The 72,089-nt window shown below is 35.6% G+C and overlaps 3 protein-coding genes and 2 pseudogenes across 10 annotated transcripts; 3 read left to right on the top strand and 2 right to left on the bottom strand.

Moving 5' to 3' along the window:
* Positions 1-17,369: 17,369 nt before the first annotated feature.
* LOC143568778 (two-component response regulator ARR2-like) lies at positions 17,370-20,503 on the top strand. 2 transcript variants are annotated; one of them, XM_077054845.1, is made up of 6 exons: positions 17,370-17,598; positions 18,080-18,232; positions 18,397-18,768; positions 18,846-18,922; positions 19,001-20,122; positions 20,210-20,503. In XM_077054845.1, exons 1-6 carry the CDS (start codon positions 17,433-17,435, stop codon positions 20,288-20,290), a joined length of 1,971 nt encoding a protein of 656 aa, XP_076910960.1. In that variant the 5' UTR covers positions 17,370-17,432; the 3' UTR covers positions 20,291-20,503. The 2 variants fall into 2 exon arrangements, with proteins under 2 accessions (XP_076910960.1, XP_076910961.1); XM_077054846.1 differs by having other exon boundaries at positions 20,204-20,503.
* Positions 20,504-34,192: 13,689 nt separating this feature from the next.
* Positions 34,193-37,108, bottom strand: LOC143568777 (COBRA-like protein 7; annotated as a pseudogene). The gene is made up of 2 exons (XR_013141627.1): positions 36,570-37,108; positions 34,193-35,613 (listed from the first exon to the last, which is right to left on the bottom strand). The product of XR_013141627.1 is annotated as a COBRA-like protein 7 (transcript).
* A 4,677-nt stretch (positions 37,109-41,785) lies between these two features.
* On the bottom strand, positions 41,786-45,367 carry LOC143568771 (importin subunit alpha-like). Of its 6 annotated transcripts, none has more exons than XM_077054842.1 (10): positions 45,163-45,367; positions 44,512-44,577; positions 44,336-44,427; positions 44,132-44,263; positions 43,817-44,002; positions 43,564-43,727; positions 43,394-43,472; positions 43,192-43,320; positions 42,405-42,532; positions 41,786-42,309 (listed from the first exon to the last, which is right to left on the bottom strand). In XM_077054842.1, exons 1-10 carry the CDS (start codon positions 45,365-45,367, stop codon positions 41,937-41,939), a joined length of 1,554 nt encoding a protein of 517 aa, XP_076910957.1. In that variant the 3' UTR covers positions 41,786-41,936. The 6 variants fall into 6 exon arrangements, with proteins under 6 accessions (XP_076910957.1, XP_076910953.1, XP_076910952.1 ...); XM_077054838.1 differs by having other exon boundaries at positions 44,512-44,629; positions 45,173-45,367; XM_077054837.1 differs by having other exon boundaries at positions 44,512-44,659; positions 45,191-45,367.
* Positions 45,368-59,609: 14,242 nt separating this feature from the next.
* On the top strand, positions 59,610-64,860 carry LOC143568769 (uncharacterized). The gene is made up of 5 exons (XM_077054836.1): positions 59,610-59,763; positions 61,093-61,246; positions 61,336-61,391; positions 61,502-62,593; positions 64,307-64,860. Exons 2-5 carry the CDS (start codon positions 61,132-61,134, stop codon positions 64,832-64,834), a joined length of 1,791 nt encoding a protein of 596 aa, XP_076910951.1. The 5' UTR covers positions 59,610-59,763; positions 61,093-61,131; the 3' UTR covers positions 64,835-64,860.
* Positions 64,861-66,711: 1,851 nt separating this feature from the next.
* LOC143568768 (disease resistance protein RGA2-like) lies at positions 66,712-69,866 on the top strand (annotated as a pseudogene).
* The last annotated feature ends 2,223 nt before the right edge of the window (positions 69,867-72,089 follow it).

Raw genomic sequence — 72,089 nt, 5'->3', positions numbered from 1 at the left:
GCAGAGAGGGAGGCGGCAGAGAGAGCAAGGAGGAGGACAGGAGAGATTAAGTGTTTTGTGTGTGTAGTGTTAGGAAAATAATACTATTATTTATAGAGAAACCCTAGGGAACACAATCCCTAGAAAAAGGGGAAAAGATCTCAAAAAGTAAAAGATTCCAAAAGCAAAAGATATCAAAAGATATGGCAGCTGCAGAGGCAAGATAAAGCTGACAGGGAACAGTAAAAAGCATGTGCGGGTCAGATAAAGGTACAGGTCAAGCATGGCAAAAGCAGATCTCAAAAGATTATGTCAGTCACTTTATCTGTCAACCAATGGGGTTGGTGCGCATGCTGCGCCGAAAGTAACTTTTCAGACATAAAGCAGATTAGGTCAACAGCTCAAAAGATAAGACAACACAAAAGCAAACGGCTAGATTAAACAGAAGAAAACTCAAAGGGTTTAGCGCGAGAAAGCTCGAGCGCACAGGCAGACACAGAAGGTCGCGCGAGCGCGAAGGCAGACAGAACCAACCTTAACGCGTCGCGGAAAGAACTACATTTCTAGGCGCGCCGCGGGAAGAACTTCAATTCTAAGCGCGTCGCGAGAAGAACTATATTCCTTAGCGCGTCGCGGGAAGAACGGTATCCATAGCGCGCCGCGGGAAGAACTAGAATCCTTAGCGCGCTGCGGGGACAGTTCGTCTCGCGTATCGCAGTAACAGGTGGTCTTCACGCAGGCTTCCTTGTAAGGAGTCTGGTGCGTGGAGCTGCGCAGACAACCTTAGGCGGGAAGAAACAAAGGACAAGCAAAGAGTTAAGAGAAAAAGGGGTTCAAGGCGTAAGGGCGGAACGACGACAAGAGAGAGAAAGAGGCGGGACGGCAACAAGAGGGAAAAGAAGGCGGAGAGAAGAAGAGGGACGGGACGGCGGAAAGGAAAAGAGAGGAAGAGGCGGGAAGGAAAACATTATTATTAAAAATAAAGTATAAGTATAAATAAATATTAAATCATAAAAGAAAGAGATCGGATCGGAGAAACGGGTACCTGGGTCGGGTCGGATCGGGTCAGATGTCACAATAAAAACATCCAAGTATAAAAACTGTTGAAGATTTCCACGCCATATCCCCTTGCGCGGCGAGAACAACCACGCGCATCGAAGGGATAGAACTAAAATCTTCCAAAAAGCTAGTTTTAGATGTTCAGCGTGAGGTGCTCTAAGTGTGACTCCATGCGCTACCTAGTTATCTCCTGAAAGACACGTAAAACATTTGAATCAGTATAAACTGAGTGAGTTCACAAGTTTTAGTAACTTGATAAATCGTATCGCGTTATAGTCTTGGCGAAAATCATATTAAAACACATTTCTGATTTCATGTCTAAACATATGCTTGATAAACCGTATGAAAACATAGATCTGACAACATATTTCTGTTAGGACCGTTCCGCGGGTTACGCGCGAACGTTTCTGGAAAACGTACTCGTCTATGCAAAGTGGCGCTGCCACTACGAGCTAAAATAGTGTAATACCGTCCCGCGGGTTGCGCGTGGACATTTCTGAAAAACTGTGCTCGTCCATGCAAAGTGGCGCTGCCACTACGAGCTAATAATACTGTAATACCGTCCCGCGGGTTACGCGCGGACGTTGTGCCGGAAAACAAGGCGCTCGTCCATGCAAAGTGGCGCGACCCCTACGAGCGGGCTCAAACCCATAGTACTGCCCCATGACCATACTAGGCACTCGTCCATGCAAAGAGGTGCGACCCCTACGAGTGGGTGGATCAAACCAGCAGTCCCTACCCTTAGAGTTCCAATGGTAAAGTGATCACTTACTCGAGTTCTGGCGCACATACATCGTAAACCATAGATAACCGTTTGCATTGCTCATCATAAAACATAATTTGAACACAATCGTTTACATAACTTGTAAGTATACCATGATAAATCGTAATTTAAGCACGTGTCCCTCGCCCCGAAAACAGTTTAAAAACAGTGAAAATAGTGAAAATAGGGGCTGTGAGACTCACCTGTGGTTCTTGTTAAGGGATTAATCGAGATTCGGGTTTTCTTGGTGTTGGCCTTTGAATTGAAGGTCTAGAATACGATTAAATAACAAGAAGTATCTATATTAAGATCAAGAAATAGGAGAATATAAGGGTTGGAAAGTAGATCTCAAGGTTATATTCTCGGCTTACCTAGTAACAGGATCGGAAATGAAAACAATGGATGCTTGGGAGATGATTAGTGCAAGTTTGTAGTTCTTAAGAGAGAAGTGTGTTTTGGGTGATAATTTAGGTTACATATTTATAGGCAAACTCAAGGGAACACAATCCCTTGTTTTAGGGGATTGTAATCTTTTCATATCTAGGTGTAATGATGATAAAGTATGGAAATTATTATTATTTATTTAAAAGTGGAGTAGTGGATAAAAGATTTTGATTTGATTTGAACAGGACATGCAGGTCTGGGGTTGGTGAGAATAGGGTGGCTGACAGTTGACTTTTCATGTTACAGTATGCTTTTTCAGGTACTTTTGTCAGTGTACAGTTAAAAAGTGGAAAATCTCTGAAACACGCTACTGTTTCCTTTTGGGCGGGAGTAATCTCCTTACATCTGGAGAATAGACTAAGTGTTCTGCGCGTATTACTTTGTGCGCATAGCTTTCTGCGTGAAGGACATTTCTTTGCTGCGGGTAGGTGCGTAACCTTCTCGCAGTTAGGGACATTGAGTTTCATTTGTAGATTCTCCAGGTGGTCTTGGTATTTCAACATAGTGATCAGTCATGTTGAAGTCAATTCCATCTTGGAGCTTCAGACAAACTAGCTCTCAATGTTCCCGCCATGCGGGGAGGTTAGTTCCCTTCCGCACGCGCATAAACGATTTAGGATGCACCCGCCTTAGCATCATGCGAGACGGTCAACCCAATAGACAACATTAAGTTAAGTTACATGAAACATAAAGCCAAAACATTCGCGCATGGCGCATATAACATATGCCCACGCTGGTTCTTACATCGAGCGCTCGCGCAGGGCGCACATAACGTGCCCATGCTGACTCTGACATAGCGCGCTCGCGCAGGGCGCACATAACACATGCCCGCGCTGATTCTAACATAGCGCGCTCGCGCAGGGCGAACATAACAATTGCCCGCGCTGATTCGCGCATAATATTCAAAATCACCTAATTATTAGGTTGATTACTTAGTTTATAGGATTGGGAAATTACCGGGTGTCACACCACCCCATTACACGAACAAGGTCACACATTCCACTCAATTTTGCAAATTTATCATCTTTCTTTAAAGTGTGATAAAAGGTCGTAAACACCATCTTTCTTCATTAGTAAAGTCATTCGGATACATATCAGAAAATGCCACTATCTTAGACAACGAATCACAAGGATTTAACCCGGATATTTCTATCAAACTAGTTGAGACCTCACTAAATCTATTTCCAAGTTCTTGAATTTGCATATCCAAACGGTATTAAAAACTTCAACCTCAAAATGATTTCGATTAGCAATGATATTCTTTCGTTTTCGTCGATTACCATAACTTTTCGTCATATCTAACATCTTAATCTTGTTTTTTTTTTCACAAAAAAATGTCATTCTGGCCAACATCTTGTCAAACCGGTTTTGTCTTAGATTATTCAATGCTCGATTTGTCTGGCTTATCAACTTAGACACTTCTAAGAAGTCTTGATTTTTTTAAGATGTTTTGATAGAGCATTTGTGAGGTCTAAAATATCATCTAACAAGTGTATATAAAACACAAAATCAAGACTCTTAAAATACTTAAGAATACCTTTCGCATTAGTTCGTTGTTGCACACTCTCTCCATCTTCTTTAATAAAAGCAAGTACCTCAACAACTTTCGGGAATAATTTTAACAAACTTACGATTGTTCTTTATTGACAATTTATATAAACAATTATAATTTTATTTAAAAGCTGAATAATACCTAAATTGAAAAACTATAGGTCGAACCGTGAAAGAGGGTTCGAACCGGTGAACCACCTCTTCTCGGCTGCAGCGTGAAGCGATAGAGGTCACCTGGTCAGGTGACCGGAGGAGGAGGAGGAGGGCAGACCGGCAGAGGGCAGCCTGCAACAGCGCAATGGTGTCTGGTCACGGTGGTGGCTTGGAGTTTTTAATTAAATGAGGACTGGCAATTTTGTTTTAAGTGTAACATATATTATTTTAAAGGTTATGGATTTTATTGGTTTGGGCTTTACACCTTTGTTTGGGCTTTAGTTGGGTTGAATTTTTTAAATTGGTTGGGCTTAAAACATATAGGGGTAACGTTATTTTTTTTCCAGGGGTAACGAAACATGAAAACCGACCTAAAAATGTTTTTTTTAAACTACCGACGAGAAGTTGAGGGGTAGCGAAGGCTATCCCTGGTAATGCACTACATCCGCCACTAGTTTAGTTGGTCATTAATATAAAGTAAAGGATCGAGAATTAAGGGTTTAAATTTCAAATTTTACTATAGAAAAAAAAAATTTAAGAGTTTTATCTTATTCGAGTTTTTGTAAAAATGAATCCGGACCACACGAATTTAGTCAATTAAAGGTCCAAAATCAAGTGCATCAATTTTATTTGTGCTTCTCGTTTCACCTTAGAGATAACAATTTTTGGGAGCGTGGGATGCTACGGGCGTCTTTGATGAACCATCGACATCTCTCTCATTATATTTGACTACAACACTTTTTTCTATACTCTCTTCGTCAACCACGCCACTCTTCTCTCTCCTCTTCTCTCACAGTAATAATTTCCCTCTCCCATGGACCAAACATGTCAACATATATATTGTGCGGATTTTGTCTCGTGCTCTCTCTTTCACGTGTCTAGGTCGTGCGGTTCAAAAACCATGACTACAAATGGTCTTAACTTCTATCTCAGTATTACACGCATTTAAATTATAATTATATTCATGGGATATTGTTGATACTTTTGTAGCAACATAAAATATACTACTACTGATTTGTTGATGTAAAAAGAGAAAAGAAAAAACATATATATTTTATTTACTATGGAATGATACTTTGCTTTACAATCAAGTGTCTTCTATTAAAAAACAGAATTTGGCTGTTTACTTTACAAAAGGTTTTGGAAGTTGTAGCATGAATGATTATACAACCCATATTGGCCACAATTGTGTAAATCCATAAAGAAAATGGCAAAAACGTAAATATTGTAGTGTTTTAACTTTTTAACGGGAGGAGCCAAGCAAGTTCCTAGGGATATGAACATTAACACAATTAAATTCCAAACCCGAAACCCTAATTTATTTGATGTGTGGCGTGTTTAAAATGATGGGTTCTTTAGTCTTTACTTTTAGGCCATCAATTTACTAGTTTTAATAAATTTTTTGTTCAAGACAGTTAGTTATCATAAATTTTTTACCAAACCAATATTAGTGAAAAAAGTATTTACCATTTTGGTGTTTCATGAAAACTATTTACCAAACTAGTGTTTTTCATTTATTTTATATTCATCTTTATTTTTAAATTCTTTTATTGGAGTCTTTTAATTTTTTTTATTTAGTTAATCGATTATTTATTTTTTATAACATAATGCTTATGTATATTTTTATCCATCAATCAAGTATCTTCTTTTTTTATATATATTGTCTTATCAGTCAGCTTTTCTTTTCTTTCTTTCTTTTTTTTTTTATTTTCACTAATTGTTATAATTCTTTTCTTCTTATTTTATTTTTTATCTACTATTGTCAAATATAAAAACAAACAAATCATCTAAATAAATTCAAAATGAAATAAGAAACATAAAAAGATAACCAAATATTAAAACTTAACATGCTACGAGTCACGAGTCTCAATATCAAATATAAAGGAAAATATGAAATTCAAAGAACACAAACAAAAAGGCAAAAATGCCAAATGAAGTTGAGTCGCTACCGATCTTTACAACTATAAAAAATTTAAAAAAAATGTGTAAAATAAACTGAATATGCTACACTGAACATATTTAAAATGAAAAGAATCCAGAACATCAGTACCAGTTAGGTTCGTTACCGTACCGGAACTTAACCCAAAAATAAATTCGTAAATGTGCATATTTAAAACAAAAAAATAACATAATTTAGTAAAACCCATACGTTGCGGTGATTATTCGACGTGGATTTAATCGGTATCGGTTAGGTTCGTCAAAGTCCCGAAATTAAACCTAAAAAATAAAATTCGTAAAATGAATATATTTAAATAAAAGCAAAAAATACATACATTTGAAAACAATTTAAAAAAAAAGAAATAAAAAGAATAGCAACGAGATAAAAAAAAGATAAAAAAAGTTTTGTTGATAAAATATAAAAAAAGGTTAACTAATATAAAAATAATAAAAAAGAAACTCTAATATGATGATTTAATAATAAAAGGTGAATAGAAAATAAAGAAAAACACTGGTTTGGTAAATAGTTTTCATGAAACATCAAAATGGTAAATATTTTTTCTACTAACACTAGTTTGGTAAAAAATTCAGTTTTCATGACCAGTTTAAATGTAAAATTACATGAATCACATAAAGTTTATGTATGTATTAGTTGATAGATATAATAATTAAGAGCTAGCCAGTTGAAATGATCACTTAGCATGTTATGCAACTTATTTTTCATTATCCGGCTATTTTTTTAGCTGGTTTTTCATTATCCGGCTATTTTTTAGCCGGTGGTTCTCGTGTCAAATAATGTTTTATTTGGCTGGTAAAAAAAAATAGAAAATACATTTAAATAATGAGAATAGTATGACCCTTATGAATACAAAAACAAATAATATCCAAACTACTATAGAAGTACAGTAAGATGCAGTTATACAACTACAAAGAACATACAAATTGGGTAGTGGCAAGATATTTGATGGATCCCATTATGAGCTTTCTTTTATAATAATTCCTACTTTTTTAACACGTGTATTACATAAGATTTGTTAAATAATAAAAATAAATAAGATACATTTTATAAAAGAAATAAACAAAATTAAAGGTAAGAAGAAAATAAAATATATACTACAAATAATAAGAAGTCTATTAACTCAAATTTAGAAATTAGAATGAGATGAGCCATTACAAGTTTTATAACAATATACAATATTTGTTAAAATTGTTTTGACTCATTACCCATGGATAACTATAGTGAATGAGATGAGAGATTAGAAAATTAGAAGGAAAATTATAGCCCATTTGTCAAAATTGTTTTGACCCATGACCCATGGATATATAGGCCAAGAATCGTAAAAACAAGGTCAAAACGAATTAAATTGATGACTAGTCACAAGGCTAGTATTATGGAGAAAATCATGGAATTGAATGAGTCAAATGATGAATTGATAATGGAGACATGTCTATGTTCATAAAATATCTTCAAAAAGAGTTAAAAGAAAGAAAGTTTGATCTTTGAGAAGTTTAAATAAATGGACTTTGATAATAAAATTTGGGAATAAAATACATGAAAAATAGTTTGCAATCGGGTCTGTGACATCGTAAACATCAGAAATAAAAATCATAACAATAAAATCTTAAACATGATTATAAATTACATGAAATTCAATACTTTCATTAATAAATGCGGATCGAATTATATCAAAATTTTGAAACGGGTTGGGTTTTCGGAATTGAAAAGTAACGGATGCTACACCCCTTTCGATCTAAACCCATCCCGACATGAACTAAATTAACCTTGTTTTTGGATTAACATGTTCCAACCCTAACTCGTTTCGACACCATTAGCCAAACCTGCCCGACCCGTTGCTGGTAATAACTAGTCATCACGTTACATGTTAGTTTTTAAAACTTAAAAACTATAGCAGTACAATACTCAAATTAAAGAGAATAAAATTCTCATTTTTATGGTGTAATTTTTTAGAAAAAATATTAACGTGTGAAAAAGTTATGATCGTTAAAAAGTCGTGGGGGTAGTTGGTTTAGAATGACTGAATGAGGGGAAAATGTGTAACTATTTAATAAATTAACAAAACTTGATTGATGTTGAAGGACCATTATTGTACATTATTTTTGAATATGCAAAAACTATATTATTCTTACTATATTATCCTTACTTTGTTAAAATTATGCATTGTTAATTGTATAATATGCAACAAGAGTGGTACCTCTTAAAATAAATTCATTTTGGCTCATTATTATTGGTTAACCTTGTTATTTTGGCTCATTATATCTATATATACTATTAAATAAATTCATTTTGGCTCATTATTATTGGTTGATTTTACTATATTCAAAAAATAATAAGCCCTCATAGAATTTGTTACTAATAAAATAATTCAAAATTAAAATCATAATAATCATTTAATCTATATAATGAATACTATTAAAGACATTCTTTTTGGCTCATTTCTATTAGTTGAATTTACTATATTCCAAAATAATAAGTTCTCATAGAATTTGTTACTAATAAAATAATTTAAAATTAAAATATAATAATCATTTAATTGAATGAACCCCTATACGTTTCATAACCCTAATTTTCATTCCTTTCTCTCCAACTCACTGTTTGCGAATCACACCATTTTCAAATTATCTAATTTGAATATGTATCTTTCCCTCAATTTAACTTGCTTCGTGTTTACAATGCTATCAAGATCTTGGTGTTCTTTGGAAATACGTAAATCTTCAGCGATAATATTTGGCAACATGACTGCAAGTTGGTCGTCCTTTGTCGTAGAGGTGACAATTTTGTGCATGTTACTACTTATAATGTGTTGATTAATTTTTCATGTAATATGTAATTTTAAGTAACATTGCAATATAAAACGTAGTTCTATTAATAATATATGATAGTTTTATTGTGTATCATATTTTGTTTACGTTTTCTTAAATTGGTCAAAATCTAATATGTCTATTTCATTTAGTAAAAAAGTTTGGGCCAATATAATCATCATCTCTTCCAAATTACACTAACACTAATATTAAATATATAAAATAGCCACATTTATTTGGCATAATATATTTATGATGGTTTAAATAGAAATTAGTTTAAAATTTTTATAATTTCATAAAATAAACTTTTAACACATATTGTTGTGACACACTAAATTAAATAAAATATATGGGATTAGTTTTTACAACAAATTAATTATTCAAGGTAAAACGATCTAACTTATGAATATTTTTGTATAGCGCAAAATTAAATAAATATATAGGATTATTTTTCATAACAAAATAATTATTCAAAGCAAAACGATCTATTTTATGAAAATTTGAAAATGTTTAAGTGAATGAAACAAAATAAGGAGGCCTTTTATGTAGGGCTTTTCTTTTTTTTCTTTGCAGATGGTGTTATGTTCACTAAAATGAATTATTAATCTTGCGATTATTAAATGCATTTTTATATGCGAGTTAAGGGAAAAACATTTATTTAAAATAATTTAACACAAATACAAAATTTACAAATTGTTCAAATATATAAACATAATAGGTTAGTTATCTGTGCTACACGGATTGAAATAAATAAATTTATTTAAATAATAACACAATGTCAAATAGAAACAATTGTGTTCAACAGATATAAATATATATTATACGGAAGAATATATTACAGATTACATAATATGAAAATAAAATGTCGTTAGAAAATTCATGAATCCTAAGCATTTCCTCTACACAATATTTGTAGTTTTATTTGTAACTTTACTACCTATATCAAAACTTAGTAGTTTCATATTGTTTGTGCTTTTAACTCTAGATAATGCAGCGTATAACTGGCCACAATTTAAAATAAATTGTCCCAAAACAAAGAACCATATGATAGTGGTTGACCGCTTATATTAGTCTTGATTGCAAACAAAAATAAAGTGAATATTTTATTCTATGAAATTAATCATTTTATCTAAAGGTGTAAAAATTTTTTTTTTAAGAATAAAATTGTGAATTATTTAATTTCCACTTCTATAACACGGTTATCACTTATCATATTGTATTTCCACATTTATTTTAGTTTCATTGCATAGACCACTTAAGCAACATCACTTCAACATCGTCTTTTATGGCTAACCCATGACTTGACAACCTTAAATTTTGAGGCGACTTAAAACATCAGGAAACTAATACTTTCTTGTAATGTATCATTTTATGTCAGATAAATACAATCTGAAAAATGGTAATATTTTAAATCTCCCGGTGTCACACCCCAACCTAAGGCGGAAATGTCGGGGCGTGATCCGATTGCTCACAGTTCGAACATACTATCATATATAAAATGTGACAATATCTAATTAATTATTTTATTCAAATAATACACACATTATCCAAATATAACAAACAATTTACAAATATGAATATAAGCTCAAATAATGTTTATCTTTATTACATCCTAAGGTTTTGTCTACGTGTCCATACTTCAATCTTCAATACAAGCAATCTGCATATTCGTAGAAAATGGAATTTTGTCAACAACACATGTTGAGTGAGTTTATCACCAATTTTTGACACAAAAAATAATGTTAATATAATAAACAAGAAAAATAATCAAAACGTAATAAATGCAGTAATGAAATCAAATCATGAGCAAATAAGTTGTCGATTTAAACTATTGCCAAGCGAATCGGCCGGTAAATCAACCACGAGCAAATAATAATAAAACCGTTGCCAAGCGAATCGGGCGATGGTCAATAATATGAGAACCTTCTCCAAGGGGATATGTCAAACGATTGCATACAAAGACAAATAAGCACATAACAAGTATATTTGATTAATCACACACAATTACACGTTTGCTATATATATATATATATATATATATATATATATATATAGTATGATATACGCATATGTCCCCAAAATGTTTTAGAAAACTGAGTAAAATAGGGAAATGATAAAATTCACCTTAGATTAAAGGCAAGTGATTAATAACTAAGATAAACGAACAAAAGATTAAGCGAGTCGTCCACTACGCGTTGAACGAGATTAATGATCAGAACCAGAAACTTTTGATATGTGATAGTATAAGTAAAAACGAACTCGTGGCTGCTGGAATCAATCCAAACGGACGTTTAGAACTCAAGTTACGTTATATTTAAGATTTAAGCGAGCTGGTACTGACCAGAATCCGAACAACGAGTTGGTAGTCGGTTTTTGGTTATTAGCCTTAAAATTTCATTACGAGAATAAAAGTCTTCTAGACCGAACGTTGAATCCGACCAGAAGTATGAGAAAACGTTAAGTCAAACTTGTTGACTATTTTGCCCTTTAACGGGTTTTAAGCAAATTGACCAGTCAACACCCTTCAATCACCGAAATTGATTGAAGGTTATTGACTAGGGAATGAATATGAACGATTCTCATGTTTACAACTTACCCGGAAAGTGAAAGGATCGATGAGAAAAACGGAAGTCAAAGGTCCATACGCATGCAAAGTCAAACGAACAAGCATTGTTTCTTCAACGAATAAGCAAAAACCGAAGGGTTTGGTGATGGTCAGAGGTAGGTTATGGCTAGGGGGTCTCTCTAGGGTTAGGATACATGTTTGTGGCAGAGAATTATGATGTGTTTATATAAAGATTACAAAAACGAACTATATTTAGTAAATTCACTCGTTTAGGAAACCGAATATGCATTTAATGATTAAATCAATGAAATAAGTTGTAGATTTCGTTCATGGTCAGTATTTTAGAGTATGGACTTGTAAATTTAGTTAATATCTTTTTCTTTGACCTTAATTCACTTGACTATGCCCTAAAATAAGCGATTTGGTTGCTAAAAACAAATTATGAAACACAATAAGCTATTTAATGAAAAAATCTGGTACAATAACTAATAAAATTTGGCTTGGACACCAATAAAATGAAATTGGACCAGCCATAACATTTCTTGGAGTTTAATTTTTGTTAATTTAATCAAAAATAGAAAAGAATTGGCAAAACTAGTCCCTGTAGTTCCCGAAAATGCGAATTTTAGCCGTTTTAAGCGATTTTAAAGGCTTTTAAGGGCTATTCAGCATAATTGAAAGTTATGAAATTATAAAATAAGTTAAATTAAGTTAAATATCAGTAAATATAAGTTTTAAATAGTTCGAAAGATCCGAATTATGTTCCCGAATCGGTTTAAACTTCAACAAATACAAATACTAAAAATCCAAGATGTTACACCCGGAAACATGGATAGCAAACGTTTGGTAATTTCTTGAACGACCTCATTTTTTGGTGCAAGTTTAACTCGCTCACTAAAGAAATCTATATTTTTGAAATATTTAATAATTGAAGGATATACAAAGTCATATCATCTGATTAACAGTGTGTTAATATCTAGCATTTGTATTCCTGAGGTAAAAAGTTGTCTCATCAACCTGAAAAACCAAAATATATAGTCTAGTGTTTATATATTTGCGGATTTTTAAGTCAATTAAAAAAAAAGTTGTAATGTCTATTTTTTTTAAACCAACTCGTGGACCGGAACTCATTCTAATCAAAAACTATGTTGACCTGAACCATGTTTGATACTTTAACCAGTAAAGAAACCCGCTCGTTTATGTAACATCTCGGGAATACCCTATTCAATTTTGGGCTAAAAATGACAATTCTGAAACTTAAGGGGGTAAAAATGAAACTTTTGATTTTTCAGACCCATCGCGCTACGCGATGGGTAAACAAAGTAGACCATTGCGCTAAAGGGGGCGCCGCGCTACGCGATGGTCCGAGATCAGGTTGGCATCGCGCTACGCAATGACCCCATTAAGCAACAGGGCCACGTGGTCAGCTTCTCCTAATTGCGGCGTCGCGCTACGCGATAGACGTAGGGAAAGCCCCATCGCGCTACGCGATGGTGGCCAAAACTTGCCTATAAAAGAGGAGCTACGGGTTTGAACCCCATTTATCCCACAATCACATTCACAAACACACACTTAGCCTTGGGGAACGCAGGTAGCCGAGAAGTTTCGAGGTCCGTTTGCTTGAAGTTCATGCAAGTATTGAAGTTTGAGCTCGCCGTAGAGCAGTTAAGCGAGTTAGGAGCGAAGTTCTGCCAACCATGCAATCATTCTGCCTTAGTATAAGTATTCCAAGCATTCACTAAGGTAGAATATGAGTTTAAGTTATTGCCAATCATATTACATTAGCTTAGACTCAGTCAAAGCTATGACCTTTAACCTGAAAGTCTTTTCAAAAGCATTCACAAACAGTTTTCAATAAACATTATTTTGATAATAATAATGTTATACAAAATTATATTTTTTAACGGGCATGTAGTAACTGGAGGGGGATATCATTAGTAGATTCTTCTTGCCTAAGGTAATTAATTCGTACACATCCCAATCAACCGCGAGACCTGTTTACTTACCTGGAGAAGTTTGCCAACGTAATAGACTCTATTAGGCCAAAGCATGCCATACCAAACGTCACACAAATACAATCATGATTTCAAAATACATTCACAAACCTAATTAAGGTTAAAACCGGACTTAAGGTCATCAAGAAAACACCATCAAGGTGATCATTCAAACCTATTTGTTTATAGGTTAACAATCAGTCACAATCAAGAAAGGTTTTCAAATCAATCACACCACGATACAGGTGAATATGTTAAACCTTTACAAACAATCAAACAGATTCATACTCTATAAGATAGACAGGTTGTTGTCTTGTAGTGTCAGTCAAACATTTACATGAGATTACGTGATCTCCGAAACTTTATAATACAAAGTAGAGAATAAAAAACAACTCGGATCGAATACACATGTGTCTGGATCCAAACATATCCGTTAAGCCTATACAGTCAAAGGCTACGTGGCCGCGGGCTAATGGTCATATATAGTTTCTCCGGTGTGGGCTACGTGGCTCGGAGACTTATGTGTGTGTAAGGCAGTGTTACAAATACCGGGTATAGCAATAGATCTGCTGAGCTTGTCAAGAAAACTATATTTGTATTATGATTGTTATTTAAATGCTTTTAGAGTCATAACTATTCACCAGCACATAGCTGACGTATTTTAATCCCACTTGCAGGTAATTAAGTTTGATGGTATATAGCAAGGATTAGAGTCGTCTCGAAGATAGAAGTTCACACCACATGATGGCTCAATTTTGTTATAAAATCCTTATAATATTGAAAACAATATTTTGTAAAACTTCAACTTGGGTATTTAATTCCCAAGTAAATTTTCAATGTAAATTAATATTATTAAACCTTTAAGTCTTCCGTTAAAATTAACCCATAACTCTGATATATTTACAAAACAGGTACCAACTATTGGTCACACTCCTCGGCCCTAAGTTGGGGTGCGACAGTTTAAATTAACATAAACACTAAGAATACATCAATAGTAAATTTGTATTTTAAGAGTTAGAAAGAAAAAAAAAACTTGTGATTAGTAAATATCACATATATTAATAAGTTAAAGTTTATTGAAATTTTAATTGTAAACTAATCTTGCCTCTTCATCCAATAATATTATTTCTTATAAAACGTCAATATTAATTAACTATATAATTAATATATTTTAAACCTTAATTTTTGGAATTATTATTCAAATGAACCTGAAAATTGTTACTTATAAAAACTTAATATTAATAACTAACACAGTATATTTATATAAAACAAAATAATATATTTATGCTGGTATTAAATTTTTTAAATCGTGAAATAATTATAAAAAAAAGAAAATAAAAGATTAAAAAGAAAAAAAAAGAAATATAAAATTATTAGTAAGAAAAAAAATGTATTTAATATGAGAGAGATGGGGAAAAATTTTGTAAGAATCATTATGGTGATGACATATGGCACTTAGAAAACTTGGTTTATTATATAGTATAGATATATATAATTGACACATTCAGATAAAAAAAGCTTCTGTTTAAGTTCAAAAGAAGACAATTTCCTATAGTAATTTGATTTTGCAATGATCATCAACAAAAGTCTAAGCCAATTTCTAGCAAGAGTTGGCATACTTAAAAGACCTGTTTTACACATGGTCAACTTTATATAGATTTATCAAGAGTGAAAAGTAGAGACGAACAAAAAATAAATACTTATTTTAGATAAGCAAGAGAAAGTTTCCTGTTTATAAGCAGTTATTGTGTTGAATTTTTTGACTTCTAAATGATATATTGTTAATTCACTTATAATTAATGTATTACATATAATATTTTTTTATTTTTATTATATTTTTCATCCGTATGGAACACGGGCTATAACCTAGTTAGTAACTGAAAAATTACGCCCCACCCATTACGTGTGGTGATAAAGATGACGTTACTAGCAAAAACTAGGGTTCAAGTCTTACAAGAGACAAAAATGATGGAAAATGAAAATTAGCTTTTAAAGAAAAAGTAACCGAAGAAATACGGGATATAAAGGGAATATATCATTTAAAACAGTCAACTAGCCTGATGAGATATTGATCGAGATGGTCCAAATTTAGGCAGCTTTAATAGAATTTAGTACCTTCCACATATAACAACTAAGTATTAAATTCAAATTAGGAAACTATATTGTGAAAACAGAATTAGAAATCTCCAATGAAGTTGGAAATGGTCATAATAAATATTATTAAAAGACAGTTGATTAAAATAGAAGATAACAAAATAAATACGAAAATGCATTTGAAGTGTGAGCTTCAACTATTTTATAAAAGAAATAAAAGAAAATAAAGTAATTGTATTCAAAATTGTTTTACATTACTACATCTTAAAAACTATAAACATTTTTCATAATTATGAAACTTGGTTATTAACAGTGAACTTCATCTTTTTGTTTGGTCGGTTTGATGAAATCTCTACGCACCAACTCCCTTTCCTAAAAACATTAAACCAAACCGGCCAATTTGTTAACGACTTTACAATTTAGTTTAGATGATTTGCATTAACTTATTTATCTTTCAAGTAGGTGGTCGAAGAAACACAAGTCCGAACCTACGTTTACCCTATATGTGAGTCTGCTGAATAACAACGAAGTCAGATCCAAACTATCTGCCTGCAAAACAGAACACCGTGAGTCTCGTCACGAGAAGGACACGATGGGGGTTCTTCCCGTAACCAGTATAGTGGTATTGTAGATCTTTTGAAAAAGATAAATACAACTCATTAGATAGTAAACAGTATTCCTAAGATTAAGTGTTAAGACGGCCACTCGGTTTACACATCGGTTCTCAATTTCAAACCGTAAACTAAACCATAAAACTAACAGTTAGTGAACTGTGAGCCAAATCCTATACAGTCAGGAACAGTTCTATGCTTCAGCTGTAGACAACCATCCTAATAAATTAATAATGATACAAGATGTCACATTTCATTATAGTTAGGCACATAATAAAAAAGTAAATCAGTCATGTATCAACCATGACATGTATGTATGCGCATGTGATATGGCCTTTGGCTGGCATGGGTTAGTTAACATCATAGATGAGCTGGATCCACACTCAACGGAGAGACCCACTTTCTAATCACCAAAGAATAATAATATTATAATATATAACATAATAATATAATAAAAACTAAAAATAAATTATTAATAATAATTAAATCAAAATTATTAATATAATCGAACACCGTCTAAACTAAAGCTATCAATAATAATATTATAAAATACTAGCTTTAGAACCCGTGTGATGTACGTAAAGCTCAAAAGAAATACAATTAAATTATACAAATTAAAAAAACAATCAAATTGAATATTTTAATAAGTTCAAACTATATTTTCTAATGTAATATTCATACGAATATGTGATTCATTCTCACACAATTTTTTCATAATTACAAAAAAGATGGACCTAGTAATTTTATAAGTTATAATTATATTGTTTAATGGAATAACGAATTATAAATAAGATGATAAGATATTTTATTATAAATGACATAAAAAGATATCATATATAAAATTAGTATTATTAAAACATGTTTTTTTGCTACATATTTGAAAGATATGGATGAAAACTCTATAATTTAGGACAATTAGTTATTTGATTAAATTATAAATTGATATGTTTTGATTACACTTATATAAATAAGATTTTATTAAAATAGAAAAATAGTTTTAGTGAAAATTTTTGGCTAAGAGTGAATCTTCCAGTGACATGCGTCCTAGTTATTTTACTTTATTATAATAGATAGATAACATAATATAATAAAAACTAAAACAAATTATTAATAATAATTAAATCAAAATTATTAATATAATCGAACACCGTCTAAACTAAAGCTATCAGTGGGTTCAAGTCGTGATACCTTATTCACCCATGCTTAAACCATAAGTGAGATTCGAACCCGCGGAATGAAAAAGAAAATATCATCCAGTGAATATAAGATAAACCTCCTCACCCCCTTTTTAACATGTTGATAAACCTATAGTATAAAAAACTTAATTAAAATAATAATTTAAAAATAAAAATGAAAGCTTTACAAATTGAAGCACAATAGCATGTGCACAATATAAATCGCACAAACGCCAACCAATAATTTCTTCCTCTCTCTCTCTATCTAAACCCCAAATCTTATCAATGATGCCCACTTCAAGTGGCGGTGGTTCTTGGAAACCCACCGGCGCCGGCGCCGATGGCGGCGTCCCTGATCAGTTTCCGGCCGGCCTCCGTGTGCTGGTGGTGGATGATGACTCTACTTGTCTCATGATCTTGGAAAAGATGCTTAGACACTGCAAATACGAAGGTAGATTAATAATATTATTATAATTAAAATTATTAAATCTTTTACAAGATTACAAATTAACAAAAACCCAGTTGGGTTTAGATTCATAGAATCATAATAAAGTTTTAAAACTTCAACTTGATGAAGAATTCATTGTTAATTTTCAATTTTTGACCTTTTTTGGTCAAATATGAAGTAAATTAATATATATGTTTTTCAAGATTATAAATTAACAAATACCCAATTGGATTTAGGGTTTGTATAATCATAATAAAGTTTCAAAACTTGAACTTGATGAGGAATTGAGTTTGGATTTTGAGTTTTGACTTTTTTTTTGGTCAAATACTGTTCTATCCATGAAATCTTTTGCAAGATTATAAATTGGCAAAAACCCAGTTGGATTTAGGTTCATAATTATGATAATTAAGTTTAAATCTTCAACTTGATAAGGAGTTTATTTTGGATTGTGAATTTTGACTTTTTTTGGTAAAAAATGTTGCAGTGACTAAATGTAACAGAGCAGAGGTTGCTTTATCCTATTTAAGGGAAAATAAGAATGGATTTGATGTTGTAATAAGTGATGTTCATATGCCTGATATGGATGGATTCAAACTGTTGGAACACATTGGGCTTGAAATGGATCTTCCTGTAATTAGTAAGTCAACATCTCTAATTTTGACTTTCAGTTTTTAATCTTTTTATTGACTTGAAATATTCATAACTAAATTCCATGATCCAGTTGGTTTCAATTTCTTGATCTGTACATAATTTTCTTGATCTAATTGTTTATGAAGTTTGACCAACTTGATGATATCACAGTGATGTCTGTTGATGACAGCAAGAGTGTAGTTATGAAAGGCGTTACACATGGCGCGTGTGATTATTTAATAAAGCCTGTTCAGATCGAGGCGTTACGCAACATATGGCAACACGTGGTTCGAAAACGTAGGAACGAGTGGAAAGAGCTTGACCAGTCAGCAAGTGCTGATGAGCAGAAACAGCCTGAAGAGCCCGATTACTCTTCTTCCGCAAACGAAGGGCATAATTGGAAAAGCACAAAAAGGAGGAAAGATGAGGATGATGAAGTAGATGAACGGGATGAATCGTCATCTTTAAAGAAGCCTAGGGTCGTTTGGTCGGTTGAACTCCATCAACAATTTGTTGCTGCGGTTAATCAACTTGGAATCGATAGTATGTTAAAGTTTCAAACTTTTTGTATTGTTAGCGGTGACTTGATGTTAAATTAATAATTTGCTGTTTTTATACAGAGGCCGTCCCAAAGAAAATCTTGGAGTTAATGAATGTTCCCGGTTTAACTCGAGAAAATGTCGCCAGTCACCTTCAAGTAAACATCTTGCTGGATTCTTTTTTTTTTTTTTCAGTTTTCGATGTGAAATTACTAATTGGCCCCTAATTCATGTAGAAATACCGTCTCTATCTTAGAAGACTGAGTGGGTCTCAGCATCCAGGTGGGATGAACACAAGCTTTATGGGTGGGCCAGATCCGGGATTCGGGTCAATGTCGTCACTTAATGGGCTTGATCTCCAAGCTCTAGCTGCTAGTGGTCAACTTGGTCAGCTCCCACCTCAAAGTCTTGCAACTCTCCAAGCTGCGGCTCTGGGCCGGGCTGGTAACTCAAAGTCAACTATTTCCATGCCTGTTATGGACCAAAGAAACATTTTCAGCTTTGAAAACCCAAAGTCAAGATATCCGGAAGTACAAAGTCAACAGTTGACCAATAATAATGGTGGAAAGCAAATGAATTTACTTCCCGGGATACCTACAAACATGGAACCAAAGCAGTTTGTGAGCTTGCATCAATCGGGCCAGCATTCTTTACCAGGCATGAACAATCTAGTTTTGATTCAAATGGGTGGTCAAAGTCAAATCCATATTCAAGGTCAAGGTCAAACTCAAGCTCCAGCTCAGTCGAGGCAGCCTGTTATGTCCAATGAGATGTTGACGCGTGGCGGAGTGGTTGACATGGCACCAACCACTGTCTACAATCCCGTGGTGTCGGTATCACAGCCCTCTCCACTCGTTAATTTCTCGATGAATCAGAAAACAGATTCTCGCGGAGGTAGTTATCCTCTTGGGGGTAATCTGGGAATTCCAAATCTTCCAACCACATCATCGGCTCTTCAAGGAGATGTAAAATTAGAAACTAAGGTTTCGAGAAAAGGGGTGGTTCCAAGTTATGATATTTTCAATGATTTGATTCAAAATCGTGAGTGGGGCCTACAAGATGTCGGTTTGACCTTTGACCAGTCTCATAATACGATCCAAGGAGGATTGGATGCCTCGAACCCGATGTTACTCCAGCATAACCGTTCTTCTGGTCGGGATCTGGGAGGGCAGAATTGTAATTTGACTAGCGGTAAGGTGGTTTTGTCCCAAGGGTTTGATAGTAGAACTCATCATAACGGATCAAATGTCGGGTCGCATGTTGGTCAGCATCGCAACACTTATGTCAAGACTGAAAACGATATGTTATACTCTGAACAATATGGTCAAGATGATCTCCTGGCTGCCGTTCTAAAGCATGTACGTTCGTAAAACTTGTAAAATGACTAAAATACCCTTCAAAGATGTAAACAAAATACTGTTTGTTTTATTATTATGCAGCAGCAGCATCAACAACAGGAAGGTGTCGGGCAGTCGGATAACGAGTTTGTATTCGATGGGTATGCATTGGATGATTTACCAGTGTAAACAGGACATGTACTCGTCTGCACTTTAATTGCTGTACATAGGTCGACTTCCGCCAAAATCCAAGATTTGTTGAACAAAGCACGGTATGCAAAGGCGTTGCGTGTTGAAATTTTTGACTGCTTTAGGTAGCTTTAAGAAACCGAAAATGTAGCAATGAACAAGCAGGTATGAATGATTTGTAGGATTGTGAATTTGGTTTTTCTGCATAGATTTGAGGATATACTATAATCTGTTTATCCACTTGTGGAATACATGTATTTTTGTGCCCCTTTTTTTTCTTTTTTTTTTCATTTTTGTAGTTTTTAACGCAAAAATTTTGGTTGTGTAAGGGTGTTCATCGGTTCGGTTTACTTTCTTTTTCTTGGTTTGATCGGTTTCAAATAAAAAAATAACCACTAACTCGGTGTCGTGGTACGTAAGAGATAGGCACTCATTTGCTGAATGTCATTTATGGCAGAACTTTCCACGAATGTTTGTTGGTCATAAATACCCCTGTTGCATATGACTTGCATTCAATACTCATCTACTGCTACTGCTTTGCATTTATAATTCCACAATCTCATTTATGTTTTTATACTCGTCCACTGCTACTGCTACTGCTACTCCCAATTCTGAGCCCCCCCGAGTGCTTTAGGCACCAAGCGTCTAATACCATGCAACCCGAAGTATTTTGTAAGGTTGTGACGATCCTCATAAAATTTTTCTGCTACTTTCGTGCTTGTCAGTTACCTGCAAAGGTAACCTGGAACTAAATTTGTCGATAACAAGTTGTACGTTTCTAATACGTTCATGTTTGCTCCTACTTGTAAACCCATGTATGTAAATGTAAAGGTACGCGTTTGGCATACAAGAATGTGAGCCATATTATTCATTTGTTCCAAGTTTACTTCTACACCAACAACCTTAAGTTTTTCGTAAGTTAACTTTGAGACCCAACACTGGTTAAAAACATCTAAATAATCTAGCAATATTAAGACCGTTTGGGCGTTTGCAATTGACCATTCGCCCATAACGTGTGTGTTGTCTACGTAAAACCAAATGGTATAGATTTGGTTCTCCAATCGAGGATTTGACGCTTTATAAAAACGCAAATTATATACAGAGCATGTTGCCATGTGTAAGGCCTTCATCTCTAAAATAAATAGGAATGGAGATAACTTGGGTCACCGTCGATAATGATCGATGTTGTTGCCCAGAGAAAACCGCCTCGAATTTCCTTCATGATGGAGTGAAGGCCATTTGGTCGACTATGGAATCCGATCATCCCGGTTCAATAAGTTCCTTTTAAAAAAAATCAGCTTTTTTCAAGCTCTAAGCCATCAATTTACCAAACTAGTATTTTACAACATATCATGTTTCTTTTTCGGATAACAATCCAATTTTATTGACTCAAAACATTCATATTTTAATTTTCTTTTTAATTTAAACTCTTCATTTATATATTCTTTTACTTTAAACTAATCATTTTCTGGTTTGTATAATATTTATATCAACCATCTTGTGACTACTACTAGTGCAAAGTTCAAGTTGAATATTAGTTTAATCAATAATGTTTCACTATTTGCTATGATTAATATTCGTTACCAATATGATTGAAAAATTTTAAAAAGAATATGAAGAAAGAAGTATTATGAGTTGGTAAAAAAATAAATTAAAAAAGTACAATGAGATGCTTGAAACAAGATACAATGAATTGAAACCATATTAACTTAATAAATATCATTGTGTTATGAAACAACTATAACATATTAGTAAGATAGAGAGGGTTGGGGAACGAATTCTTTTATTATATCTTCAATATGGAGTACAAGCCTCTATTTATAGGCTCATTACAATAAACACATAATTAATATACGAGGGAGTTGAGCACATGAAGAGTCATAATATAATGGTACATGAAGTGAAGAGTCACTCTAATAATGATAATTTATAACACTCCCCCTTGACGATGCACGAGTTGAAATACATTTGTTGATACTGCCTCATTAAAAACCTTGCTAGGAAAACCCAGTGTGATAAAACCATAGCTAAGGAAAAAAGAGTGCAGCGCGTATTATTCTCCCGCTGATGATATTAGTTCCTTGAGTCGACGCATCCCGATCCCGTGAACTAATTTCTTGAATGTTGAGGTCGGAAGTGATTTAGTAAACAAGTCTGCCAAATTTTCGCTTGAGCGAATTTGTTGAACGATAATATCTCCATTCTTTTGTAGATCATGTGTGAAAAAGAACTTTGGCGAGATATGTTTGGTTCTGTCTCCGTTGATGTACCCTTCCTTAAGTTGTGCAATGCATCCTGCGTTGTCTTCATGTAAAACCGTTGGTCCCTCGTCAATACCACAAGATCCACGAATGCGTTGTATTATGGTTCTCAACCAAACACATTCTCGACTAGCTTCATGGATTGCCAATAATTCTACATGGTTAGATGAAGTGGCTGTGATTGTTTGCTTCACAGAGCGCCATGAAATTGCAATGCCTCCATGTGTGAATAAATATCCTGTTTGGGATCGGCCAGTATGAGGATCAGACAAATACCCTGCATCTGCAAAACCAACCAAACTTGTTTTCGATTGGTTAGTAAAATACAAGCCCATATCTTTAGTTCCTTGGAGATATCAAAATTTTTGTTTTACCCCATTCCAATGTCTCCTTGTTGGGCATGAACTATACCTTGCCAACAAATTTAATGAAAATGATATATCTGGTCGTGTATGGCTCGCAAGGAACATTAATGCACCAGTTGCACTCAGATACGGTACTTCTAGACCAAGAATTTCTTCTTCGTCTCCCGGTGGTCAGAATGAGTCCTTTTCCACATCAAGTGACCTTACAACCATTGGAGTGCTCAGTGGATATGATTTATCCATGTAAAACCTTTTGAGTAATTTTTCTATGTAAGTTTCTTGATGCATAAGTATCCCACCTTTAAGATGTTCTATTTGTAATCCAATACAAAACTTTGTCTTTCCAAGGTCTTTCATTTCAAATATTCAATAGCCTTTTGGAGCCCTCTAGAAGTTCCAATTATATTCAAATCATCAACATATACGGCAATTATAACAAATTCAGATTCTGATCTTTTTGTAAAAATGCACGGACAAACAGAATCATTTTTGTAACATTCTTTCAACAAATACTCACTAAGGCGATTATACCACATACACCCAGATTGTTTCAGCCCATATAATGATTTGTTTAGTTTAATTGAAAGATGATCTCTAGAACTTGATTTACATGATTCTGGTAGTTTGAATCTTGCAGGTAGTTTCATGTAAATTTCTGTATCAAGTGAGCCATAAAGGTAGGCTATCACAACATCCATTAGACGCATATCAATCCCTTGTTGTATTACCAGACTAACAAGATAACGAAAAGTCGTTGCATGTACCACGGGAGAATATGTCTCCTCATAATCAATTCCATGTCTTTATGAAAGTCCTTGTGCTACAAATCGTGCCTTGTAGCGTGTAATCTCATTCTTTTCGTTACGTTTTCGCACAAAGACCCATTTATAACCAACAGGTTTTACACCTTCAGGTGTTTGTACTATGGGACCAATGACTTCCCGTTTTGTGAGGGAATTTAATTCTACTTCAATTGCGTCTTTCCATTTTGGCCAATCATGTCTCTGTTTACATTCATCAACAAATACTAGTTCATGATCCTCATTGTTTTCCATTATTTCTAGCGCTACATTATATGAAAAGATTTCAGCAACGTCGACTTGGTTTCGGTTCCATACTTTCTTAGACATGATATAATTTATTGAGATCTCTTCATTTTCAGGTACCTTATGTTCATCTTGAACCATCATGTTTAGTGTCTCTTTAGGAGACTCTTTTTCTGGAATTACTTCTACCTCGTTTTGACTATGTTCATTATTTGCTCCTTTTTTCTTTCGAGGATTTTTGTCTTTGGAACCAATTGGTCTGCCACGCTTTAGGCGTGCATTAGATCCATTACCAATATGTGGTGGTCCTTCAGGGACACTGATTTTAATTGGAGCATTAGCAGCTGGTAGATGTGACTTAGTCACTCTCTTTAGGTCGGTAAAAGCGTCTGGTAATTGATTTGCTAATCTTTGTAAATGAATTATTCTTTGAACTTCAAGTTCACACTGTTTAGTTCGGGGATCCAAATGAGATAACGATAATTCATTCCAACATATATCACCTTTTGGCTGCTTTTCATCTCCCCCTAATTTTGGGAATGTTGATTCATCAAAGTGATAATCAACAAAACGAGCCGTAAATAAATCTCCTGTTGTTGGCTCTAAATACTTAATTATAGATGGTGATTCGTACCCAGCATATATTCCTAACCTCCTTTGAGGCTCTATCTTTGTACGTTGTGGTGGAGTGATAGGAACATATACGGCACAACCAAAAATCCTTAGATGGGAAACATTTGGTTCATGACCAAATACCAACTTTAGCGTGGAAGAGGTATGATAACTAGTTGGCCTGATGCGAATTAGTGTTGTTGCATGTAAAATCGCATGCCCCAAGCAGTAACTGGTAATTTTGATTTCATAATCACTGGTCTTGCAATCATTTGAAGTCGCTTAATAAGCGATTCAGCAAGCCCATTTTGTGTGTGTACATGAGGTATATGATGCTCAACACTTACCCCAATAGACATGCAATAATCATTAAATGTTTGGGATGTAAATTCACCAGCATTGTCTAACCAAATTTTCTTAATGGGGTAATCTAGGAAATATGCTCTTAACCTTATTAATTGAGCAAGTAGTCGTGCAAATGCCATATTACGACTTGATAATAAACACACATGAGACCATCTAGTTGATGCATCAATTAGGACCATAAAGTATTTAAATGGTCCACTAGAGGGATTTATAGGCCCACATATATCACCATGTATTTTTTTTAAAAAACTATGAGATTCGGTTCCCACCTTAGCCGGTGAAGGACGAGTAATTAATTTTCCTTGTGAGCATGCAACACATGTAATTTCCTTAGAATGAAGGACAAAAAAATGCCCACACGAATTTTCAATAATTTCTCGCATCATAATTGATCCGGGATGGCCTAACCGGTCATGCCAAATGATAAAATTTTCCCGGTCCATAAACTTTTAGTTTATGACCATATTTGATTCAATTATATTAATTTTAGTATAGTACAAACCGGAGGCAAGTGCGGGTAACTTTTCTAATACATGTTTTTCACCCGAAATCGAACTTGTGATTTGAAGGTACTCATCATGTCCATCACATGTTGTCTCAAGATGATATCCATTTAGACGAATATCTTTAAAACTTATTAAATTTCTTTGAGACGACGGAGCAAATAATGCATCGTTAAATTTGAAATGTGTTCCACCCGGTAACACAACATGTGCTTCTCCAAAACCTTCAATTAACTTTGAACTACCGGATATAGTACCGACGTTTGCCTCTTTTATAATTATATTAGAAAAAAAATTTCTTTTCTTGAAAATTGTATGCGTGGTTGCACTGTCGATTAGACATATGTCTTCATTGTTAATAGGACGTTTTAAATGCTCCATATACTTCAAAACAAAAAGAAAAATGACATAAATAGAATGCATAACATGCCCAAAATATCTCATACGCTTAGAGAAAAAAAACACATTATTTCAAAGAAAATGTCCAAACATGACATAACGAAAATAACATAAAATTAAGTCCAATCACTCATATGTAAGGGAAATTGCAAGCATCCATCTTGGGTGTATCATCCATGATATCACCAAAATTCATATTGATTGGATCAATGATGAAATCATCCACATCAAGAGCAATTGTATTAGTATGTTCATTGTGACCATCGGGGATATCAATGTTGCCATCTTCACATGCAAAATTCGTTTCTATTCCTTTTCCTTTATTTTTGATTGATTGTTGGTAGAGTGTCACCAAGTGTTTAGGCGTACGACAAGTACGTGCCCAATGGTTATTACTTCCACATCGATGACATGCATTTGATGTGGTTACATTTGTCTTTTTATCACTTTCATACTTAGGCTTTTTTCCATTTTCTTGCCCTTTATGATGGGATCTTGTGTTCTTAAATTGAACACCATGATAACTTCCCCGGTTATATCCACGTCCACTACCATGACCACGACCATGACCACGATAGTAACCACGACCACGACTTCCACTTTGATCGTTATATGCTGCCAAATTCGCTTCAGGGAATGGGGCTGTGCCAACTGGTCGGGTCTCATGATTTTTCATCAAGAGCTCATTGTTTTGTTCGGCCACAAGTAAATACGAAATAAGGTCACAATATTTTGTAAAACCCCTTTCACGATATTGCTGTTGCAATAGCACATTTGATGCGTGAAATGTGGAGTATGTTTTTTCCATCATATCCTCATCAGTAATATTTTGTCCACACAAAATCAATCGTGAGGTTATTCTAAACATAGCCGAGTTGTACTCGCTTATTGATTTAAAGTCTTGTAACCTTAAGTTGACCCAGTCATAACAAGCTCTTGGTCATATTACTGTTTTTTGGTGGTCATATCTTTCTTTTAATTTGGTCCACAAGTCAAGTGGATCCTTAACCGTTAGATACTCGATTTTTAAGTCGCCGTGGATATGATGGCGAAGGAAAATCATCGCCTTTGCCTTATCTTGGATGGATGTCGTATTATCTTCTTTAATTGTGTCACCAAGATTGTTGGCATTTAGGTGCATTTTCGCATCCAACACCCATGATAAATAATTCTTTCCGGTAATGTCTAAAGCTAAAAATTCAAGCTTTGATAGGTTTGACATGATGAACGCTAAAATATATGTCACTTAAAATATATTCACGTCAATGTTGGAACATCATTGATTACAATTTTGATTGTTATGAAAGAAAACATAGCAATAATATGACAATATATACAATCGGTTACAATAATAAGTGTGGTGTAAAAAAATGTGTCACACAAAAAGTAATAATAATAAACTACAACATTACATTTTGCCCACAGAAGCATCATTCTAGCAAAATTATACATGTGAATTTATGTGTGAGAACAATATTATGCATGCATCATTCTAACAAAGTTATACATATAAACAGGAGCATGTATGTGTGAAAATAATATTATATATGCATCATTCTATCAAAATTATATTATTCTCAATATGTATGATGACATTGAGATTTTATCAAAAGAAAATGGCATGGATCATACTCAAACATGTATGTGTAATTCGAAATCAAATCAGTGGATGTGGATCATTCAAATTAATTATATTATATTCAATTTAACTTAAAAGGAAGATATGTAACTTGTTGAAATTATACCCAAAATTAATTTTACACCATGTTTATGAACTTTGATCAGTAAGATGAATTAAAACACTCAATTTGTAAATCCAATATTGTTTTATATAGAAAATCATGTTATAGGTTTAGGCCATTTGGATAATCATAAGACATGGAACAGAGATGTAAAAGTTCCTAGCCTCCAATTTCATAATCAAACCCAAAATTAAAATTATATTACGAACATCAAAATCATTTAGTTAAATTGTTAACTTATCTAAATAACATCATTATATAACACATTATATGGAAACAATAAAATCTATAAGATATCTCAAGATATTATACAGAAACAATAAAATCTCTAACACATCTCAAGATATGCATACTCACCGTATGATAATAGACGATGATTCAAACTTTCAAGAGTCGTGCTGATAACGTGTTATGAAACAACTAGAACATATTAGTAAGATAGAGAGGATTGGGGAATGAATTCTTTTATTATATCTTCAATATGGAGTACAAGCCTCTATTTATAGGCTCATTACAATAAACACATAATTAATATAAGAGGGAGTTGAGCACATGAAGAGTCATAATACATGATGTGGAGAGTCACTCTAATAATGATAATTCATAACACATTGAACACCACCACCATTTGTTAAGTAAATATTTCAATCACTATCTAGTACTAGATTCGAGCTCGGCTCACTTTAATTTACGAGACCTCAAGCTCGAGTTTGGCTTGTGAGTTGTTTTTTGACCTCGAGATTAGCTTGGGTTCAGCTAGTTTATTATTTATTAGTTAATTTAATATACATTTTTAAGTATTTTAGAAAAACTTTAAATGAGCCAAAACTCGATTCGAGCTCGGCTATGCATTGTGAAATTAATAATACATAGAAGTCTTAACATATGGTAAAACTTAACTATACATAAGGCTCGTTTTGTGAAGGCTCAACAAGCCAAAATGAGATTCACATACAAGGCTCCAAAGCGAGTTTTAATTGAAGCTCTGGCTCGAAAAATCTCGACCTGTTTCAAGATTTTTGTCAATCCGTTTTCAAGTATCTCGCGAACGGTTCAGCTCGTTTGCACCCCTATCACAGGCCAATAAGGACTTCCTTGATTTTAGTAGCATTAAGTTGCTAAACTTATATTAACTACTTGCATCTTAGCTTGTTACGAACCCCCTCAACACTTCCAATTTTTTGTGTTCAAACTGAATATGTGACTTTGTTCATGTTCATGATTCAATTAAAAACATAATGAATGTCCTCAACAAACTGTTTAAAAACTAAATCTGTAAATCAAAACATGTGAGTCAAACCTTTAGTGGCGACCTAACCAAACCGTTGAAAATTGAAGTTAAAGAAAAAACCAACCGTAAAACCTAACCGATGACCGATTTAAACGGTTTTAAGGTTTCAAACCGAACCATAAACACCAATAATTGTTACTTGGTGATCATGATATAGGGTTTGAACCGTTAAGAATCTATAGTGTAATCGTACACTTCAATAATAATAATAATAATAATAATAATAATAATAATAATAATCAATTTAATAATTTTGGGCTTCGACAAGCATTTGCTAATTGGGTTTGGGCTAATTAATGTTACAAACATAAGATAAATATACATATGATAGTTCAATTAATTTATATTAATTGGTCAATCAAATAAACCGATTTCAAAAAAGATGTATCTCCCAGGGATGGAGATGGCTAGAGTCAGTGGCGAAGCTTGAACTAAGACACCGGGGGGCAGACTCAAAATGTATACAATAATTCACAAACGATGGGGGCCGGACTTAAATTTCCGATCGAAAACGCCTAAACTTACACTACGCTTAAAAAATTTTGGGCGAAAATGGGTAAATTTACACTACTACACGAAAAAACCGGGGAGGCCGGGGCCATTCCCGGCCCTAAGTAAGCTACGCCATTGGCTAGAGAGTTTTTGTATGTGGGGCACAATACAAATTGGTGACGGTTGTGGAGTCACCCGACGTGATGGGAAGCAGGATATGAAAAGTTGGAGCGGTGCAGAAGTTGATTACCGATGGCACCATACATTAAAAAAAAAAAATAATCAATTAGGATTAGATTTTAATTGGTTTGGAGCTTGTAGGGGTAAAATCCTAGAATTAGCAGCTACACCCATGCTATAGCATCGTTATAGAAAAAACAAAGGAAGCATCTACCCACTAAAGACAAGAAAGAAGATCGTACGAGGAATAACGGTCAAGGCTGAAAAAAGACAATTCTTGTACCCGTCTAGGGGACCGCAAGGAATAATAGTACGATCGGTAGAAGCTGTATTATCTCTATCAATAGAGTACATATTTGTAACAATGCTCGGATTATTTATACTCACCAATATACACATTTAACTATGTGTTTTACAATTATTCTTGTATTTTATCCCAGATATCATTCATACTGTTAACAATTAGAGTCGATCTTAATCTATAATCATAAAGATTGGGATTTGCATTAACATTGGCACCATCTGGGAAATAACTTGAGTTTTACGCAATGTTGTAAAAGTAGTGTTACAAGGTCGAGTACTTCTCGAGTACTAGCTACAAGGTATGTCGCCGAGTCGAGTTTCTTTAACTCTGCCTAGTTACTATGAATCGATCAAAGGTGGCTAACCTCAGCCAGAATCACATCTAATCGGTGAACTTTGACCGATTTTGACTTTAAAAAGGTAAAACATAATTCATATTTCTATAATATTAAAGAACAAATATCAATTTTTTTAATTAATGATTAGCAATTTTTAGAATAATTTATTAATTAAAAATAAATTTCTCTTATTTCCATTGACATATATATTAGAAACTTATGATATTTGACATATATATAATATCCAAAAATTAATTTCTTTATATGTCCGAGTACTCTCCGAATACTCTGAGTACACCTAACTCCTTAGTCGACGCCTAGGTCCGCCTAGCGACTTTTACAACCATGATTTTACGACATTTTTTCGTGATTTTTTTGGGAGAATATAAGTGATAACATCATGGCGTCAGCGAGTAACGTATTTGGCGACGGAATAAAAGTGACCGATAATGGATCTAGAAACTTTCCGATAAAGGATCTAAAAACTTTAGCCCAAAACCGACCGATAACGGATATAATATCCAAATTTTGGTTCGGTTTTAGCCCAAAACCGACCGGTAACAGATCTAGAAACTTTCCAGGTGGTGGCCCGCCCAGCAATCAAACGAGCGTTCCATTCCCGCCTATAACTACTTACTAAAACCAAAACCCTCATTACATCGCTTGCTTCCCATACACGTATGGTATCACTACTCAAATTTCATTTCCTGCACTAATTTTCTAGCGATTATCGCCTTACTAATTTGGTTCTTGTATTTTATTTTTGAACACAGACTGCTCAATTCCGGACTCGTCACCCTTATCGGTGAGTTACTCTTTGGTTTTGAAATTAATTTGAGGTGTTTCGTTTTTGTAATCGTTGTTGTAATTTTGGTTAGCTGTGAGTAGGGCTGTAAACGAACCGAACGAACACGAATAAGGCCTTGTTCATGTTCGCTCGTTAAGGAAATAACGTGTTCACGAACGGTTCACGAACACTTGCCGAACAAGATTTTATGTCCGTGTTCGTTCATTAAGGAAATGAATGTGTTCACGAACACAAGCGAACACAAATAAAAATCAACAGAGCCTAGAAATTGAGACCTGCGTATTCATCAATGTGTTTGCTCATTTAACTTTAAACGTATACGAACACTTAATCAAATGTAAATGACCACAAACAAACATAAATGAAAATACTTAAATGAACTCAAATTAAAAAATATAAAACCTTTAATTAGATGACTCATCCAGATAATAATTAATTATTTTCTATTATTACTAAACGAGCATAAATAAACAGACACAAACGAACATAAATAAACGAACATAAACGAACGTTCGTGAACATAAATAAACAAACGAAGCATGTGTTCATGTTTGTTCGTTTAATTAAATGAACAAAAATATCTTGTTCGTGTATGTTCGTTTATTAAATAAACGAACATAGACGAACTTCCAGCCGAACGGTTCACGAATAGTTCACCGAACGTTCGGTTCGTTTATAGGCCTAGTTGTGAAATTAGGTCATGACTCTAATCACCTCAATTAAATTAAATTGACAATTATGTGTTGGTTAGTGTGATTACGGTTTAAATCTCTTTGTTTCGTCTAGGTTTTCACACGCTTACAGTTAAGATCTCTTCATTCTGTCGAGATTTTGTGGTGTTCATTCACGGTTTTGGTTTAAAATTTGCAGATGGCTACACTATACCGGTTGCATGTTATCTTTGGCGGTTACTGGAACCATACACAACAAAACGGTTTGTACTATGGGCTTGGTGTGCAGAGGAGACAGAGAAGCTACAGCAGCAAAACTTATGACGATTTTCGTGGTATTGTTGCCGGCAAAGCAGGGGTGCAAGCAGCAAATTTTGTGTTACACTATTTAGATCAACATTGGGTTGCTCGCTCGTATTCATACATTGCTATTACCGATAATGAAGATTATCAAACGTATATAAGGTACGTCCGAAAACAAAAGTATGCAGTTCAAGTGTTTCTTTCAGAGAATTAATAAGTCATTTGGGTACTTGGATAATCACCCGTGCATTAACGAGCTAGTTGGATGCTGTTAAGGGTTTTTAGGGAAATTGACTAATTTGCATCAATAATAAGATAGTTACTTATCTGCTTAATGTCATTTATGGCAATTACTTTTCATGAATATTTGTTAACAGAGTTATAAATACCGGTTTATATATCTGCTTATTGATGATTCACTGTTTGCTTTGATTTATGTTTGTTACTATCATCATCATCATCGTAATCAGTAAATCCCACTAATAGCAACGTTATGGTAGGGTCTGAGGAGGGTAAGATGTAGATAGCCTTACCTCTACCCTGTAGGAATAGAGAGGCTGCTTCCGGTGAGACCTCCGGCTCTAGTAGTTTTGCATCAAGCCTTGGACATAGGGCACAAAACACTCAACCACCGGGACACCGGCCGATTGGTGCATTTACCCTTGTCTTTCGGCTATCAACACCACCACATGATGCCTGATTAACCTTCCGCCACTTTTAACGTTATTTTGACGAGATTAGTAAAATAACGTCAAAATAAGAGCAATTTCACTTTTGCCCACCCGAGGGTTCACACGTATATACATTATATGGACGCACCGCAAGTAAGGCGCTTATGTTTGTTACTAATATGATTGAATTTTTTATTTTTTTAATAATATAAGGAAAGAAGTATGATCAATGATGAGTTGGTTAAAAATTAAATTAAAAATTAAAATGAGATGATTGATAAAAGATAAAATGAATTGAAACCATTTTAATTTAGTAAATAATACTTTAAATCACATCTATTTAATAAATATTTATGAACAACACCATTTGTTTAATACGTTTGTCAATCACCACTGATCGGTTAAAAGGACAGCATATTATTTATTTGCCTCTTTGGGTCCCATTTACAAACTCGAGTTTGGCCGAAGCTCGACTAAGCTCGAGCTCGGCTTGTTTTGACTTATGAGTGCCCGAGCTCGAGTTTGGCTCGTGAGTTATTTTTCCTGCCTCAAGTTTAGCTTGGGCTCAGCTAGTTTATTATTTATTAGTTAATTTATAAAGTAGTTTTAGAAAAACCTTAAACGAGCCAAAACTCGGTTCGAGCTCGGCTATGCAACGTCAAATTACTACACGGAAGCCTAAAATATGGTAAAACTTAATTTTTTTTTTTGTTCTCTGAATAAATTAAAAGTTTTTTATTACATCGAAACACAAGGCAAGTGAGCAACAAGCTGCCCTGCTACCCTTTTTGAATTACAATTTGCAAAACCTAATCTCTTAAGTATACACGACGCTCGATGAGCTAAAACAAGATTCGGTGAGATTCACATACAAGGCTCAACAACAAGTTTTACTTGAAGCTCTAGCTTGAAAAAGCTCAACCTATTTATCAATCCGTGGTGAGATTCACATACAAGGCTCAACAAGAAGTTTTATTTGAAGCTCTAGCTTGAAAAAGCTCAACCTATTTATCAATCCGTGTTCAAGATCAATCCGTGTTCAAGTAGCTTATGAGCGGTATCACGGGCCACTAAGGACTTTCTTGATTTAATAACATTAAGTTACTAAGTTTATGTTAACTACTTGCATTTTAGGTTGTGTTACAAAACCACCTCAACACCTTTTATTTTTTTTGTGTTCAAACTGAATATTTGATTATATTCTTGTTCTATATTCTATCAAAAACATAATGAATGTCTGCAACAAACTGTTTAAAATCTAAATTCTGTAAAAATCTACCATATCCATTAAGTTACTAAGTTTATGTTAACTACTTGCATTTTAGGTTGTGTTACAAAACCACCTCAACACCTTTTATTTTTTTTGTGTTCAAACTGAATATTTGATTATATTCTTGTTCTATATTCTATCAAAAACATAATGAATGTCTGCAACAAACTGTTTAAAATCTAAATTCTGTAAAAATCCACCATATCCAATATTACAACATTCCTATACAAATAGTTCAAAAAAAACAAATCCACAAAAAATCAATCTCATACCAACTCATGCTAGATCAGCATCACGACGATGATGAACACGACGACACCCGAAACCACTGCCCGCGACACCACCCTGAACGAACCACTAGTCGGAAGAACTCTCGGAAGTGCACACTCTTCACCGTTAAAGAAAACTTTAGTTGGAAACCCATCACCGCTCGCAACATTGATGCCAGGCGTCAGCTTCTTAGTGAACAAGATCACTGACTGTTGTTTCCCGGGCACCCTCGGGTCTTTTTTCGGGTTGTTCTCATCAACTTCCCCAACCAAATAGTTTAACCCGGGGAGACCCTGCATGAATATTGTGTCGTTGACCCCATTGAGCTCGAGTGCGCTTGCATTAAATGAGTAAGCCTTTTCGAACCCAGGGGCAGATTTGTCCATTTCCACCGCCACAAACCAATCTGCAAATGACGTATCGTCCCAGTTGAAAAGCGTGATTCTAGCGGTCCACCCACCTCGGTAATCGGTTAGCAAATGCCAGTTTAGACTAACCCCACAGTTGTCCCCACACGGTAACGGGTTCGGTACTGTTCGGCGTTGAATACTAGCCCAAGCGGTCGAGAGTGTGGTCCGGTTCTCGAACGGGACAAGCAAAGCTTGAGACGGAAGAAACATCGCTGGTGCGGTCGTACTACACGTTCGAGAACCTGTTCCACTCGGGCAGCCACAAGCGCAAGTCGGGCACGGGATAATTGACTCGTTAAAATAAGCAGAAAACGACACGCAACATCGCGGGCTCGACCCTTTCACTTGAGTAATATTACAAACCACTTGCCAGCTGGAAACCGCAGTCGAGCCTGGTAACCCGCTCGGGTCGGGGAACTCGCTCGGGCTGACCCGCACAGGCGGGCCACATTTGTAATCCGGGTTCAAGCGTCCACTGATTTTGAAATTTTGTGGTGGGACAAGCTCGGACCGGTTCAAATCTGGAGGCATTTTGTAGACCTGTAACTGAAAAGCAGACTTCGACTTACTCGGGTCCATAGTTGGGGGTAAAAGTGTCCCGTTTCGGCAACAAAACGGGATCATTCCCCATTTGGTATTGTTGGTCATTTCAAGCGGTAAATCGATTATCGTGGGCCGTCTTTCGCAGTTCAAAACATTTGAGAAATCAATTTGTTGGTAAAACGCGCCTTGAGGACCGAATATGCATTGGGTTGAGTCACGAGTGTACAGGTGGGCTCCTTTAATGTCGTTTATAAACTCGTCTCGCATCCACTCCCAGGTTAGGTTCCAGTTATCGAGTCGGCCCAATGGGCTATGGTTCTCAATGGTCACTTCGGCCCAATAATTTGACTCGTATGTTCGGATCACGTCGTACATGATCGTGAGGTCACCGGTCTGTCGTTGGAGAAACTCGTCTGCTACGGTATCGTTGGTTACTGCATTTGGATTTTTCGTACAACATACGTTCATAACGCGTGTTCCTAAAAGATTAAAGATCAAAAAACCGAGTCAAATTCAAAGTCTTGAATGAATTGGTCACACAAATGTAAATAATAAAAATGTTTTGAAAAAATAAAAACTTTGATCAATTCATAAATACATGATGATGAGGTTAAATCAGTTTTCAAATAACAACCAGCCTTGAATGAAATAGTCAAATAATTGAGATTAATATATCATTTCCATAAGTCAATATCAAACCACTCAACAAGATCAAACGTGCAAGTTTAAACCTTTAAAGACTCCACCCAAAAAAAAAACATTTCAAGTAAAGATCAGATGAACAATAATCCCACAATTATTTACAAAATTACAACAAAATCTTTAAAAATCAAAATTACTGGTCAAAAAAAGTTAGAATTTAAAGATTGGGTGCAAACGAGCCGAGTTACTCGAGCTAAGATGGATAAAAAGCTCGAAACGAGCCGAGCTCAAACTAAAATAAAGCTCAAGTAACTCGCAAGTCAAGCCTCATTTAGTTATCTAGTCCAAGCTCGAGCCTTTTATTGGAAGCCCATTATTTTTAACCTTTACCCCTTTGGAATTCATGAATTTATTTCAGACTGCACAACCGACGTGTTTTGGCTCGTTTAAGATTTTTCTCAAAATATATAAAATTAATTACAAGCATGTATAACCATATATTAAACGAGCCGAGCCCAAGCTCAGCCTGAACCCGAACTTTATATAAAGAGCTCAAAACGAGCCAAACTTGAGCTCAAGCTCTCGTAAGTCAAAACAACCTGAGCTCGAGTCAAGTCAAGTCAAGTTCGGGCTCATTTACACCCTTACATTTAACAACAATCGAGGGAAAATTGGTCACATAATTATCAACTAAGATCCAATCAACAAAACCCCCAATTATTTAACCAAATAATAAAAAAAACAACAATTTATATAAAAAAAACAATGGTTATTTAATCAATTAATTATTTACCTTGCATAGTGGGTCTAGGGCAAACAAACCCATCATTAATCAGCGAAATATTCCTGGGCATGGGCACATCCGGAGCCCCGACTCCGAACTGGGTACCCACCAAATCGACCCGAACCGACATCTGATTCACATCACCCGCTGTCTCAATCGCGGTCTTAAGATCCGCGTTCGGAAACCCAGCAAACACGGTCCCGTTTCCGACCCGACCCGGAATCGAAACCGACCCATCAGCAACCACAGCATTAGAAGCAGAAACCAGATACTCATCGTGCTGAAATCCCACAAATAACTCCAAGATTTGAGCTCTTGGGCGGCGTTGTTGAGGATGCGGAGAGTGGATTAGAAGCGGTAAGGTTGGTTGGTGGGTCGGTCGGGTGGGAGTTTGGATCGGAGGTGTAGGTGTAGGATAGGAAGATGCCGTTGCAGGAGTCGGAAGCTGGTGGTGGTGCCGGTGGCTGGGCGGTGGTGAATGTGGTGGTGAGGAGGAGGAGGAAGAGGAGGAGAGAGAGAGTGGAAAGCATGTTTGAATTTGGGGTTTTAGAGAGAGAAAGAGGAAGGTTTATTATTGTTATTATATATAGGATGTGAAATGGGTTAAAGGTTGACACACACAACACACAGCTTATTACAAGCTGTATTTGAATTCTTATGACTTGTGTATATTTAGGCTTTTAATATTATTATTATTTTTTTTTTGAAATTTTTTTTGTTAAAATTATATTATTATTATTAATTATTATTATTATAACTATATTTTTTTATAGTTTTGCTTCTTTTTTTTAAATAAGAATAATGACAATAATTACGGTTTTAATCATCAATCTTACACACTTGATCCACCTCGCGACTCGGTTAAAAAAATCTCACTTGAAATCAGCTTGTCAGTACACCAGTCAAGCACGAGTCAAGGTAAACACGTTTATTGATTAGCTGACTCGTATACACAAGTCAAGTACTTAGCAAATGGGTTTACCTTGGCTTGTGCTTGACTCGTGTACTAACAAGCTGATTTCAAAAGAGATTTGTTTTAATCGAATTGCGAGGTAGATCGGGTGTGCGAGATTGATGATTGAAATTGTGATTATGATTGCTATTTAGTAGGGAGATGGACGGAAAATCAAAATCTATATTTCATTAGAAGTTAATACGTGACATCTAATATTTGATATGATAATATAAGATAGACGGGAAGACTAACTTTTAAGTGGCCTACAAAACTGACATGTGTTCTTATTATTTTTATTTATTAGATATAGAAGATAAATGCTAAATTTAAATAAACGAGTTGGCTTCGAATATTCATGAAGCAAATTAGAGCTCAACAATTCAGTTTGTTAATTTAAACAAGTTAATCCGTACTAACCTGTTTAACTTTACCACCAGACTAACGTGAGTCGGCTCATCTCGTTAGCAGCCTAAATCTATGTAATTTGTTTTTTTAGTTAATGATCCAATGAAATAAGTTATTTTTATGATTTACGTTATTGAGATAAATAAATATCATATACAAGAGATTTTATGGAAAGTGTATTTTCCCTTTTTTTAAATTATTGAAAAAGATATTATATTATTTAATGAAAGAACCATCTGTATGGTGTTTTTTAAATAATATGAACGTTGGGGATATGATGGTGTTGTGGTGGGTGTCTACTCGCTTTCAATGAGACGAAGAACGACATCTTTTTAGAACTCGTCGTACGCGTTCTTCTTCTAATCTTTATTTTATTTTACATAAAAACTAAAAAACATTTTTACTCTCCTGATTTGAATATAGCTAAGAATGTTCTAATTATTTTGTAACGTTTTTAAATTATATACAATAATAATGTTATATTTTAACTTTGTCATTATTATACGATTATATCAAATATATATTTTTTAATTTATGATGCTTCAAATTTATTTTAATTTATTTAATTATTATCTATAGTTGACAGTTGAACGGGTTTGATTGGTTCGGTTCAATCATATCAGTCTACCAACAAAGCGAGAGGGCAAAAACTGAGGATTGCTACAATGTAGCGTTTTTGCTTGATTCACACAAAAATGATTGGTTCGTTTATAATCATTAGTCTTTCACTAACGACCAATGGTTGTAAGTTTAACCGACTAATCTAACCCGATTTTCAAAACACTAGTTATAACATAGGGCTGACATGTCATGTTATATCCGTACATGGTAACACACGAATGTGATAAGATACGAAGATAACACACGAACACGATAAGATACGGAAACGAAACATGTATATGATACAGAAACTTATCGTATACTTTTTCTCAAACACGAACATGTTGATACAATTTATACACAATAAGACACGATAAGAATTATTTATATCTCCTAACAAATACATTATTAATTATAAAGTTAACCAGATGCGTATAACTGTATTCGAACAAGAAGAGGGTTCGATTTGGGTACCTTAAGAGACAACTGGTTATGGGTGTAAAACAATTACGGTTAAGTAGTTAGGGTACAATATATATTATATTATTATATTTTTTGTTATAAAAAAAATCTAAACATGTACTAACGAGTACTTAACAGGTAAACGAGTATTTTATTTGTTTAGACACGAAATTAACAGGTTGATTCGTGTCTACTTGTCTAGTACACGAAACCTGTCAATACCGTATATGATACCTAATAAGATCGTCTAGGTTCGTATCGTGTATTCGTGTACGTGTCTAAATTATCGGCCCTATTACAGCATGATGTTTTAATAAACTATGAAATCTTATAAAACCTCTTTTTTTTCTTTTTTCTTTTTAGAAGTCGTGTTAGCTGGTCAAAAAACATAAAAATGTCTCATCTGTCCATTTAATGAAAATTGTTATGAACATTATGAGCTATGAGCCAGTTAGAATGATAAACATGTTGGATGTATGATTATTTGACAGTATACTAAACCAAAATGTTAATTTTATAATCTTATTAAAAACTGATTTAGGTACTTGTAGGTTGGATGAGCTCGGTACCGTACCGGTACCGAAAATACCGATCCCGAAAATCGCGAATTTTTGGTACCGGTACCGAAATGTTTAGTTCGGTACCGGTATTTAAGGTAAAATTCGGGAAATACCAGTACCGGTACCGAAAACTCAAAACCTTTGTACCGATTCGGTACCGACGGTACCAAATCGGTACCGATTTCGGTACCGGTACCAATCGATACCATACCGATTTTTGCTCATCCCTACTTGTAGGTATGACTAAACACATAAATAAGAAACTACTATTATTGAGGGTTTTTTTTTTTTTTTTTTTTTTGGGATAATTTAATCCTAAGACGACAATAACAAACACCATGACTACTTCAAAGTGAATTTACCAAGTTCTACTTTTGTCTCTTGTACGTTTCTCACAAATCAACTATGTCTAATATGTCATATTCAATGTCTTTTCGATATTTTGTTGCGTGCTTGGAGAAAAAAAAATTAACATCAAACTATCATGAATATTTCTCATGATATTTTATTAAATCACGTCTAGTTGAAACCATAACGTGATCAAATTTTATTGAAAATAAAAAGCATGCATCAACAAAGATTTATTTATGGTTGTTCGGCCTCGGCCTTTTTAGGTCAGGTTAGTTTCAAGTTGGGCCAAGACTAAATGTGAAGTTTATATATTAAAATATTTCATATTCGGTTTTTCTTGGACCTGACCGGATCCTAATTCAGCCGAAAATGAACTATGGAACGAAATGCATATGCTTAGCAGGCCTGATCTAGTCTTACATACGTTATATATTAGATATCTAGATTACTTGAACATTGGTTATTGCCATCTTTAGGTGTGTTCAAATTTGGATATTCGAAATTTTGTTCGGATATCCAAACGAATATATGTGAATTATCAAAAAAAAGTTATATTTAAAACTTATAAAAAATTTATTAGACATTATAATTATTCAACATATCCGAAATTAGAAATATCTAAAAATTATCTGAAATATTCAAGATTTCTAATACGAATCATATTATAATAATCTAAAAAGCATTTCGGATATATCAGATATCTGAATATCTGAAATTTTCAAAATCACTAGCCAAATCCAAATAAAAAAAATTCGAATATCCAAAATTTTCAAATAATTTGGATTGGGATTTTTGAATAAGGATTCGAATTTGAATTTTTTTGATACATTATCTTTCTGAAAATGTAGAAATTGCTTTGAGTGCTCTAAAATCCAAATTTTTTTTATACCTTTACTTTATGCTTCTTTTACTTTAAATCCTTCCGTTAAATTTATCAAAATAACACTTCATCATGAAAAAAGGACTGCTTGACCGTTGGAAATATAGTTTTGATTTGAAAGAATCCTTGGCGGAAAACCCGGTGTGGATCCCACACGGACTTTACAATGCGTTTATTATTTTTATTTCCTTTTCATATACAATACAACATTGGCGTTAGTTTCATATAATTCCAACCATTATTTTATTAAAAGATTATTTCCATGAGGCCATACAATTCGGTAAAAATATATATAAATAAAATAATACACGATGAATGAAAATTAAAATCCATATGATCTTTGTTCTTTCATAAAGAAACAAAAAATGCAAATTGCTCCAATTCCAACATGTCCAGAAAATTAAAAAAAAATGTATAATAAAAAAAATAAACGGAAACCCGGAAATAACATTCTTGGTTCTTTTTTAAAAAATAAAAAAAAAACGCAATTCTTAAACCCTTAAACCATTGTTAAAACGACACAACCAACTCAAACCACTTGAGGGGAACACAACCCGACCCAACCCGACCCCCAAGAAAGACCTCGGTCAACCCCCAACAGACCACCTTCCCATCTTTTGAAGACAAGACCATGGCTCGATTATGCTGACCCGACCTGACATGACCTTGACCAAACTTGACCTCTGATGCCACTTTTGTACTTCTTGTAATATAACCAAGAGACCACATTCCCCTCTCTTGAAGACAAGACCATGCCTTGACCATGCTGACCTGACTGGACTTGACCTTTGACGCCACTTCAGTACTGCTTGCAATGCAACCAACAGACCACCTTCTCATCTCTTGAAGACAAGACCACAGCTCGACTATGCTGACACAACCCGACCTGACCTTGACCAAACTTGACCTTTGATGTCACTTGAGTACTTGTAATATAACCGACAGACCACCTTCCCATCTCTTGAAGACAAGATCACGGCTCGACCATGCTGACCCGACCCAACCCGACCTGACCAACTTGACCTTTGACGCAACTTAAGTACATTATCATCCCACCAAAACCCTGCATTTTGCCACCACCACAACACATTAAAAAAATCTTCAACAAGATAACTTCATAGTTTTTAAGGTAAATAACTAATTAGTAAAAAATGGAATTACCTTTAGCTGTTAAAACTGAATCCACCAGATGGAACATGAACATAATCTCCACCAAAATTATAATCTAACTCACCACCATCACTGGCATGTTCATCATCCTCCTCATACAACCAATATGCCTCAAGAATCTTAACCGCCTTCTCATAAATCTCATTATTATCATGACTTTGCAGTTTCTCAATCTTATCTAACCCCTCAGCATCATCAACCAACTCTGCATACACATTAACACCACGGTTGTTACCCGCATGTTTTTCCATTTCTCCAACTTTAAGAATGCTATCGATCCCTTCTAACGAGATGACCACGATCCTCGGATCAGCACACATAAGCAGATCACACAAAGGTTCTATACAGCCTTGATCCACCATATACCTATAAATCATGATAATCATGGTATCGTTTTTATAAATATCGGTTATGCATAATTGTATGCTAACTTAGTGTGAAAAATAATAAAAGGAATGTACTTGATTTGCTCATTGGTACCACCAGAAGTGGCATTTGATATGGCCCATGCAGCCTCTTTTTTGATATCGAATTCAGCAGTTCGGAGCAAAAAGACCAGAGGAGCAATTAATCCAGCCTCAATCACAGCCTGAAATGTTATAATAAAGACGAATAAATCATTGTCAATATATCTTATTTTCAAATACAAAAATTGGATAGAAAAGGCTTGTAAATGAACTGAACTACCACGAACGGACTATGGAGTGTTTGTTCGTTTAACGATATAAAAGTATAGTTCACGAACAAACATTGCTGAACACAGATAAACAAACATAAGTGAGGTAAAACTAGCTAAAACTTAAAAGTAACGTGGAGAACACTGCGTTGGGCCTAAATAGTGATTAAAACTAGACTGAGTTGTAATAGACCCAAAAATTTTGAACATAAAAAAATTTAAATAAACGTACGTTCACAGACAAAAAATGTGTTCATGCAAAAAATGTGTTCATGCAGTCCGTTCAACTAAATGAACAAGGTTTTCTGCTAGCATTCGTTTGTTATGAAAAAAAACATAAACGAACTTCCTGCTGAACTGTTCATTGAGCGTTCAGTTCGTTTACAAGCCTAGAAAACAATAGAATCAATCAGGTTTGGTAACAGTCAAAACAGGTGATGGGTCAGGTCAAGAAAAATGATATCACATGGCTAATGCATTGAAGATACACCTAATGCGGCTTTCGGCCCATTAGAGAAGAGACAAAAGTCAAATGGGCCAACTCGTAAGTGAACAGGTTGACCAATTTATACCTGTATTTGTTCTTTGTTTCCTGCGGTGATGTTTGAGATTGTCCAGCAGGCTTCCTTTTTAATGCTCTTCTTATGGTTATGAGTCAAAAAACTCAGCAGAAAAGGAAGTGCACCATGCTCGATAATATGCTATCAAATTGAAGAACACATGAATCATACTAATTCAAATCCAAGTAATTTTCAAACAAATGTATGATCATACCTGAGTTTGGAGATCGTCACCAGTGACAAGGTTTCCAACAGTTCGTAGCGCAGGGATGAGTACTGATGGAGACGGGTGACTAAATAAAAAAACATAAAAACAATTAAGAGCTTCAATGATTGATCAAGAACAAATATAAAAATTATAAACCAAAATAATGCATAACTCACAGAAGAAGCTCAACTAGGCGTGTGCAGACACCAGCATCAATCACAGCTTGAATTTTGTCATTCGTACCATCAGAAAGATAGGATAAAGCCCAACATGCTTCGGTTAAAACCTCTTCATCATTTGAATGAATAAGACGCTCAAGAACTGGAAGAGAGGGCCTTGTCTGTGATTCAAATAAATGGAGTACTTCAAAACCATATTAAACAAACTTAAAATTAAAAATTTATTATGATGTATTAACTAGTAAACAACCTGCTCAAACGAAGGCTGCGGTTTCCCTCGACAAAAGTTTGATAATGTCCATGTGGCGTTTCTAAGCATGGAAAGCCTCGCATGCTCGTTCAACTGAGTAAGCAATGCAGTCAAAGCACCATGATCAAGAACAAGATCACGACAGCTGGGAGAATCACCGGCTACGTTTCCCATAGCCCAAACAGCCTGCAACAAAGAGGTGGCCACAACATTATTATAAATGTGTATACTGATTTTGAAACACACACCATTAAACCAAATGCCTATCATTCCCTAACTCCAAACCCTAAATCTAAACACTCTGTTAAAGATTACCTGTTCGCGCACATCGTCACTTGGAGAAGCTAAAAGCTTGACAAAAATTGGGACAGACCCAAGATCAATTACAACCTTTGTGTTCGCAGATGTTCCCGAGGCAATGTTTGTGAGTGCCCAAGCAGCCTCAAACTGATGAAAAAATAGCAAAGTTAAAAATATACACTAAAAACTCAACAAAACACGCAACAAGCAAAGCATTACCTGAAGCTGTGGAAAATCTTCCCTCTTTAAAAACTCAACAAAACCAGGTACAACTCCCGACTGTATAACTTCATCAATTGGTGGACTTTGTTCTGTGAAACAAAATTTAACTAATTAAATAAAAATGTGTGTCTTGAAACCAAATATAATTTGCAAAAGTATTATCATTTATATACCTATGGAAAGAAATTTACGAAACTCGATAGTTGCTTCCAACTGCATATTATTATCATTCGAAAATACTCCAGCAGCCATAGAAAGAAAACTTTCAAACTGCAATTCAATAAACACAAAGTAATGATTCAAATGACAGAAAAAATGTAACTACAATATTATTATGCGTCACAATTTATAACGTATTGCTATTTAAATAGTATAATGAACATACTGAAGCTATTGTACCATCTCTAAACATTATTATCTGCAACTAGATCAAATATGTCTAGACAAATCATATAGTTATCGTATCTTCTCAGTGTTGTAAAATGTGGCAACTAGTCACCGATTAATTGCTAATATGCTACAGATTCGATTTCACCTTATCAGGGACCACCCAATCAGTAGCCGGTCAAAGCCAGTCCAAATCGGCCCAAACCATTCAAATTTCGGTCAAAATCTTTATTAGACAAATTATTATACTTATCTTGAAAAATTATATATATAAAACTTTGTGTATACGTATAACTTTGAAAAATTACATATAAACTTCCAATACGATTAATCCCTAGCCTAGCGAGTTCTATAACACTGTACGTTCTGCATCATACTTATGCTCTTGATCGTATATTCAACCAAATCAAACAGGCAGAGCTTATGCTAATCAATACTCAACCAAATCAAGCAGAGAGATGATACCTTTTTAGGCGTTTGAACAGGAACCACTTGACGCTTTTTAAGCAAGTTCTCCTCTCGTTTATTCTTCCGGATCTCAACCATATTGTCCTCCCTACGCCTCCTTCCTTCCTCTGCATCAACTGCCACCTTGTAATGGCTCCGGCGAACCTCAGTCCTCTCGCTAGGTCTCAAAGACATAACTGATACCTAATTGATTTCACAACACTTGAAAAGTTAGAAACCTAAAATGCAATTACATATATCAATACATCATACATAAACTGATCGTCGTTGATTTAGGTCTAATCCAAGATTTAGGCCTAATCCAATGAAAACACGATGCAAATACCTAACTGATTTCGCTAACCCTTGAAGATTAGAAACTTAGAATGCAAATACATATAACACACAAATGATTGTAAAAACTGGTTATGCAGATACCTAACTGATATCCACACCCTAGAAGATTAAAAACCTAAAATGCAATTACATAATCATACATAAATTGATCGTGAAAACTCATTGAATTAAGGCTAATTCAATGAATATACGATGCAAATAAATGCAAATCGATCCTAAATACTCGTTAATTACATAATCGAACACAATTGATCGTAAAAAGTCATTGAATTAAAGCTAATTAGAAGAAGATAGATATACATGCAAATTGATGGTAAATACTTGCTAATTTCACTAACAGTTATTAGAAACCTAGAATAAGATTACATAATCACAAGCAAACTGATCGCAAAAACAGCAAATTCATACTATGCAGATACATGCAAACAGATCGTAAATACTCGTTGATTTGTAGCTAAGTCGATTAAGATACGATGCAGATAGATGTGTAGTTTGTATACTAATCGATGCCGTACACACTCACTAACACGTATTAGAAACCTAGTATAGGATCACATATACATATCATACACAAACTGATCGTAAAGAGTCGTTGATTTAGTGATGATTCGATGAAGATATGATGATCAAGGTAGATGAGTAATATATGTGTATAATAATCGGTGCATGCATGAATGTTTGATGTAACGAAATTAAAATTAATGAAACGAACCTGAAGAACAGATAAAACAAACCCTAGCAAGGATAATAATAATAATAATAATAATAATAATGATGATATGCAAATGAGGGTGCGGAGCTAGAAGGTTTAAATATAGTTAAGTGGTAGAGGAGATCTTTTAATTTATTAATAGTTTCATGATGGAAGAATTAGTCCTCATGGTTTTATAGGTTTATATTCAACCATTTAATTTAGAGCATGCTCGCTTTTTATAAAACTTTTTATCTTTTAATTCTTCATCATTTTCATGGCACTTTTTAAGTCAAAACTTATACTTAATTTGATAGTGGTAAGGACACTAGGCGCAACTGGGGTAGTTCGGTAAGATGGGGTGAAATCCGCAAATGGTTTCAACTTTGATTTTCGGGTATTACTTCCCGATCAACAATGGTTTCTTTCATCATGGAACGTGATTGGCCGGGTTGTTGAGGGCACTTGGTAGTTTTGTCATGTGTGCATGTTGAATGCCATCCCAACCAAATTGAGTGTATTTGAGTAGTTTTGAGTTGTCTTTTAGTACCCCAATTATGTAGATGACAAAGTTGGCACCATTTTCTCACTCTAAGCTAGGCATGTGTGCTAGATGTTTGATCCATATAAACAACGTGACATTATTATGGATGTGTATGAAAAATAAGGAATGGTTGGATCGTCAACAACAAACCTATTTAAATTTTGCGGTTAGCAGGAGACTAAGGCAATCTCATTTCTAAGGACGCTCCCTTCTTACTTTTAAGTTATCTTTTTAAGACACATCGATTGGTAATTCTGGGTCATAAATAGTTTATTCTTAGTTAAAATATTGTCACTTCTTTGCTATTAAGTGTGAATACTCGAAAGAATCTACATGAGCTAGCGTAAACGCATATACACCAACATTTGTATGTTAGTGTACAATGTTTGAATATGAACACTATATTTGAGACTTTTTGGAAGTTTACTGCATTAACAACTAAATTGTTTTAATAATGTGGTTAAATTCTTATGAGTGAAAAGTATGGTCTTAGAATACTAATGATGGTTAAATACAAGGTCTGATAATAAATGAGCCGGAATAAGTAGTTAATAGATAAACGTATTGTTTAACGGGATTTGGAATTTGATAACTTCCAAATATTTGAAAATTGAAAGTGCGGAGTTGGAGCAGGAGATGCTAAATTTTTGTCACCTCATAATTATCATATTAAAGGACGCAACCATTACAATAACATGTCACGTTTAAATACATTCAAAAGTAGCATCATCTTTTTAATATACGGGTGTAATGACTGATGAGCCGATCTAATTTTATTTTACGTTTGAATCGAATCATATTTTGTTAAAAAAATATAATAATATGAATTTAACAAAGGTAAGTTTAAAGAAATTTCATTACTTTGGTTTGGATTTATTTACAACTTTTAAGATTTGTATTCGTTTGAATACCTGTGGCTTGATCATTCCATCTATTTGTATATGATTTCAAAACCTTTAACGCTTTGAATACAAATATGTTTTAACTATATTGATTTATATACAACTTCAAAACATAGTTAAACAAATCTGTTACTTTCGTCAATTTTAATTAAAAAATTAACCCCTACCCTCTTTTAAACCCTAACACCCCTCTTTGTTCACACGTCTCCCCCAAATACTTCATTTGAACCTAACTCCCCTCTTCGTTCATATCATCTTCCCCAAATTCAACGATGGTAATCTGCAATTATGTTCTCCAGTAGCAGAAATTGTGTCGGGCTTATGAATTTGATTAAGAATCACAAAGAAATGGTCCAGAAACGGGATATGGAAAACAAGAGATTGAAACATGTTCTATTTTGTAGTCTGGTTTTCTTTGTAATCTATTATCTTGTCAATTATCATGAAAATTGGGTAATTGTTTGTAAATTGTAAAGGTCAATTTGTAGTTGTTAAATGTATGTGGATGATTTTACAGGTTATGAAATGAAAGTTTGCATTTAGTTTTGTTTATGATGTGTTCGATTGGGTTATTTTTGGCTTTATGGATATGGACAAGTATTATGAATGTTTTTTTTATCTTCTAGTGCCATTAAAGGATTTTCATTTTTCTTGAACGAGTCATTAAAGGATTAATCTGCATTATATCATTATAATTTAACATTTTGATGAATCTAGATAAATAGTCCAGGATACATATTCATATCCAATGGATTAATCTGCATTATATCATTGCAATTGACCAACTTCAAATGGAACATTTACTAGATCATTACAGGGGTTAATTTTTAATTAAAAATGACGAAAGTACCCCTGGCGTATTTGGGGTTTAACAGATCTGTTTAACTCCGTTTGGAAGTTGTATACAAATCGATACAAATATATTTGTATTCAAAGTGTAGGTCCCGTGGCGGGTGGATCTAACAATATTCTTAGATCAACCGAGCTTAGTGCTAACGGAAATCACACTAAGCTACCTAAGCGGTCTCGGATCTTGAGATGTTATTTCGGGTAGAGAAAGAGAGACGAGAGAGAGAGAACTAGAGAGAAAGTAAGAGTATGAGAAAATGTTTTCTTTAGATTGATTTGTCAACTCTATCTCTCATGGCATACTTCCTATTTATAGGGAAGCATGCATGAGAAGTAAGTCACATCAAATGCCCAATGGGCTTATTTACATGATTTCCCTTGGGCTCAAAACATACATAGTAAACAAAAAGGCTCAATACATAACAACCAATACAAAAGACTATTACAAACAAAATGGGACCTAACAATCTCCCTCTAGTCTTCAGTATTGGAACCCGTCGTTGTCGTAGACCAAACATTTGTCATCGGTTAGTGGAAGTTCAACAAGTCTACGTACGAACTTGTTGAAGGCTTCCACTACCCGGTCTGTATTTTGACGTTCTAAGTCCTCGACGGTTCCTAGCGGCGCGTTGTAGAGCTTCTTCACATCTTCAATATGGAATCCCATTAGCTCATGCTCGTCAAACACTCGAATCTCGTGCATATCACGGCAGTGAATGACAGCTTCACTGGTTTTATTATCAACCTTCCAATCAATGAAATCTCGGAGAGTGTTGGGAAGATAAGGCTCGCCGTGATAAATCTCGTGACAGTCTTTCGGCGCCTTGTATCTCCACATAGTGCGAGGCTCTCCGGTAGTTGGGTCGATCTCCCTTGGGTTCTTGTACTTGCGACCCTTATTCAGCTCGAAATCTTTGTAGTTCACTTTTGCTTGACGATGCAGATAATTGGGGACCCAACTTTCTAACGTACTTCCAACCGCACCATGACCTAGAGTTTTTCGTGGATAAATGATGTCAAGTTCTGGTAACGACTTCAGCTCGCGGTGGTTAAGATAAATCAGATCGCCGCTGTATCTTCTGATGGCCCAAACACAGTTCCGCTTATTATACTTTGCATAAACGATCAGCGAATCGTCATGATAAGGGTAGTTGAGCCAGCGGGCACACGCACGACTTGACACAATATGAGTTTTTCTCTTCTTCTTTGGTGGTTCCTGTGTCAAGTCGGCAGTTGGATTAGGTACGGGATCAGCGGCAGGAGTCTCTGAAGCTTGAACTTGAGCTGGAGGTGTATCTGGATTCGGCGAGTAGTTGAGGTAGTCGTCTTCTACTACCTCCTCCGTGTTGGCTGTAATGTACTGCTCCAAGTCCTTTCCAGCTTCAATGAAAGCTTCCAACATACCTGCAAAATCACCTTCAGGGAATACCTCTTTGTACATGTCACTGATCTGTGTGTCGTGTTCCCTGACCTTGCCAGCTGAATCATGTGCAGCAGGGTCTTCATAATCATGTTAAGTGGGTGGAGGTGATTGAGTGTTAACTCCACCTGCTGCTGCCCCGTCTCCTCCATCTCCACCGTTTTCGCCTCTATCACCATCATCATCATTATCATCGAAGCCGTCATGTACATCATCTTCACCATCATCATCAACTTCATCATCATTACTTTCATCATCACCAGCTTGGACCTGAGGCTGTACTTGTTGTTCAGGACCCAAGCTGGTACTTACCCCACTTATGGCTTGGCCACCCTGTTGTACCAGACGACCAACAGTTGCTTCACCCTCAGATGCCACAACCTGGACTCCTCGCAAGGCCACACTAGGACCTGCAGTAGGCTGTGATCCACCAGCCTGAGAAGTCTCACCAGACCTTCTCCAGGCTTTAAACACCACATCAAGCCTATCCTCCAGACCATGAAAATCATCTTCATGAATACCCAGAAGGTCTGAGGCAGCTTGATACTTGCTCACCAAATCCTCATTAGTCTTCAGATGGAGCTCATTAAGATGATCATGCTCCATTACCTTCTCTTGAATCGCCTCCATCTCTATTCGTAGTGTATCAAGGGAGACAGATGATGCGAGCTGATTCTCTAAGTTTGCGACTCTGGAGCTTGTTGCCTCACTTTCAACATCCCATTTTCTTGTCGCATCCTCAATCTTCTTGTTAAGACTTGTTCTGAGAGCGCTTGCAGATGGTAAGTTCCTTTCAAGTGTGGTCAACCGGTCTCCAAGCCTTGAATGATCTGCTCTCAAGTTTGCGTTTTCAGAGGATTCTCGGTTCATCAGTACTTGCAGATTCTGGATTCGGGTATGGAAGGTGTTGGTCAATAATCTTTGATTTTCAACAAGTGCATCGCTTGCTTCCTTCTGCTCTTCCAATACCCTTATCCGCTCCCTCAGAGCTGCCTTCTCTTTCTCATCCTCAATCGCCTTCTGTTTCATTTCTTTGATAAACTTGAGGAGCACAATTTCTCGTTCCGCCCTCTTTGCGTTGGATTCCTCCAGTGCGACGATCCTATCGAGGATAGGGTCGGCGTACACCGGAGGTGTCAAGGATTTCCCTTTGGTGATGGGTTTGGGTGAGAGGATAGCTGTTGGAGGGGTAGTGGACATTATGGGTGGTGAAGTAGTTAATATGGGTAGGGTTATTGGTTGAGTTGGTATTGGTGAGGTTGTGAAGGCAGGTGATGTTGTAGGAGGTGAGGTTATAACTGTTTGGCTCCATAGGCTGGTGGTTTGTATGGGTGAGCTAAATATGGATGATGTAAAAAAATTGAGGAAGTTGTGGGTTTAGGAGGTGAGGTTATAACTGTTTGGCTCCATAGGCTGGTGGTTTGTATGGGTGAGCTAAATATGGATGATGTAAAAAAATTGAGGAAGTTGTGGGTTTAGTGATTGGTTGTGAGGGTGGTGTTGTGGTTTGGGAAGGTTCTGGCTGGGTAGGTGGTGTGGATGGTAGTGGTTGGTCTTGAGGTGGCGAGGGATGGATTTGAGGTAGGAATGTAGATATGGGTTGGTCAGTTGGTGAGGGTTCAGGTGATGATTCTGGTGAGTCATGGAGTAGGGTTTTGGTTTTCTTAAATTTGGATTTCTTTCTTGATTTGGGTTTCCTATATGTTGGGAGTTTGATTTTGGCTACATCTAGGTCTTTTAGTACTTGGGCTAGGGTCTCTTTGCTGACTACAGGAGGGGGAGAGGGTTTACCTTTTGAGGAAAGCTTAACAACGATCTTGGAGGACTTCTGGGAGTCTCCAAGTCTCCTTAAACGCTTTAGGAGCGGCTGGTCTTCTTCTTTTTCCTCCTCCTCCTCTTCAACAACCTTCTCCTTGCCTGAAGCACTACCAACAGAAGGCTTGTCGGCAGCCTTCCTCTTCAAATCATGTTTGGCTTTCGTGCGGTCCTCAGGAGGCTCATCAGACGAATCTGCCACCATCTCAGCATCAGGGTCAACCATCTCTCCACTCTCAACAGAAGCCTCATCCCTAGCAAGCTCAGTCTTAGCGAATAACCCAAACTTTGGACCCGGCCTTAGTCCCTGATACACGTATCCATTCCCCTTGGTGCTTAAAAACACACCAAAAACTGAAGTCTTGATCTCATTCACGTGATAGGGCTCTAGAAGAGATTTCTTGTATTTGGCTTCCTTTGGCCCTGGTCTTGGAACATCTGGAATGAGATGATCAATCAGCATCTGAACGAACCTTGGGTACATAAGCCAGGTCACCTCACTTATGATATTACCCAACATGCAAAGGAATATCCTTCGAGAGTAGTTGAACTCCTCCCTTTTTGTTAAAGCGAACATAATACGAACCCAATCAACTCTCATATTGTCAAATCCTCCACGTATATCTGCAAAGCAATGTGTCACGATGTGGAAAAGAAATCTCCAGTATGGTGGGAGATGTTTCTTCTCCAAACTCCTCCATTCAGTATCGTATCCCATACTCGCCACAAAATCTTCCAACTTCTTCCTATCACCCTTTTCATAAGCATAATCAGGCTTATTAGCAATCTTTAACACCTTTCTTATAACCTCTTTCGTAATAGTCAATTCATTTCCAGCGACCTTTGTGGTAAAGGATAAAGAATCTTCAGCAACCGTAGCAAACGCCCAGAAGTCTAAAACCCACTTGTAATAAACAGCTGGGTCAGCAGAGATGGCATGTGCAAGGGGTGATTGCTTGAGCCCCTTGACCATAGATGTGAACACTTTATCTACCTTAGCCTTTAGTAACTTGAGAGCACAAAACAGATTGTGACCCTGAAATTAGACCATAAGATTATGAGAATCATCATTTGATCAAAACAAAGTAAGTTATATACACAAGCCTTAAGCATTTACATATAACTTAACTTAGTTAATTTTATAGTTAATTAATGATGTACATTTTTGTTTGAAAAAGGTAATAAGTTAAACTTAGTCAATTAATAAGTCAACAAGTCCACTATGTATAATTGATCAAGTTCAAAACAATCCAAGAGTCCAAAAACACTCCAGTAGTTTCAGTGTGAAAGTTTTGAAAAATTCTCTAAGTGTGACTTTTTCGCATGGAAAATTTCGCATGGGGTCCAGTTTCGCTTCGCATGGACATGCGAAGCGAATCAGAATCTCATTTCGCTTCGCATGGTCATGCGAAGCGAACAGAAATCCTTATCCCAAAGCCTTTTCGCTTTGCATGGGCATGCGAAGCGAAACAGAAAGCCTTTTCGCTTCGCATGGGCATGCGAAGCGAAACGCAACCTTATGCGAAAAAATTCCACTTGTTCCATTTTGTTTCCCCTTTTATTCCTTGAGTATCGCCTAGCCACGAATTGGGTTTCTGGAAAGATTGAACCAGAAACCCTTTGGTTTGCTTTGTCAATTGAACCCTTGAACACATGAACAAACCCTACAACTACAACCTGTACACAAACAAACCTAAAACTAACAAGTAATGATTATAATCATAAATCTAATGTCCTAACATCAGTTTCTAATTATGAGAACAACACAGATTAAGAGATCTAACTGACGGTTCATAAGAACCGCCATCTCAATCCAGGAGAACCCAGAAACAAAGATGAAAAGATGAACGGTGGTGTTTATGAAGTTATACCGAGGGAGCATGATCTGGATTCAAAGGCATAATTGTTAATGAGTAGCCCGGATCTTGAAAAAATTAGAAATAGGTAATGTTTTTTGTTGGCTGTTCTGTGGCTGTTCTGATTCAAAGGCATAATCGTCTCGGGTTCGTAGATCCAGATTCTGTGCCGGTTAGAGATCTGGGACTTGTTAAGCTGGCGGTGATGTTTTTCCTTGGCTGTTCTGTGGATGTATTAAAAGAAATCAGGTGAGAAAGAATGTGGGCTGACCACCACTTCCGGCTGGTCTAAGGTGGTTCACAACAGTCTCTGGTCCGTTCTAACGGTAGAGGTGGTCGCAAGCTCAGAAAAAAGAGAAAGAACATGGAGTCCCATCTTCGATCCGGCTAAAACCAAACTCCATCATCCCGATATAGATTCAGTGAAATCCGGATTCCGGCGCCACCACCGGCGATGGTTTACCGGTGACGGATCCGATGGTAAGGGGTTCTCTGATGAACCAAAAAAAGATGGAGGCGGCGGTAATTGTTATGGTGGCGGTGGTGGTGGCAGCCGTGATGAAAAGGGGCGGCGTTTGTATGGTTAACTGGTCGGAGCTCGGGTTTTCCGGTGGAGACCGGCTTTTCGCCTGTTTGTTGGAACGGTATTCCGACGTTACAGGACCAGTTTTCCGGCGTTAAATAATGAAGCGGGTTGGTGTTGGTTGATGGATGGGATGACGATAATGATGTATGTAGAGTGAAGGTCGGAGTATGGTCGTCCGGTGGTATATGGTCGGAGCTTGATCTGGGTGAGTTGGTGACATATTCTTGGTGGCGGCTAGGTTTTTTTCTTTCATGTCTCTTTTGCAAGATTGCAAGAAATTAGAAAGAGAATTAAAAAAAAAAACAAAAGAATAAAGAAAGAAAAAAACTTCCGTTGGAATTTTTTTTGGCATACATTTTTTAAAGCCCAACAAACATCTTTTAAAGCCCAACAAATTATGTTTTTGGGCTTAGCTTGATTATAGTGGACCAGAATGTTGGCTTATAATTTTTGCTAGATCAGGAAATGGACCGGATTGCGTTATACTTTTCGAGCCAGATTTATTTTAAATGAACTCATTTATTAGGGCTGATTATATTGAACGACTTTTGGGCCGAGAAGTCGTTTATTTTTCGTGTTGACCAAACTAAAGAAAGTCAAACTTGTTCGAGGTTTCGTCATTGTTTAACTGTGTTCAAAGCTTGTTATCTCTAAGGCGTTCGAGAAGGTGAACTTCGAACGAAATAATAAGTTTTGTTCGTTTGATCGATGAAGCCGGTAATTCGAGATTGATTTGTGGAAATTCGAGCTCATCTCATGCCTATTTACAAGCGAGAACTACTTCAACATTAAATATAGGTGAGTCATACCTTGAGGGGGTGAATTGAAACGAAGAGGCTTCGATTTATCGGGTGACTTGTGAAGATGCGAGACACGGTTCGATGATGTTTTGAGATCACAAGTCAAGGGGGTGATTGTAAGGCCAAAAATGTGACTTGCGATATCAAAGTACAAAACCCGTTATATATTTACGGTCAAGTTAATAATTAAAGTTGGCGAAAAAACCGGACATGAGACGAGAACTTCAGACACGCGTTTAGCTTCAGCGGGAAAAAAAAACTTCTAGATTATGTGTTAGGCTATAAATAGGAACTTTGTAAGCCATGTTTGTGTGTGTTTTCCATGGTGTAATCACCCACCCAAGGGGAGCTCACCTTGGGTGGGTCGGTTCATTTATGAATATATTAAATCTTTCAACCGATAACGAGATCATTCCTATACTTTATATTATCTTTATCTTATGTTCGGTCGTTTGATTTACTGCGCCCGTCTCGAGCACTTATCAAGAACAAATTCGTTCGTTGTCGGATCCAGTTTTGAGACTTGTAGGTCCTCTAGATGGATCTCAAGACTTGACTCGGATCAATCCGTGTTGTTGGTTAGTGGAAATCACCAACGACACTCGGATCTCGGATCTTAGTTTTGTTATTCTAAAAGAGAGGAGATGAGAGGAAGGTGGAGAGATAAATTTATTTCCAAATGTTTTTTTCTCTTGAGTTGTGAATGGGTTGTTGGGATAAATGGGTTAAGTAGCCCTTTTATAGGGTCCTCTAGATGGATCTCAAGACTTGACTCGGATCAATCCGTGTTGTTGGTTAGTGGAAATCACCAACGACACTCGGATCTTGGATCTTAGTTTTGTTATTCTAAAAGAGAGGAGATGAGAGGAAGGTGGAGAGAGAAATTTATTTCCAAATGTTTTTTTCTCTTGAGTTGTGAATGGGTTGTTGGGATAAATGGGTTAAGTAGCCCTTTTACAGAGTCCTCATTTATCCAAAGTTTACATTTTAACTTACAAAATAAACGCACCGAGTACGTACTACACCGACTAAAAGCAAACTAAAACGGCATACACAATCCTAAAAGCAATATATAATATTGGTCCTACACAAAGCGTTAAAGGTTTCGAAATTGTATACAAATAGATGGAACGATCAAGCCATATGTATTCGAACGGAAATTTTTTCATTGTTAATTACTTTGGATGAATGAATTTTATTAAATTAATTCTAACACCAATTCATTTGTGAACCAAACATATTAATAATATTAATAATAGAACTGAGATTACGATTCCAACGGATTATGTGAACCAAACATATTAATGGTTTAAATTCAAATTCCACTTTCATTGAGTTATGCAAACCTAAGGCACCCTTAAGTATAGAGCTCGCAAAAGTGCACTGGTGGTCAACTCTTTGCTTTGTTAGTGGAGGGATATTGGTTCGAATCTTTGTTTGAAATTTCAAGCAGAGGGACCTAGTGGTGAAACGGAAGGGAGAGATGGGTGAGGTGGCAATAAGAGAGAGGGAGGTGGTAGATATAGATGGTGGTGCGAGGTGATTAATCGGGAGGGTGGTGTCAAAGCGGAGAAGAAGCAAAAACGGAGAGATGGGTAGTGGGATGAGGCATTGATACAAGAGCATTGGTGCACACCGCCCTACCTTTGTATCGCGGCGGGATGGATCACTTCCTCATTTGTGACTTGTCCGCTCTCCTCCCCCTAACAAGTAGGGGTAGAGCGACGTATTTTTCTATACACTTTCTAAAATGTACATGGTCGCGCACGTTATAGTTGAAATTAGTTCAAGTAAAAAGTAATTTCGTCCAACTATATTGATTATTTGCTCTCCTTGTAAGACATTAAAAATTAAACGACGGTAAATCATAAATCACACGTGAAAAAGTGTTTGGGCAGTTCGGAAGAAAAGGGAGTTTCTCAACAAGTATAAAAGTATATTATTCGCCAACTTTGAAAACATATATTTTTATGTAGCTCTAGTTTAGCATAATTATTATTTATTTGGTTTGTGTTCTATGTTGTGAGAGCTTCATAACGAACCAAGCTGTGTCCAAAACAAAACTATAATGAATGAGATATCAATACTTGAAGTTATGAGTTTAAGCATGATAGAGGTAAGAAAATTTAACAGAATAGGTGAAGAAAGATGTGACAACTTATCCCACATAGTTGAGTGCTTTGTAACAACGAGCACTCCTCACTTATAGCTTCTTTTGAAAGGAGACACATGTAGGACCCTAATGGTTAGCAAGGAGTTTGGTTATGCTACAATTCTACATTTGAGCCGAATGGGAAGATCTTCAACTTTATCCCATAACCAATTTGTGTCGATACCTCTTATGCGAGTAAACACGATCTGAAGATGTGATCCACCATTTCAGAAGATACGATACATAATGTGCAAGAAGTTGAAACGATTTGAAACCCTCCATAGCCAACGCCCATGATATTGAAATCTTGTTCACGTCATTCTCCAACCAAAATAATTAACCTTTAAAGCCACCCAGTTAATCTCTGTTTTTTTTTTTGAACGATCAATCAATATAAAACGACCAAAAAAATGACGAAATAACAAGAAGCTATCTCGCCTAATTACACCACCAAAGTTTACAAATAAAACACTTTACAAATAAAGGAAGCCCATGCCACCTATATAAAGATTATAAAAATTTCAATATCAAATCTCCGCCACTTCTCCCATGAAATACGTGTATTTTTGACCTATTACAAAGCCGAAGGAAACTCATCGCTCTTATTTCTCCGATAAGATTACATCGGTTCACTGGTTTCTGCTCGAACACCGTCGCATTTCTAGTATTCCAAATACACCATACCGTCGTTAGACAAACCGCATGAAAAATCTTCGCTTTTCGTTTAATAAAATGGCAATATTTATATAGTTCTAACACATCACGAGTGGAAAAGGCATACATCACCGGCACCTTACACCAATTGGCTATTCCATTCCAAATGGCCTAGGCAAAGCTACATGACACTAAAAGGCGTTCCGCCTTTTCCTCCGCATGAACACATACCTGACACCAATTGACTCCACATTGACATTTCCCCAGCCAATGCCAACAACACTGGCATCCTTTCCATTTCCGTCCTCCAAGCTAAAATCCCAACTTTTTTCGGAACAAAATTATTCCACTCGATTAGATAACCAACGTCGCTACCTACTATCGCCTCCATCTCTATTTTAAAACTTCTCACATAATTTTTTTTCCTTCATCGAAATTCCACAAGAACCAGTCAACACCCGAAACAAGTCAAGCCGGTTGACATGCCAATAACACGCCTCTCAATTCCTCAATTTCCACCTGGCAAGTTCGGACTCTAGACCAACTCCACTGTCTACATATCTCGCCCTCATGCATTATCAACCTATCCCGACACACTACACCATTTGTGGGTCTCGAGTCGAAATAATAACAAGAACTGAACCTGGAAAGATGTATCCCCACACCAGCGATCAATCCAAAATAAAGTGTTATTCCCCTTCTTTACTTCTCGCCGAAAACCGTTCTCAAGATCTAACTGTTCTTTCAACCCTTTTGAGATGTTAACAATATGTTTCCAATGACCCGGAAGCGCCACCCTCATTGGAATACAAGACCATGACCTCTCCGAATGGTGAAAAGCCCGAATGATTTTTCTCCACAACCCATTTGTCTCGTTTCCAAACCTCCACCACCATTTTGCAAGTACCGAGAAGTTAGAGTCGCAAAGCGACCCTATGCCAAGACCCCCATTTTTAACCGGAGTCGTAACTTCTGACCGTATAACCTAATTTATCTTTGATTCCTCCTCGGACCCTCCCCAAAAAATACGCGTCTAATTCTGTCCAATTTTTCCACCACCCCATCGGGAGCTTTATACAATGAAAAATAATGCGTTGGTAGAGAATTAAGTACGGCTTTTATAGCCGTCACTCTCCCACCTATAGACAGTTTTTCACCTTTCAAATTGACAACCTTTTTCGAAATATCTCCACAACCGGGTCCCACGACGCTAACAAATTCATGTTTCCCCCTACATGTAACCCAAGATACTAAAATGGGAATACTCTATTTTGCAATTCAACCCACTAGCCATCTCCAACCACTCTTGTTTATTTATCCGAATCCTATACGGAAAGACTCTCTTTCCCCTAACTTGCCACCCAGCTAATCTTAAACTATCTTTTAACATATCTTTATATAAATAAAAACAATAGTTATTTATATATTTTCCTATATTATATATTAATTAATTCATTTTATATTACAAAAAAAGCCAAACGTAATGATTAAAAAGGTTTCTCTTATAGGACCACTACTCCTTTTGTAATCTTCCCTCCAAGGCCATCTTGATTATGTATTCAACTGTAAAAATAATATATATTTTCAAGTAAAAAAGATAATAGAAAGAGACGTTATAAAAAGCAAAAACAACACACAATCTTTTTCTTGATTTGCAAATAACTTTTTCCACTTAAAAGTCAATTTTTTAAAATATAAAAAACGGTAAAAGATTTCTCAAATAGTTTTTTATGTTATATTGCAATAATCCAACCAATTTGTTGACCCCATGACACCATTTAATGCTTTTATTTCTGTAAATTATTAAAGAATGTGACCACTTAAAAACAATATACCCTTCAATAATGTTGCTCTAAATCCTCTCAAAATCTATGCATTCTGCATTTCACTTCCTTCCTTTTTGTTCTTATATGTTTCATTATCTTCAGGGCATATGAGGTTCTTGATTTCTTGATGTTCATGTAAGTTTTCACTTATTATTATTATTATTATTATTTATTAACTGTATACTTTTATTTGATGAATTCTTGAAAAATAATGTGTGGGTTATGATCTTTATGCTTGTTTTGATCTGGGATTTTGAGTTTAAAGTGGAAAGTTTCATGCTTTTTGGAATATGTAGGGTTTAGTTTGTGCCAATGTAGCTAAATTATGAATCTCTTTGTTGAATTATTGGATATTCCATCTGGGGTTTGGTAATCTTGATTGTTATTATATGTGATTATGAGTTAAAATCATGAAATTAAGTCATCTTTATGCTTGTTTAGATCTAGGATTTTGAGTTCAAAGTGGAAAGTTTGTGTTTTTTTGGTCAACGGTCAATGGTGAAGACTTTGAAGTGTTGATCACTTGATCTTGATCAATCTTGCTGATTGAAATGCCTAATGTCTAGGGTTTTATTTGTACCAATGCAGCTAAATTATGAGTCTTTTGTTGAATTATTGGATGTATATTCCATCTGGGATTTGGTAATCTTGAATGTTTTTCTATGTAATTATGAGTTGAAACTCAAAATCATGAAATTATGTCTGTTTACTGCATAATCTGGTTGCAATTGAAATCTTTGGTGCTTTAGTAGGTGATATGCAATGGAATTCATGTTTTAAATGCATTTGTTGACTAAAATAGGCTTATAGAATGTTTGACCTTTGAAAATTATAGTCCAACTTTTCGCCTTGAAATCTAGCACAATTTTACATTCTCATCAGAATTATAATAATTATTTGGTTTTGGAAAATATTGAATTTTATATTTTTCATACCACAATACACACCTAATACAAGAATGTTAGATATATTAGTAAATTATTTTGAGTTTGACTCTTGAAAGTCAAAAGCTTCCTAGAGGATCACATGTATACTTTGCAAGCAACACCAAAGGTTTGGTTGGTGAAGTTCACTTCATCACTAGATTATTTTGTTATATAGATGAATCAATATTTTTGATACATTTCTAAGCAACTGAGCCATGATTTCTGCATAAATTTCAAAAACTTCATGATTTCTATTTCTTTTAATACTTATTGTAAAAAGTTGCGGCTTTTGCTCCTCCTGATCACAATGTAACTTCTGAATGTTTTCGTTATAAGAAACAATATATTTCCCGAATTGTATGTAACAAATTTTTTACCCGTATATGCAAGCAACCTAATGTATCAAGTTAAAATAGTGGCACTCATCAATAACTCGTGCCACGTTAGACATAATGGAAATAAACATCTTTTTCTTACATATAATGACAAAATGCTGCATTTTAGTTTTGTATAATTATTTTTTGGTTAATATTTTGTAGAAGTTATTGGTTCCACGTTAAACTCCTAAAATTAATGCAAATATGAGAGTTGAGAAGCAAGCTTCCAAGGGCGAAGGAGGTCGCGGTTTACACCATTTGTTTGACTGGAACTCAAAGTCAAATAAGCAGTTGGCCTCCAAAGTTCCCAATTTATCAGGTATTCTTAACTCAGTATCCAAAATGGCATGTTTTGTGCATTTTCAACTTTGACTTTCTGTTTTTAACCAAAATTTTAAATTCATATAGTGCAACCGAAGCAGAAAACGAGCATCAGTACCAACATGCAAATCACTTATCATGTGGTATGAATCACTACATATTTTTGTTTATATTAAGACTCGTACATTTTGTTTTAAATATGTAAAACAACTTGTTTGACCAAAAAAGTCAACATGTGAAATATTTAATTTAGGTGATTGAAGATTATACATCAAGCAGCATAATCCTTAAAGGCTGCACATCATCATCATCATCACTAAGTGATGAAGATGATATCGGTAAATCCCCCGGGGTGGTTGCTAGGCTTATGGGATTGGATTCTTTCCCGTCTTCAAATTTGACTGATACGCAGTCAAAGGCAACCCGATTTTTCGACACTCGATCCATGCAAAATTCTTCAGCATTACAAGTTGAGCCAAAACATAAGATAATCGAGAAGTTTCAAATCGAAGTTTTGCCGCCAAAATTAGCTCGATCAGTTCCCGTTACTCAACAGAAGCTCTTATCTACAATTAAGAGGTCAGGATTCGTTTCTTCAAATGACCCGACCCGTATAATGGAAGCAGCATCAAAAATTCCATTTGTTGGATTGTCCTCGGTTGACTTTTCTAACAGAAAACCGTCTTCTACAAGGTCAATGGAGTCAAATGCTGCTAGGAAGCTTAAAGGGCAATCAATGAACAAAAGCTGGGACGGTTATTTAGAACCAAAAGATGGTAAAAAGTCGGTTTCTTTAGCTGTTCAAGCGAAAGTCAACGTTAAAAAACGAGAGGGGTTGACTTCAATCGGGTCAAAAGTTATAAATAATCAACCAGTTAGTGACAAGAACACAATCAAGAAACCTGCTACAAATAAAGTAAACAAAGTGCTCAAACAGAACAACATGAAACAGAATTGTCTACCTAAAAAGAAACCGGTTTCTGATAAGATCCCGACTGTAATCCCGGTCAACAAAACAGTTGACCGAAGGAAACGTGTTGCTGAAGATGTGAAAAACAAGGGTTGTGTTAAAAAAGATAATAATGGAAAAGCTGCAGCTAAATCTAATGGATTGGATGTTGTTTCTTTTACTTTCACATCTCCGATATCGCGATCGGTGGATAAGATTAATCGAAATAGCTTGAGTTCAGCAAATGGAGGTGGTTCTTTAAGTACTCTTTTGGATCAACAGTTAAGGGAGTTAACTGCTATGAGTCCAGCTTTTGTTTTTCAAGAATCAAAAATCACAAGAACTATAATCTTCCAAGATTCAAGAAACCGAGACAGAGCCAGTAAAGATGCTCAAGTATGTCACTTTATTATGTGTATAGAGTTAGGTGTGTCAATCGTGTCTGGTTGGCAGTTTGCGAGTTGGCGAATTGAATTGTCCCAACCCAAACACGGTCCATGTTTTTATTCGCGTCAAAAACATCAACTAAACTTCACACACTTAAAATCGTGTAACCTGAACACAACCCGTTTAACTCATGCATATAAACGTGTCAAACGGGTTGGTGGATTTAGCCCTGCTTGCGGTGCGCACATATGATGTATATATGTGTGAACCCTCGGGTGGGCAAAAGTGAAATTGCACTAATTTTGACGTTATTTTACTAATCTCGTGAAAATAACGTTAAAAGTGACGGACGGTTAATCAGGCATCATGTAGTGGCGTTGATAGCTGAAAGATAAGGGTACATGCACCGATCAGCCGGTGTCCCGATGATTGAGTGCTATGTGCCTTATGTCCAAGGCTTGATGCAAAACTACTATCGAGCCGGGGGTCTCACCGGAAGCAGCCTCTCTATCCCTATGGGGTAGAGGTAAGGCTGCCTACATCTTACCCTCCTCAGACCCTACCATAGCTTTGCTATTGGTGGGATATACTGAGTACGATGATGATGATGATGATGAAACGGGTTGGTGGATTGTAAAAAAGTGATTAAACAGGTTAGTGGTCAACCTGTTTAACTAAAAAGGTTGGCAGGTTGACATGTTTATCTAAACAGATTAAACGGGTCACCCGAACACGACCCATTTAACTCATTTATCTAAACAGGTCAAACAGGTTGGTGGGTAATTATCATGTTGTAAGCTTGCTAATCGGGTTGGTAATAATCAAGTTGTAAACTTGCTAATCCGGTTGTAAAAAAGTGGGTTAAATAGGTCATAAATAGGTTAGCGGGTCGACCTGTTTAACTAAACATGTTGGCAGGTCGATCTGTTTAACTAAACATATTTAACATGTCAACCCAAACACAACACATTTAACTCATTCATCTAAACGTGTCAAACGGGTTGGTGGGTAATTATCAAGTTGTAAGCTTGCTAATCGGGTTGGTAATAATCAAGTTGTAAACTTGCTAATCCGGTTGTAAAAAAGTGGGTTAAATAGGTCATAAATAGGTTAGCGGGTCGACCTGTTTAACTAAACATGTTGGCAGGTCGATCTGTTTAACTAAACATATTTAACATGTCAACCCAAACACAACACATTTAACTCATTCATCTAAACGTGTCAAACGGGTTGGTGGGTAATTATCAAGTTGTAAGCTTGCTAATCGGGTTGGTAATAATCAAGTTGTAAACTTGCTAATCCGGTTGTAAAAAAGTGGGTTAAATAGGTCATAAATAGGTTAGCTGTTTAACTAAACATGTTGGCAGGTCGATCTGTTTAACTAAACATATTTAACATGTCAACCCAAACACAACACATTTAACTCATTCATCTAAACGTGTCAAACGGGTTGGCTGGTTGTACAAAAGTGGGTTAAACGGGTCATAACATGTTAGTGGGTGGACATGTTTGACTAAACAGTTTGGCGGGTCGGCCTGGTTAGCTTAACGGGTTAAACAGGTCAACCCGAACACAACCGTTTAGTTTAGCAACTCATCCCGAACACTACCCGCATTTTAAACAGGTTAGATGCGCCAACTCAAAGCCTGATTATTTTATATCGTATAATACAGTTAACGCAGTCTACAGCTCATTTATCTTTGAATTTCGTGACTTTTTTAGGTAACGGGACAAGAACTCAGTGCAATTTTTTCAAAGAAACCGACAACATCCAAGGTTGACACCGAGTCAGAACACAGTTACATAAAGAACATACTTTCCAACATCGAGTCAATGTTCGAAGACTTCACCTTAAACAGAACCAGCAAGATTGTGAGCCCACGTCTATTTGATCAACTAGAAGCCCAAAAACCGATTTTTGCCAAAAAACACGAGCCTAAACTAAGGCGTAAGCTCGTGTTTGACTGCGTGAGCGAGTGTGTTGACTCGAGGTGTAGAGTTTGGTTAAGAGGGCTAGCAGTTGTGAGAAAAAAAGATCAGCTAGTTGAACATGTGTGTAACAAGATTAATGAGTGGGAACAAATGAAAGATTGTATGGTGGATGAGCTTGTTGACAAGGATATGAGTAACGGTCAACGTGAAAAGTGGCTCGAGTTTGACGTTGAAGCGTTTGAAATCGGAGTTGAGATCGAAAGGCGATTACTCGGGTCATTGATTGATGAAGCTATTGTTGATATGTTGGTAACATAAGTAAGATCACATGCACAAAATCATGTTGATTGATCTTATTGTTGATATGTTTACGGGTTCCTTTTCATTGCCAAGATGGAATTTTTGTAAATTATTTCAAGAAATTTTCAAGTTTTAGGCTTTATTATTATTATTATTATTATTATTATTATTATTATTATTATTATTATTATTGATTTTAATGCGAATTCTTGTGAATCATAATAAGCAAATTGCTGTAATGATCATTAGTTGGACATCATTTTAAAGTAGTGAATTATTATAGCGTATATATTATTGAATGACTACCAATTGATGTGTACCGTTGAGTTATACTATTCAGTATCCTAGAATGTGCATTATAGGGTTGTACACTTGACCTATCCCTTTTGCATTATTCCGGGGTTAGTCTTGTTTTGGTGGCATTAAAAACCGTTTTCTCAACCGGTTATTACCTTGAAACCGGTCTCAGTTATTAACCGACTTGTATAAAACCGGTTCCAACCTGATACAAACTGTCACTTCCTATTCGTTTTGAGTCAAGGAGCGTAGAAGCGGTTAATCAAAAGCTTGTATTTTATATAGTTAAAAACTGGTTATACATGTTGGAAAGGTTCTTATTTAAAAAAATAGCCGTTTTTAAACGGCTATATGACTGTTTAAAGTCGGTTGATTCCATGTTTCTTCATGTACACATTAGGGCCGAAAGTGCTAATTATTAGCTCTTGATTATTGGATTGCATTAAGGATAGATTATGAGGAAATGGGTTTTACAACCGAACGTACAAGTGATCAAATGTTGTCAAAGTGGAGGAGTATATCGTCAGTGCTGCTTGAAATTAGGTTTCATAGAATGTACCGCATATGGATTGGACCAATTAATCACAACTTAGTGGTCATTTGTTAAGATTTTAATTAGGCCTGTAAACGAACCGAACGTTCGGTGAACTTTTCGTGAACGTTCGGAGGAAAGTTCGTTTATGTTCGTTTATTTAATAAACAAACGAACACGAACAAAAAATTTGTTTTCGTTTCATTAAACGAACGAACATGAACACATGTTCCGTTCGTTCATTTGTGTTCATTAACGTTCGTTTATGTGTTAATAGAAAATAATTGAATATTTTTTTGGATAAGTTATCTACTTAAAAAGTTTTGTATTTGTTAATTTGTGTTCATATATGTTTGTTTGTGTTCATTTAAATTTGTTCATTTATGTTCGTTTATCTTTGTTGAATTATGTTAAACGAACACAAGTGTTCAATTTTAAATAAACGAACAAAAACTTAAATATTCGTTCGATTAAGCATTCATTTCCGTTTAAAGTTAAATGAAAGAACACTAACATACCCTTGTTCATGTTCCTTCGAATTGTTTACATGCTTTTATTATTCACGTTGATGAATATATCGGTCTCAATTTCTAGGCTTTTTCGATTTTATTTGTGTTCGTGAACCGTTCGTGAACACATTCATTTCCTTAATAAATGAACACGAACATAAAATCTCGTTCGTTGTAAGTGTTCGTGAACCGTTCATAAACAAATTATTTCCTTAATGAACGAACATGAACAAGGCCATGTTCGTGTTCGTTCGATTCGTTTACAGCCCTAACTTTAATAATATAGAATTGTTAACTAAAATAAGCCACATTAACCATAAAACAAGGGCCAAAGTGAAAATTCATACCTATCATTGGAGATTTTCAGGAGACATGACAAGTACGTAATTGGTCGTACGTTGGGTCTTGCATGTGGTTATAACGTATATCCGGCCAATTACAATGAGCTGGCAGATGCTGACTACGAGTGGATAATAAAATATCACATTGTGCGATCAGGATTCAACTAGCCCCTTTCAAGTTCTTCACGTTTTTGCTTTTGTTTTGAAACAGTAATTATGGCAGATCCTGGTGTTTCGGCCCTGGTGAACGAGGTGTTGGGGGGACTCACTTCTTTAGTTAGCCAAGAATTTGCTCTCCTCCGGGGGTTTAAGGACGATATATCGGCCCTCAAGGATGATTACACCCAAATTCAAGCTGTTCTTCAAGACGCAGAAGAGAAACACATCAAGGAAAAGGTTGTAGAGGCATGGCTTAAGAGCCTAAGATCAGCATCCTTGATGGTGGAAAATGTGCTAGACGACTCAAGATTTGCTAGGGCGTCTATGCAAAGACTCAAATACAGGGTAAGAGCTTTCTTCTCCTCCAATCATAATGAATTTATGTCTCGTGTTAGAAGCGCTCACAAAGTTAAAAGCATAAGAAGGAAACTGGATGTCATTGCCTCCAAGAGATTTGAGTTAAATTTGACCCCATCAGGGGCCATAACTAGTCAGGGAGATTATGATATGGGAGTTGTAGGGCAGATCATGCCACATAGGGAAACAAGCTCGCTAATTATACATGAATCTTCAGTTATCTTCGGAAGAGATGAAGAAATGGAGATGGTAATAGGAAATATAGATATGAGGAGCTCTGAGAATGATGAGATTCGGGTGTATAGTATATAGGGTATGGGAGGTGTAGGAAAGACTACTCTAGCTCAATTAGTCTATAACCATCAAAGGGTTAATCAATATTTTAACTTACCATGTTGGGTGCACGTGTCCCAAAACTTCCAAGTTAAAGAGATAATAAAAAAAATCATCGAATCCATAGATAAGTGTGAGTGTACACTAACACAACTAGAGACGTTGCAGGAGTCTCCAAGTTAAGAGAAAAGAAATTTTTAATTGTGTTAGATGATGTTTGGATTGAATACAGTGAAAAGACCAAGTGGGACGAATTAAGTAAAATATTAAGTTGTGGGGAGGAAGGAAGTATTGTTTTGATGACGACACGATCGCAGACAACTAGTCGGATGATGGCCAAAGTTCCTGAGTCGCAACATAAACTGGGATGCTTGTCAGAAGAGGACGCATGGTTATTATTCAAGAAGTATGCTTTTGCACAAGGAAGAGAAGGGGATGACGTAAGTGAGCTAGAGCCTCTTGGAAGGGAGATAACTGAGAAGTGTAAAGGGTTGCCTTTGGCGGTGAAGACATTGGGCAGCTTAATGTGGTAGAAAAAAAGTACAAGCGATTGGCGATGTGTGAAAGACAGCAACATATGGGAGTTGGAAGAAATTAGCGTGATGCCTGCTTTGAAGTTAAGCTATGATAACCTGCTTCCACATTTAAAGAGATGTTTTGCTTATTGTTGTTTGTTTCCTAAAGGCTATGATATGGAAAAGGAAGAACTGATTACACTGTGGGTGTCAAATGGTTTCATTCCACTTAGAGGAGGAATAGACTTGTATATGCTTGGGGAAGAAGTTCTTAATTGTTTGGTTTGGAGGTCATTCTTCATTCTTAAGGCCAACCCATGGGGTGCAGGTGATAGATATGTAATGCATGACTTGATGCATGACATGGCACAACTTGTGATGGGAGATGATTGTTTAGTTGTAGAGTCCGGTAAGGAGATCATAATCCCAAATGAGACCCTTCATTTGAGCTCATCATGCCCAAATATTCTCTTTTCACCCCACGGTTTAGGAAAGCTAACATCATTGAGGTCGATATTCATGTTCGGAGAGGAGTATGAATGTAGCATTAGACAGATTTTAAACCACGTGCATCTAAGGATATTATACTTGCGTAATATTGACTTAAAGACATTACCAGGATCAATACGCAAACTCCAGCATTTGAAATACTTAAATTTATCTCGCTCAAGCATAGAAGTTGTACCCGAGTCCATTATTTATCTCCAAAACCTGCAAATGCTGCTTTTAAATTCTTGTGTGGGTTTGCGTAAGTTGCCTAAAGGCCTTAGATAGTGAGGAATCTGCAACGTTTGGACGTCACTTTTTGCTTTTGTCTCCCACGTTTGCCATGTGGAATCAAAGAATTAACTAGTCTCCGAACGCTTTCAGCATTTCCTCTTGATCACGAGAGTGGGGCCAAAATAGGAGAACTGGGAAATCTGAATCTTCTCGAGGGGAGGTTGGAGATATCAGGACTTGAGAATGTTGGAGGTTTAAGTGAGGCCATAAGTGCCAATCTCAAATGCAAAACAAAATTGTCGGATTTGGTATTACAATGGTCGCACTTTGTTACGGAAGAACCACCCCCCGAAATAAGAAAAATTATAGAGAAAATGTTTCCACATAATGAAGAAGAGGTTCTCGAGGGACTAGAACCAATATCGAGCCTCAAGGAATTGAGTATATATAATTACATGGGAAAGATTATTTCTCCAAGTTGGATGGTCAATATAAGGACTTTGGTTAATATCACGTTTTTTGGGTGTAAGAAATGTGAGCATATTCCAGCCCTTAAGAGATTACCCAATCTTAGGTCCATTGACCTGTCAAACATGGATTCTTTGAAGTGTTTCCATGATGACGACACAAATATGTTAGGAGACACCACTGATGATATGTTTCTTTGTCTACAAGAGTTACGCATTTTCAAGTGTCCAACTCTGGTTTCCTTGCCAAGTTACCTCCCAAAACTCAAGGTTTTAACATTAAAGCATTGCAGGAAGTTGATTTCTCTACCAGATGATATTCAGAGTTTCAAGTATCTAAATGAACTTTTCATAATTGGGTGTAATTATATAAGAAAAAGGTGTGAAAAAGAGACGGGTGCAGATTGGCCTAAAATTTCTCACATTTCGGATATCGAACTCTGTGCATGGTAACATTATTTTCTCTCTCTCAAACTATTATATTTGTTTGTTTTTTTCAACAAATAATAATAATAATAATAATAATAATAATAATAATAATAATAATTTAACTGTAAAATGAACCTTCCAAAACTTGTCATTCAAATCTCAAGATGACAAGATGGTTCACTTAATGCCAAACTTGAGCTTATTTCATTTCTTTATTAAAAGAGTGGTACTGGAAGTTTCTTATTTCAAGAAACAAGTAATATATAAATGTATTTGGTTTTCTAATTATTATATTATTTCGTTTGTGTGATAAAATCCGTCTATAATTAGTGACTCAGAAGATTATGATGATGAAGAAGAAGAAGAGAAGATTGATGAGATTGACGAATGATGGTTGCTGACTTAACTTGAGAATGATTTTGAACCTCAGCATCATGGTACTCGCATCTTGCTTATGATGTGCACAAAATTCGCCACTCTAAACACTAGGTGATCACCTTGGTGTCTAGATTCTATGTTTTGGTCTACTTTTAATGAATTTAGTTATTTAAATTTGCGGTATGAACGCTAGTTTATTTGGATTTTGGATCAGTACTTATGGGTTCAACGGTAAACGAAATCATGATTTCTGTAATAAGTTAGGATCATGTATGTTTTGGTTTACCGTGTTTGGAGCTCGGTAATTACACATTATGTGGTTCCTAATTGTCTTTTTATCGAATTGAATAATATATGTGTGATTGATTGTATGATCTGGAGCAACTTTTTTTTTTCCAGTCTTATGCACATAGAGTATTTGACACCTAACAAACGAATTTCTTGCTAAGTTTGATGATATAGACTCTTTGCTCGACTTTTGGGATCCAAGCACCTTCATCTAGACCTCCAACTTTTAATTTCAGTTTAATTTCCCCTAATTTTCTTGTTTTATATTTTAACTCTTAAAAAAATCAGATGTCATTAATTTACGGGTTTAATTAGTCTCTATTTTCAATTTCCGTGCACCAATCTTATTTTACTTCTTAGTAGAGGTGGGCAAAAAAAAGGTTGTTAACCGAACCGAAACTGGTTAAAACAGCCAAAAACCAATCGTAACCCGTACAAACCGAGCATAAATCAGTCAAGAAACCGGTTCAACTCAAACCAAAATTGATCATAAACCGGTTTTGACTTTTGCTAACCAAACTAAACCGATTTAGAGTTTGAAACCGGTTTGTGCACTTCTATTTCTTAAGGAAAATTCTCACAGTGTCCATTCTTCTAAAAAAATTCAAGGTTTTGTCCTTTTGACCAAAGTTTTCTCCAAATGTCCATCAAGTTTATCGCCAGTTCCTCCCTTATTTATTGTCAGCCAACTGTATTCTTATCCAACCGGTAGAAGCCATGTGACTTTTAAATAAGTTAATAAGGGCCTGACTTTAAGTGTAATCCTAGTCGTAAGCGTAGTGGTGATGATGAAGATGATTAGCTACTTTGTTTTGTTTTTATTGGTTGTACTTCATTTAATTCATGATACTTTGGCTTGTAATGCATGGTTAACTAATGATATTTAGGTTAATTTGTGGTCTAGTTTCAAATGTTTTAACAGGTTTAATTTTGTTATATTATTGAGTTTTAGTGGTTAAAAACCTGGATTATTAAAATAAAAAAGGTAAATAAAGTAAGGGTTTAGCGCAACAAATCGTCGTTATAGGTTAATCCACTTGTCGTCGCAGTTTAATTTTTTTACATTTAATTAAATTATTTTTATATTTATTAAATGTTTTCAAACTCAGCTATAACGACAATTTGATTTTCATATTTAATTAATTGTGTATATGTAATTTTCTAGTCCATCTATTGCAAAAAGGTCACGTAAACAACATACTTTTCCGACATCGAGCCAATGTTTGAGGACTTCACCTTAAACAAGACAGCCAGGATTGTGAACGGTGAACCCACATCTATTTGATCAACTAGAAGCTCAAAACCCGGTTTTTGACAAGAAAAACAAGCCTAAACTAAGGCGAAAGCTCGTGTTTGACTGCGTGAGTGAGTGTGTTTAGAGTTTGGTTAAGTTGGCTAGCAATTGCAAGAAAAAAATATAAAAAAACAGCTAGTTAAACATGTGTGTGACAATATTAATGAGTGGGAACATGTCACACCCCGATCAATGAAGGCGGAAACGTCAAGGCGTGACATGATTGCTCATTGCACAACGACACTATAAAGTGACAATATTTAAATAACTCATTTAAATCCATATCATCATAAATAACACAACAATTGTTCATACAAAATGCCAAATAGATAGATAAACAAATAACTTGTTCTTTCATTTTCTAATATCCTAAAGCCAAGATGATAAGTTTCTTCAAGTAATCCAATCAAGCTAACATCAATCCTGTAACATTGCATAAAATAGAGTTTGTCAACACAAAGGTTGGTGAGCAATTTTCATAGTTTTGGATAATAAGTATATAGTATGAAATCCACAACTAGTATATGAAAACAATAAATAATAGCAACAATTTAGATAATAAAACCGTCAATAAGAATACATTGACGACAATAATGAAATCCTCAATAAGAATACATTGACGACGCATTTCTATATGGGGATACCATATATACT

Source organism: Bidens hawaiensis, unplaced genomic scaffold, assembly GCF_021521415.1.
Source record: "Bidens hawaiensis isolate Kalapana, Puna unplaced genomic scaffold, B.hawaiensis_p1.1 tig00024227_1, whole genome shotgun sequence".
In the NCBI taxonomy this organism is placed as follows: domain Eukaryota; kingdom Viridiplantae; phylum Streptophyta; class Magnoliopsida; order Asterales; family Asteraceae; genus Bidens; species Bidens hawaiensis.
The sequence above is the reverse complement of the archived record's forward strand: the minus strand, read 5'-3'. Positions and strand labels throughout refer to the sequence as shown.

What these genes read in the sequence shown, in the direction of transcription:
- LOC143568769 (XM_077054836.1), top strand. Translation starts at nt 61,132, where the DNA reads ATGAGAGTTGAGAAGCAAGCTTCCAAGGGCGAAGGAGGTCGCGGTTTA. An exon ending in TGCAAATCACTTATCATGTG is followed by an intron (nt 61,392 to 61,501) that starts GTATGAATCACT and finishes TATTTAATTTAG; the next exon opens with GTGATTGAAGATTATACATC. An exon ending in GAGCCAGTAAAGATGCTCAA is followed by an intron (nt 62,594 to 64,306) that starts GTATGTCACTTT and finishes TGACTTTTTTAG; the next exon opens with GTAACGGGACAAGAACTCAG.
- LOC143568778 (XM_077054846.1), top strand. Translation starts at nt 17,433, where the DNA reads ATGATGCCCACTTCAAGTGGCGGTGGTTCTTGGAAACCCACCGGCGCC. An exon ending in TAATCAACTTGGAATCGATA is followed by an intron (nt 18,769 to 18,845) that starts GTATGTTAAAGT and finishes GTTTTTATACAG; the next exon opens with AGGCCGTCCCAAAGAAAATC. An exon ending in ATGTCGCCAGTCACCTTCAA is followed by an intron (nt 18,923 to 19,000) that starts GTAAACATCTTG and finishes TAATTCATGTAG; the next exon opens with AAATACCGTCTCTATCTTAG.
- LOC143568771 (XM_077054837.1), bottom strand. Translation starts at nt 45,367, where the DNA reads ATGTCTTTGAGACCTAGCGAGAGGACTGAGGTTCGCCGGAGCCATTAC. An exon ending in AAGATTTTCCACAGCTTCAG is followed by an intron (nt 44,264 to 44,335) that starts GTAATGCTTTGC and finishes TTTTTTCATCAG; the next exon opens with TTTGAGGCTGCTTGGGCACT. An exon ending in GTGACGATGTGCGCGAACAG is followed by an intron (nt 44,003 to 44,131) that starts GTAATCTTTAAC and finishes TCTTTGTTGCAG; the next exon opens with GCTGTTTGGGCTATGGGAAA.